Raw genomic sequence first — 71505 nt, 5'->3', positions numbered from 1 at the left:
GAAAGAAGGTGATATAAATCCATGAAGTGGCTGAAGCAAAGGCAGGGCTCAGGGAGATGCTCCATATTCCAATGACCACCAGCCGTTCCATTAGATTGAAAGCCCTGTCACTCTGGCTGTGTGACCTTAGGCAAGGTCTTCTACACTTCTGAGTCCCTCGGAGACTGACCTCATAGAGGACGCTAAGGCCAGGGCAAGGCATGAGTGCATTGCAGGCAGCAGAATCCATTGAAGAACTGGAACAGGGAAAAGGCTTGGCAAATAATCAGACACCAGAGTTAAGACAGGGTCTCTGGGTGTTTGGAGCGATCAGAGTGGGTTTGGGGGGAGGAGGAAGAGTTTAGTTTTTGATGAGTTTACCTATAGGACATCTGAGAAAAAGCCTCAGCAAGCAGATGGTGCTGGGCTAGGCTCAAGAGGAAGGTAGTAAATGGCAGAAATGTGGGGGCACTTGAGCCCCCACCAGGTCAGTTACCAGAATGTCCAAGGAGAGAGTGTAGGGAGGACAGACCTGAGGAAAGCCCGTTACATTCGGAGTCGGAGGGTGGAGACAGTGCCTGCAGAGGGTCTGGTCCCCAGGGCCTGGCACAGAATGGCAAGCGTTAAGGATCCAGGTGCACTGACTCATCTCGCAGAGGGGCAGCACAGACAAGCAGCACTGCAGACCAGGGAGGGCTGGTGCTGGGCCCTAACCCGGCATTTTCCACTCTTTTCAGGCCCACGACTCAGCCCTCGAGGTGAGCAGAAGTGCCCTTAGGCTATTTTATCACTGCTGAGATTGAAATTCATGTTCTTGAGTCTGAATATGATATTGGAGCACGGGGTGGGGGGCGGTCTGACTCGGAATAGAAAATCTTATTTTTCTAACAAGTTTAAAAATACCGTGATAAGCATTTGCCAAAACTCTGGTCAGCTTGGCCACTTCCGTTAATGTGTCATTCTCCACTAACACTTGAGTGTGAACTTGCCTTCCAGATGGATTCTCCTGTCCTGGCTGGGCTGAGCTTTGACTTCGAGAAAAGAGGGGTGAGTGGTGAAACTGCCGGGTTCCGGGAGGGAGACGGGGCTCAGGCCCGGCTACCCTGGGTCTGCAGGGTGGCCGTAGCCAGCCTGGCCTTTCCCAGTGCTGGAACAGGGAAGGAGGTCTTTGGAGGAGAGAAATGGTTTCTCCAAAAGAGGGTGCAGAAGTTGCTGCCTCAGTGTGTGGTGTGGAAGTGGGGCCAGTGAGATGTGGGTCTGCTGGGCCTGAGCTGGAGAGAGCACTGACTTGACCTTGGCACTTGGGGTGCCCTTCTGCTTGCCCTTTCCCTTCAAGGGTGGCAGAGGGCTCTAGGGGTGGAAGAAAAAGAAATTATATATATTACTATTCTCTACAATTTTAATATTCTTGAGAGGACAGGGACTCACAGGCATACAGAGTAGAAAAAGCTAACTTTTTATAGTTATTCTATAACAATACTATTATAATAATACCATATCATATTATATGTAGTGATATTATATAGTATTGTAATACTGTAGTTAATAACACTATACAAAATATTGCACATTTGAAAGTAGCTCAGAAAGTCGTAAATGTTATACTCACCCCAAGAACAAGTCTGTAACTATGTGAGGTGATGGATGCTAACTAAACTTACTATGGTAATCATTTTGCAATATGTACAAAAATAATTATGTTGCACACCTGACCCTAATAAAATGTTTGTCAATTATACCTCAATTTTTTAAAAAAGCTAACTGTCCCCACATTCCAGCAGAGTGCTTATGTTGTTATTTCAGAGGACACGGTGTGTCCTGGGCTTGCTGACTGGAAGCAGTTGGTACCCGTCTAACTGCCCCACTTCTAAAGCAGGGTCTGTGTGCCTGCCTCTTCCTTTGTGCTTTGCATTGACCCCTTTCAGGGACATAGAAACAAGACTGGAGTTGCTGGGCAAGGGTGCAGGATACGGGGGGGGGGGGGTAAGGGGAGGGCCACTCCCCAGCTTTAAAGTCCAGAAAGACCCCTGAAGGATTTTATCTGAACTGGTCATGAGAGAATATAAAATTTGTTCTTTGCTACCTAATTTGGGAAATCTTGTTAAGAAATGAAAAGGAGAAACTAAGATTATCCTAACCACCCAGAAATAACTATTCCCACCATATTAATGTAATTCCTTATAGTCTCTTATTTCTTCTAGGTAGAGGGTGTATTTTAGTTTCTTGTGTGGGCAGCTGAGGGTCGGCTGCTCTGAGAGGCTGTTGGCTGCCTGCCATCTCTGCAGAAGTGTTTGGTACGACTGGAGCCCAAGGCCCGACACGCCTCTGCCCCAGTGTGGCTCATCCTCACTTGCTGTGTATGGTGAACTGGGCCATGCCCACCTTTGCCAGTTATTTTTTTTTTTTTTACCCAGCTTTGTTTTACCAAAGTCTTGATAGTCTTCAGCAGTTGGAATTGAAATGCAGACTGGTGCAGCCACTGTGGAAAACAGTATGGAATTTCCCCAGAAAACTAAAAATGGACCTGCCTTTTGATCCAGCAATTCCACTGCTGGGATTATACCCTAAGAATCCTGAAACGCCAATCCAAAAGAACCTATACACCCTAATGTTCACAGCAGCACAATTTACAATAGTCAAGTGCTGGAAGCAACCTAAGGGCCCATCAGTAAATGAGTGGATCAGAAAACTATGGTACATTTACACAATGGAATTCTATGCAGTAGAGAGTAAGAAGGAGCTACTACCTTTTGCAACAGCATGGATGGAACTGGAGAGCATTATGCTGAGTGAAATAAGCCAGGTGGTGAGGGACAAATAACATGTGATCTGATCTTTAACTGGAACATAATCAACAACAACAACAACAAAAAAGCAAATGAAATAAAAGCAGAGTCACTGAAAATAAGAGCAATCTAACAATAGCCAGAGGGCAGGGGCGAGGGGACAGAGAGGAGAAAGGTTTTCAGGAACTACTATAAAGGGCACATGGACAAAACCAAAGGGGAGGATGAAAGCAAGGGAGATGGGTTTGGAGGGGATGGAGGGCCAGGGGTGAGGAGAAAATACAGACAACTGTAATTGAACAACAATAAAATAATTTTTTAAAAAAGAAAGGGAGCTATATATCTCCATCCCAAGAACTTTGCTATTGGGGGTGCATTTCCATGGAAATGAGTCCTGTTCCAAATTCTAAGAGTAAGGAGGACCCCAAATGGCCATAGAATTTCTTCTGCAGTTTCAGAAGCTCTGGGGCTTGGCCCTCAGGTGCAGCTCCAGCACCTGGCAGGAAAGGTCACTCCAAAGTGCACACCACACTCTTCCAAGGGGAAGACCAGCTGCCAAGTGGTCAGGGCCAGGGGCAGGAGCAGGGGGGCTTTACACCTGAAATATTATTGTTTTAGATTCAACTTTACATATAGTAATTAAGATACACAAACCTTAAGTTTAATCTCCATGCACTTTACCCATTCACGAAACCATCACCCAGATCAAAATACAGCACATTCCCAGCGTCCTAGAGAGTTCCCAGTGTTTCCTCCCAGGCACCATCTCCCCTCCGAGGGTAACTACCGTCTAGACTTCTATAGTCCCAGAGAAGTGTTGCCGCTCTTGACCCTCATACAAGTGGGACCATGCAGTGTGTGCTCCTTTGTGTCTGCCTCTTTCATTCAGCACTATGTCTCTGAAATTCTTCTGAGTTTCGTGTGTCACTACTGTTTGTTTTTGTTATTGCTGAGTGGTATTCCACTATACAAACACAGTGGAGTTTGTTTAACCAACTGTGTTTGGTGCTATCAGAAATGACACTGCTGTGAACATTCCCGTACATCACTTGGTGGACACAGTGCTTATTTCTCAGTATATCCCCAGGAGCAGAATTGGAACAGGTGTGTATTCAGCTGGAGTAGACTCTGCCAAGTAGTTTTCCATTGACTGCACAGTTTACACCCCACAGCCAGGTATGAGAGTCTGGCTGCTGCACATCCTTGCCAACACTTAGTATAGTCAACCCATGGTGTTTGCTCCACACCTGCTTGTTGAATGGCTTCCATGAAGCTCCATTATACAGCAAGGCTTCTCTCTTCCTTTATAACACTACTTGCTCCTGAGGGAACTTAGAAGCCACCAAGGTGCTTTTCAGCTGGGAGCGCCCACTGAGGGGATGGGTGAGGTGGGAGGGCTGCCCCTGTCCTGGCCGTGTAGCACCGGCCCCTCAGCACCGGCCCCTCAGGACCGGCCTCCATACCATGGTGCCAGCAGGGCTCTGCATTGGCTCTTTGGGGAATAAGGCAGCTCTTAGTTCAGAGTAACACCACCTTCCCAGTCCCTCCTCCTCAGCTCTGGCCACTGGACTTGGGGTTCTGAACCCAGCCTTAGGGGCCCACTTTCTCCTCCAGCCCAAGCTGCCACTTCGTCCTCTTGTACTTCGGCACCCTAAGCGCAAGCAGGGCAGAAGGCACCCCCTGCACACTGGGTGCACATCTTTCCTTGCCCACTGGCTGATGCCTGAAATTCCATTAGCACTTCATGTCTTTACCTCTCAATGCCATGATCCTTTGGGGAGCTGCCTGTGACCCTCCTTTCCTTCGAATTTTTGATATTCCAGTGTGAACGAAGAATATGGGAGCAGGTTTTGATGAGGCAGTATAGCGAGTGACCCTGAGTCCTTGAGGATTAAAAAGGGGATGAAAGGGCCCATTTGCTGTTCACTGACTTGGGTGACAGAGACACATTTCAGAGTCGTCAAGGATGAAGGCTCAGAAGACTCCGAAGCAACTGCAAAGGAATTGCTCAGGTCACCAGTGGGCACGAAGGTCTGAGATAAGAAGGCAGGGTCAGGAAAAGAGACCGAGGGAGCCCAGACTGGGAACAAAGCTGTGGAAACAAAAGATTGCAGAGCCAGAGTTCACGTCAGTAACTCTTTGAAGCTAGCTCCATCCCCAGGTGCAAGGGCAGGGCCTGGGCCTGGGCCTGAGCGGAGTGTGAAGACAGAGGCTTTGCTTTCCCAGGTGGCTGCGGGGCTCCTGGCTCCACGTGAGTCTGGGCAAAGCTGGGTTTTGTCGGCCAGAGCGCAGCCAGCCCTCCCGTCCCTCCCTCCCTCCCTCACACCCTGGGCTCCCTTCCTTCTTCCCCTCCCTGTCTCCCTCTTATTCTCTCCCTCTTAAAATTTTAGTATCTTTAATTTCAATTGTTTATGTGATTTAAATTTTAAGAAATTCAGGAACATCTCCCCCCTTGTCCTTAGCCTCCCAGTTTCCTCTCACAAGCAACCAGTTTTTCCAGTTGCACATGTAACTTCCCAGAGCTACTTCAGTCCCGGAAGAGGAGGCCTTCCTGCCTCGGCTGCTGCCATGGAGCCTGTGGGGAAGCTGGTGGTGAGGGGGCAGGGGCAGAGTGGTCCCGAAGTTTCCCCTTGACTGTACCACCTTGTAGAAGATGGAATTATGGGCGCTGCTAATCTTGAGCAGTTGCCACAGGAGACAAAGTGGATGGAAAAGCTGGGAATCTCTGTGAAGGGTTGTAACCACTGGAAGGAGCAACAGCAGATCACTGTAGCTTCTGCGGGGCCTTTTTCCAGAAGGTATTAGATATATCTCACTAAACAATATCTGAAGCAGAATAAGCTATACGATTGGTTGCACATAGTGGTTAACAGAAGAGAGTTACAAATTGCATTACTTACAGATTAACCAGGATAAAGAGGAGGAAGATGAAAATTAAAACTCATTTATCTGGTTCTGGCCAAGATGGAAGCGTAGGTAGAGACCCTTCCGCTTCCTCACACAACCAAAAGGAGGATAATGACCAATATGAAATCAATAAACAACCAAAAGTGCCAGAAAAATCAAACTGCATGGAACTCCAACAACAAAGGAATTAAAAAATCAACCAGAACAACCAGATCGGTCAGGCAGTGGACCGAGCTGACCAACTCAGAAAAACCGTGGTGACATGGCAAACCACGGGGTCAGGGCTGGGTGTGGAGGTCCGCGGGCTGCGTAGGAGGGGCTGACTTAAGGGGACTCAGAGGTGGCTGTGGGCTATGGCAGTTGAGTCGTAGGAGCAGCTCCCAGTCTCACTAGAGAGTCTGTTGAAAAGTGCTCCTGGAGAGGAGCAGGGGAGCTGCACTGTTCCCTCTCTGGCCCCTCCCCCACAGCCAGCACCAAAGCTCAGCAAGGAGGGTTGCCCTGCCTGAGTGAATATTTAAGGCCCCCTTACAACTTATCAGCTGCACCAAGACAAAGAAATATGGCCTAAATGAAAGAGCAGAGTAAAGCCTCAGTAAAGAGAGCTAAGCGATGAGGAGATTGCCAACCTCAGACTGTCATCGGATTTCTCAAAAGAGACCTTACAGGCAAGAAGGGGCTGGAAAGAAGTATTCCAAGTCATGAAAGGCAAGGACCTCCACCCAAGATTACTCTATCCAGCAAAGCTTTCATTTAGAATGGAAGGGCAGATAAAGTGCTTCCCAGATCAGGTCAAGTTAAAGGAATTCACCATCACCCAGCCCTTATTATATAAAACTTTAAAGGGACTTACCTAAGAAAAAGAAGATAAAAAATATGAACGGTAAAATGACAACAAATTCACAACTATCAATAAATGAACCTAAAAGAAAAGAAAAACAATGAAAACAAAAACTAAGCAAATAACCAGAACAGAAACAGAATCAGAAAAATGGGCATCACACGAAGGGAGTTCAGTGCGGAGGGGGAAGGGAGAAATGGGGGAAGGTACAGGGAAGAAGAAGCATGGTTATGGGCAGAAGGTAGATGGGGAGAGATAAAAAATGGTACGGGAGACAAAGGGCTCACAGAACTTATATGTACAACCACAGACATGAACTAAGGGCGAGGGAGATGCTGGACGGTTGAGGGGCAGGGTAGAGGGGGGATAGTGGGAGAAAAATTGGGAAAATTGGAACAGCATGATCAATCAAAATATTTAAAAACTCACTTATCTGGCATATTTTGTATGTTTTTTAATGATGATGGTTTAGAACTCCAACTTTATTTTTTTTTTATTGATTCTGGAGAGAGGAGAAGGGGAGGAGAGAGGGAAAGAATCATTGATGTGAGGAAGAAACATTGATCAGTTGCCTCTTGTTGCTCCACCCAACCGAGGACTGAATCTGCAACACAGGCACGTGTCCTGACCAGGAATCAAACCGGCGACTTTTGGGTTTACAGGATGATGCCCAACCAGATGAGCCACACCAGCCAGGGCTGTGTTGTATGCGTTGACTAAAACTTAGCAATCATCGAAAACCCAGCACAGGTGTGTGTGCGCGCATGTGCATGTCCCCTTTCTGTACGAATGGTAACATACTGTTCATACAAGTCTAGGCCTCATTTTTAAAACCTAGTTTATTAAATACTGAGTAGATACAAAAATAGTAGTTATACAATATATATAAATTCTTTAAAAATCACAATGCAGTAAGCCACCTGGTCCCCACTACCTGCCCCAGACAAAGGAGCAGAGCTTTTTTTTTTTTGCTCTTGCATTTTTTTTTAATTATTTTTTTTAATTGATTATGCTGTTACAGTTGTTCTATTCCCCCCTTTATTCCCCTCCACCCTACCCCCCATCCCCACCATTACCCCCCTTTAGTTTATGACCATGTGTCTCAAGTCCTTTAGATTCTATATTTCCCATGCTATTCTTGCCCCCCCCATCTATTTTCTTTCTACTGTCTATGCTACTTATTTTCTGTACCTTCTCCCCCCTCTCCTCCTCCTACTCCCCTGTTGCTAACCCTCCTTGAGATCTTCATTTCTATGTTTCCACTCCTGATCTAGCTGTCCTTTTAGTTTGCTTTCGTTTTAGGTGTGGTTGTTAATAACTGTGAGTTTGTTGTCCTTTCACTGTTCATGTTTCTTTAACTTCTTTTTCTTAGATAAATCCCTTTAACGTTTCATATAATAAGGGCTTGGTGATGATGAACTCCTTGAATTTGATCTTATCTGAGAAGCATCTTATCTGTCCTTCCATTTTAAATGAAAGTTTTGCTGGATAGAGCAATCTTGGTTGTAGGTCTTTGGATTTCATGACTTGGAATACCTCTTTCCAGCCCCTTCTTGCCTGTAAGGTCTCTTTTGAGAAATCTGCTGACAGTCTGATGGGGACTCCTTTGTAGGTGACTGTCCCCTTAGCTCTTGCTGCTTCTAGGATTCTCTCCTTCATTTTAATCTTGGCTAATGTAATTATGATGTGCCTTGGTGTGTTCCTTCTTGGGTCCAACTTCTTTGGGACTCTCTGAGCTTCCTGGATTTCCTGGAAGTCTATTTCCTTTGCCAGATTGGGGAAATTCTCCTTTATTATTTGTGCAAATAAGTTTTCCACTGGTGGCTGTGCCTTTCCCCCCTTCTGGTACCCCTATAATTCAGATGTTGGAGCGTTTAAAGATGTCCTGGAGGTTCCTAAGACTCTCCTCATTTCTTTGAATTCTTGCTTCTTGACTCTTTTCTGTTTGGCCATTATTTGCTTTCTTCTGGTCCACTCCATTGATTTGAGTCCCAGTTTCCTTTTCATTGCTATTGGTGTCCTGTGCAATTCCGTTCATTTCAATTAGTTTCGCCTTCATATATTTCTCTAATTTGTCGGTATAATCAACCAGTTCTGTGAGGATCCTGATCACCAGTTTTTTAAACTGTGCGTTTGTGAGTTTTGCTATTTCTTCATCGCTTAGATTTATTTCTGGGGCTCTGAGATCTCCTGCGCCATTCTTGGTCTGTTCGGGCCCTTTAAGTGTGAGAAGCGGCGGCTTGGACTCCCAGGTCGCTGGGTTGTGACGCTGTATGTGGGGGCGTGGCCAGAGCGGGGAAATGGCGGCCGCCGCTTCTCACTGCTGCTTGCCGAGGGGACGCCGGGCCCCGGTCCAACCGCCCACTCCCTCGCCTGTCCGCTCTCGCACAAATGCGCGACCCCAGTCAACACGCAGCCCCGGGTCCCGGCTGTCTCTCCCGAGGTCGCTCGCCTGGTTGCTCGCTCGGTTGCTCACTAGGTCTGACCCTGCGCCTGGATTCCGCGGAGCCCGAGTGCGTCTGGCCGAGTCCTCCCGTGCAATCCCGCTCCGCCAGCCGCTGGTTTCGCCCCTTACCGGTCAGGCTGAAGAATTTGTTGTTAACGGACTTCCGAAAAGTTCAATTTTCCGTGTTCTGGCTGTGTTTTCTGTTGCTAATATTTAGTTGTCTCTAATCTTGGTTGTGGGAGAAGGCACGGCACATCCACCTATGCCTCCATCTTGGCGGAAGTTTTTTTTTTTTTTTTTGTTATGTGTGTTGGTGGGGGGCCTTTTTTTTTGTGATGTCATTTCCAGGAGCAGAGCTTTTAAAATCTTCTCTGGGACCCTTCTCCACCCCAGGTCTTCTTCCCCTAAATACTACCCTAAATGTTATGCTTATCATGCCCTTGTTTTATTTATAGTCCTGCCACACATTTATGTCACCACAGAATAAATGTTGTGTCGTGTCTCGGCTTTTTAGATTTTGAGGAGAAGAAAGTATGTATTGCCTGGAGTCTTCTACCACCTCCCTTTCCCCCATCCCCGCCACGGTCCTGAGATTCAGTCGTGCTGGTGCACTTGGCTGCGGCGAGTTCCTTTTCACTCCGGCACAGAGTTCCTGGTATTCAGATAACACAGTTGATTTTTTGTTGTATTATATAAGAACACGTGTGTTGCTTCCAATATTTTGCTTCTAGAAACAGCACTGGTGTGAATGTTCTTTTCAATTACAGTTGATGTTCAATATTAGTTTCAAATGTATAGTGGTTAGACGTTTTATATATCTTACCAAGTGTTCCCCCTGATAAATCTAGTACCCGCCAGGCACCACACATAGTTATCACAATATTATTGACTATATTGCCTGTGCTGTACTTTACATCCCTGTGACTACTTTGTAACTGCCAATTTGTACTCTTAATCCCTTCACCTTTCACCCAGTCCCCTAAGCCCCTCCCATCCGGCAACCATCAGTCTGTTGTCTGTGCCAGTGAGTCCGTTTCTATTTTGATTGTTCAATAATTTTAATTGTTTTTTAGATTCTACATATAAGTGAAATGATATGGTATTTGTCTTTCTTTGTCTGACATTCCATCCATGTTGTTCAAATGGTAATATTTCATTCTTTTTGTGGCCAAATAATATTCCATTGTGTGTATGTGCCATGTCTCTATCCAGTCATCTACTGATGGACACTTAGGGTTTCCCCAGGGCGTTTGCAGGGTCCGAGGGAGCGCGCATTGCTAACTTCAGGAGACGACGCCAAACTGTTCTCCAGAGCGTTGTGTTGATTCGCACACCTGCCACTGTGTTTGAGGGCTCTCTTTGCTCTGCTTCCTCACCAGCATTTGGAAGTACTGGTTTTTAAAATTTCCCAAACTGATACGTGCAAAAACTGTAACTCATGGTGATTTAAATTTTCATTCCCTCGATTATACACATTGCATTTTTACTTAAAATACATTTTAATGATTGCTGCATATCAGAATGATGAGAAACTTCCTCCCCTTTTCCCTTCAGTTTTATCGAGAAATAACTGACATATGTCACTGTGTATATTTTTAAAATATATTTTATTGATTATGCTATTACAGTTGTCCCATTTCCCCCAGTTTATTCCCCTTCACCCTGGACACCCCCTCCCACCCACACTCCCCCCCTTAGTTCATGTCCATGGATCATAAATATAAGTTCTTTGGCTTCTACATTTCCTATATTATTCTTACCCTCCCCCTATTTTCTACCTACCATTTATGCTACTTATTCTCTGTTCCTTCTCCCCCTCTCTCTCCCTTCCACTCCCCTGTTGATAACCTTCCATGTGATCTCTATTTATGTGATTCTGTTCCTGTTCTAGTTGTTTGCTTAGTTTGCTTTTGTTTTAGGTCTGGTTGTTAATAACTGTGTTTGCTGTCATTTTACCATTCACAGTTTTGTTCTTCCTCTTTTTCTTAGAGAAGTCCCTTTAACATTCCAATAATAAGGGCTTGGTGATGATGAACTCCTTTAGCTTGACCTTATCTGGGAAGCACTTTATCTGCCCTTCCATTCTAAATGAAAGCTTTGCTGGATAGAGTAATCTTGGGTGGAGGTCCTTGCCTTTCATGACTTGGAACACTTCCTTCCAGCTCCTTCTTGCCTGAAAGGTTTCTTTTGAGAAATCAGCTGATAGTCTCACGGGAACTCCTTTGTAGGTAATTCTTTCCTTTCCTCTTGCTTCTTTTTGGAATTCTCTCCTTATCTTTAATCTTGGGTAACTTAACGATGTTCTGCCTTGGTGTGTTCCTCCTTGGGTCCAACTTTTTTGGGACTCTCTGAGCTTCCTGGACTTCCTGGAAGTCTATTTCCTTTTCCAGATTGGAGAAGTTTTCCTTCATTATTTGTTCAAATACATTTTCAATTTTATGGTTTTCCCCTTCTCCTTCTGGCACCCCTATGGTTTGAATGTTGGAATGTTTAAAGATGTCCTGGAGGTTCCTAAGCCTCTCCTCATTTTTTTGGAATTCTTGTTTCTTCATTCTTTTCTGGTTGAATGTTTTTTTCTTCCTTCTGCTCCAAACCATTGATTTGAGTCCTGGTTTTCTTCCCTTCACTGTTGGTACTCTGTACGTTATTTTTATTTCACTTTTTTTTAGTCTTCATTTTTTTTTCTCTAATTTGTGACCATATTCAACCAATTCTGTGAGCATCCTTATTACCAATGTTTTAAACTGTGCACCTGATAGGCTGGCTATCTCTTTGTCATTTAGTTGTATTTTTTTCTGGAGCTTTGATCTGTTCTTCCATTTGGGCCCCCTTTTTTTTTTTTTTAGCTCAGCTCCCCTGTTATGTAGTAAGGGGTGGAGCCTTAGGTTTTCATCATGGTGGGGCAACCCATTTGGCTATGTTGTGACGCTCTATATGGGGAGGGGTCCAAGAGGGAACAATGCAGCTTGCTCTATTCTCTGCCGGTTTTCAGTCACTTCCCCCATTACCCACAATCAAATTGGGCTCTTCTGGTGTTGATTTCCATGTGGGTGGGTTTGTGTATGTTCTAGGACCCTGTGGGCCTCTCCAATGAACTCTCTTGTGAGGCTGGGAGTTTCTCCCACTGCTGCCTCAATCCCCACAGGTGTTCTCAGTCAGAGGCTTTGAGGCTTTATGTCCCTGGGCTGGGACCCTGGGTTGTACGGTCTGTCTTGCTCCCAGTTGTTCCTCCCAGTTTATCTGCATGTGAATGTGGGACCGCCCAGTCCACCAGCCCCTGCCTCACCCAGTCCACCTTGCTGTGAGCCCTCTGTGCCCCAGCTGCCAGTCTGCGAGGAGCATTTTATTGCATTTGACACGGGACACCCCCCAACTCCCACTCTTCTTTGGACCTGGTATTGAAGGTGCAGGGACTCTCAAGGCTGGATGCCTGGGGCAATGCATGTGAAAGGGAAAGTCGAACTGCACAAGTCCTCTGGGAAGTTTGGAAGTTGATCTGGAGCATAGGAAGCCCTGGGTGGTTAAGCAGCTCTAGCAACCACTTTCCATCCAGTGCGTTAGACTCACTGGACTCAATCTTCCCGCAGGCCAGGAGGGTTGGAGGCATCATCACATTTATCATGACCCTTTCGCCCAGAAACTGAGCCTCAGGCTGAGTAACTTGTGCAAGGTCACATAGCTGGGAAGTGGTGGATCTGGGAGTCATGCCCAGCCATCCGATTCTGGAGCGCACACACAGCGTTCCTCTCTCCCTCTCCCACACTCCCCACCCCACAGCTATTGCATTTTCTTGTCTCAGACCAGAAGGTGCAAACAGATACGCGGTGATATTCCTCTTCCTACCCCTGTGTCCCAGTTTCCCTTCCTAGAGGGGAAACTAATAAGACTAGTTCCTTATAACTAATGCTAGACTATTCTGTGCATATACAGACACATAAACTCTACAGATATTCTCCCCTGCTCTTTTGGACAACGTATGGTAGCATCCTATAGTTCTGTTTTGTGCCCCATTTTTTTCTTTCTTCATTCAGTGTTTCCCGTGTTTCCCCTGTCAGTTCACAAAGGGCTTTCTCTTTTTCTCCTTTCTGGCCCATCTCTCTTTGGTGGGTGAGTCGGAGCTTCTGAACCTATGCAGCTATAAACCATTCCGAGCAGCCGTGGCCCCATGTCACGTTGCATGAGCAGAAACATCTGTTGGAAAACTGTGGGCCACACTCCGCACTATTCATTATATCTTCCCCAAATCTGTTCATAAACTTAACTGTAGAAATACTTATACCTCCCATAGTCCAACCTGGGCCCCCCAGCACCTTCTCCCATAGACTCCGGTTACCTGGTAAATGTCCTGTCTTCTGGGTGCTGCTCTGGGAGGGCGCAGGCTGAATTTCAAACCACAGCAGGCGGACACCCAAACCAGTGAGTCGCATACACCCTTCCCATGATCTGCCATTTTCCTTCATGGGACGGTTCCTCATTTGGTGCTCAAAACCATCTTGTGTGGGCCTGGCAGAATCGTCCCCACTTTACAAATGGGCAAACTGAGGCTCAGAGACACCCTGCCTTGCCTTCAGCCATAGTTGGTCGTGTCCTTGAAGGCTGAGGAAGAGGGGAAACCCAAGGCTCCTGTGAGCACAGACCCGCTCCCCCTGGGCCACACTGCCTCCCAGTGGCTGTTGAAATGCAATAAACAGAAATGCAATTTACTTTCTGGTTGGTTTTTCAAACACAGAAATACTAATGGCACATGGCCTTCAAAGCCTGTTTTTGCCAACAAAGATTCTTCGACTATCTGGCCAACATTTTTTGAGTCCTTACACAGTCTAGTCTCTACATATATTAGCTCATTTGCTTCTCAGAAACAGGAGGGATAGGTGCTGTTCCTATGCCCATGGTGCAGATCAGGGTAAATTACTAATAAATATCAGGGCTGGGATTTAAACCCAGTCCTCAACACCTCTACACATTGCTTTTGATACATGATACTAATAAATTATCATTACGAGATTATTTCAAGCCTCCTGAAATAGTGGCTATCTCCTTGGTATTTCAGGGATGACAGGAAGTTCCTTCACCCTTACAAAGCTTATGGCCATGTGATTGCACAAGAAGTGCTACATGCCCTTGGCTGGCAGCCTTGATCTTGATGAAACAACATACTCCCAGGTATTTCGTAACCCAAATGCTCAGGCCTGCTTTACCTGACATAAGCAGCTCCCTCTCTTTCTGTAGTTCTTACAAAAACAAGTTTTCCCCAAATGCATCATTACATTGCACTATTAAATATGTCTTCACAAACCTCACACTCACTGCTGCCCCTGCTTTACAGACTCCCAGAGGGCCTCTGATCCCGCCTCTCTGCCCTCCTGAGCTCATCCTGCCACCATGCTGGGTGCTTGCCCAGCCCACCATGCCCTGGCCTTCCGGTTCCTAGTCCTCCTCTCTGGCCATGATCTCATCTCCCCTGGATCAGCTGCTCCGCTCCACGGTCAAGCTCTAGGCCCTCCAAAGATACCAAGTTCAAACTTCTTTGTAGCTTGTTCCTTCAAGCCTACACCCCCATGGGCCCCCCAGTCTGCAGACCTCACTGTCCTCTTCAAATCCCTCCTCCCCTCCTAGCCCAGTCTCAATTCCATGGTCAGTTATTGCGACTCCTTTCCTGTCTGCACCCTCCCCCCTCACACCTTGAGCTTGCTAGACCATATTCACTGCACAAAACCCCAACCAGTTAACTTCATCTCTCCACTACTCCGCCTGCTCTGCTGTATGTCCATGTTTATTCTGCTTCATTCTGCCCCTGCCCCCGATATGAGGTCAGCCCCATGAGGCAGGGTCTGAGTCTTCGGTCCCCCCCCCCAGAGGAGTGCCTGGTACACAGTGGGTGCATATTTGGTGAATGTGCATGTTTGTTGAATGAATTTCAGAGTGTGGGAAAAGGTCCGAGAGCAAGTTTACCGTACTATCTGTGGGGGAAAAGTGGAAGATGGAAGTCACATTTTGTTGGAGTGGTGGCAGAGGAGGGTCGCAGGGCGGAACAAGGAGCACAGGCCTGGGGACTCCTCAAGTCTGCCCCAGGAGAGGCTGCTATTCCCTCCTAACTGGCTCTCCTTGGTCTGGGGTGGGGGGACTTGAAAGAGTTCTTCATTCTGGAATCCAAATTCCAGGATTCTGAACTTTTGCTGAACTTGGTGGTCTTAGTGACTTAAGCTTCTGAGATGATGTTTGGGTCGCTGTGATCGGTGAGAACATCTAAGGCCAGGAGTGACCTGACCCGTCACCCCTTCTACCCCCAGACTTTACAAACAGGGAACTGAAGCTGCGACAGAAGGATGCATAAGCACTGATGGCAGAGCCGGGACTGGAGCCCAGTCTCCTGCCCCGCAGCCCTGGGTCCTCTGCTGCTGCCTCACTCTGCCACCTCACTCTGCTGTCACAGGCAGTCACTTGCCCAATTGTCCCAATGTTAAAAGAATCAAAGAAAATGTGTTGTGTAAGCCACACTGAAGGTTGGATGAAACATGCTGTGGAAGGCCTTCCAGGACCTGGCAAGGCTCCAGCACATGTATGATGTGCTGACCCGGGACACACGGATCTCAGGCCTGCGCTCACACTCCACACCGAGTCTCCACAGCCACCCCGAGGCGGCTACTCCTTTCGACCCCATTGTGTTGCCAGGGAAACTGAGGCACGAGGAGGGCGCACAGCCACACACAAAGTGAGGAAGTGGCAGAGTCTAGATTCAAACCCCCATGTGTTTCAAGAGCCTGGGCTTAAAACCTTTACTCCCCTGGGCTTAAATGCCCCACCAAAGTGACTTTCCACTGTAAGCAAACTTTTTCCTGAAGAGATTTGAGTTCTGTTGACAAAACACGTCAAGGCTTGTGAAATAGGACGCGTGTTCAACCAGCATTTCAGGCCCAAGTCTGACGGCTTAGCAGCAGGAACCGAGAAAGGGAGCTGACGCGGGCCGAGCCCGGTTCGCGCCAGGTCAGCGGCACCTCACTCTCACGTGGGCCGGGCCCCACGGGCGAGTCACGCAGGGCAGCGGGATCCCCCTGAGGACAGGCTTCCGCGGGCCACACGACACTGGACGGACGAGGTCAGGCTCCGCCCCCCCCCGTGAGGCACTTCCGGGTCAGAAGCTCGGAGTCGGAAGCAACCCCGGTGAGTCCGGGGGAGGCTCGCTGACCATCGCTTTCTTTCCTCCTGTCGCTGAAGAGCTTGAAAATATTGTGCAGACTGGAGTTTGCACCGAGAGAGGTAAAAGATTTTGGAGTATCTAATCATCAACTTTTGATTCCAAAGATGGAAACAACTTGTCTTAATTTGCCAAGGCTTGTGTAGTAACTAAAAGTATTTACATGCTTTTAAACTGAATTGTCCACGGAACTCCAAGTTTGGCCATTTTTCTTTTGACAGATTAGTGAACTAATGTGAGGTTTCTAAACAAAGGCAACCCAGGGTGATAGAACCATGGCCTGGGAGCCCTGGGTCCTGGGCCTGGCTCTGATGTGCACTTGCCGTGTGGCCTTGAGCTGGTCAGCTCCCACCTCTGGGCCTGAGCTCCATGAAATTACAGGGCTTGGCTCTGAGAAGCCCTCTGTTCCCCTCTGGACCTGAAGTTCTAGGACAGGAACATGGGCTCTGGGGTCAGACACTGGAGTTCGAACCCCTGTTTCATCACTTACTAGCTGGTAAGTGAACCAGTTGGACAAGTTGCTCAACTACTCTGCAGTTTAATTTCTTCATATGTAAAACAGAGATGGATAGTACCTGTGTCATAGGTATTGCGAAGAGTAAATGAGCAAATTCATGTACCATGCTTCGCATAGTGCCTGGCACAAACAGAAGATGTACTCAGTATTGAGCAGTCACAACAGTGCTGAGGGTTCTTTGTATGTTATTTAAAAATCCATAAAACCGCTATGCCATATACCTGAAACTAATATAAAATAATATTGAATATAAACTATAAATGAAAAAACATTTTTAAATCAGTAAAGAACCATGTCATAAAAATATGAACTTCTCCCAGTAAATATTTATTGAGCACATACTCTCCATTTCAGTGAACACTTTTGGTTGGCCATGCAAACCATTCCAGGCCCTTCGTTGACATCTCCAACCACAAAGCCTGGAAATCCAGAGCCCAGCCTTGCTCGAAGCTTGGGATGGCCATGTGATCCGTGTTTTGGCCTTGAGACATAGGCTACTGGTGGCTTCTAGGAACCATCACCAGAGGAGAGCCCCTTGCCATTGTCCCTTCTGTTTCTTCCCACCTTAAATATAAATGTTATATGTGGAGCAGTGGCAGCCATCTTGTGACTATGAGGCACAGTCACACGGAGGAAAAGTCAATGAGCTAGGCATGTCCGCATGTAAGGCTAGAAAGAGCTGGGCCCTGGGTGAACAGAACAGAGACACCAACCACAGCAGCTGCTGGCTGTTAGACTTCTCCCCATGTGAAAATACATACGGTTTATGAAGCCACTGTCAGCTAGGCTTCCTGTTCCTCATAGCTGAGTCCATCTTCTCTCATACCTCATTCAGGAAACGTTTATTAAGTTTCTACTCATAGTAGGCACCATTCCAGGTATTAGGCTTTACAGCCTATTCAGGCAGACAGCCAAGCCCTTTAAAAAAAATGCAATAAAACGTGTAACAGGTGGTACAATTGAAGTATTTATGTGGTAGCATGAAGGCATAAAGGAAGGAGAATATTTTTTTTAGACTGTAAATGCTTTTAGAACAGATGCTTTGTTCTTACCAATCCATCTCCAGCCCCTCACCTGGCATATAGTCGAAGCTCAGTTTGTTCAATGTGGCAACTGTTAGTGCTGCTCACCCTGCACAAAGGATCATCTCACTCTTGTGCCCTTGTGAAGTTAGGTGTGGCTATGCGACTTGCTTTAGCCAATGAAATGTGAGGAGAACTGATACATGTTAATTTCAGGTGGAAGCAGATAAGAGCTGGTACAGATCTCTATGCTGTCTTTCTCTCTGCTGCCATTGCCAGTGAAAATCAACCCTGATGTTCCTAGCTACTGGTAGTTGAATATTGTTACTGGAACATAAGCTAGCCGAACCTGATGGACTAACACAATGGATGAATCATTAATTAAATTAATTTATAACTAGATAATGGTGGTGCTGGGAATGGATTGAAGGGATGAGGATACCCTAGCAGGGAGTCTAAGACAGACACCCTGTGTCCCCTCCCCTATGTAGACTGCTCCTTCACCCTCCTTCCTGCTGGCAAGCCTGCATCCCACTGCAGAGAAAGCAAATGCCCACTGGTGGTTTTCCCAGCCTCCCTTGCAGCTAAGGCATGGATGTGTGACCCAGTGCTGGCCAGTGGACCCTGAGGAAAAGTCTCTTGGAGAGCTTTCTGGGAAGAGGGTTTTTTTTCCTCATTATTTAGGCTACTCTGCAGTGAGTTTTCTGTTACTTGCTTGGGAAAGTCCCCTAACTGATACAGTGTTGCTAGCTACAATGTTGCAGGAATCCTCCTGAGAGATGAGCACAGCTTTTCCTAGAAAGGATAGAGAAGGGAGGAAGCTAAGAAAAACTAGAAAGTAAAACTATTAGGACTTGGTGGTTGAGTGTGTGCAGGGGTTGAGCTATGTGCTGTGCTGAGGAAAAGAGGTCTAAAGCCTCAGACATAATGTCAAGGATCCCATTGTGAGACACATAATGAAAATACCAACTGTACAAGGCAGCCCATGCATGCAAGGGTCGAACAAGTTGGACAATGAATTGGCAAACTTTCCCTGGCTATTGGGCTAGCAAAAGGCAATATACTTTTCTGTTCTGAATCTAATATCAAGGACCTTTGGGTTGTGTTCTGAACATTGCAAATGATACATTGTAAAGAGTCTGGATTCCTTTTGTTCTTCTGAAGAGTGTTGCTTTTTAAATTTATTTTTTGTTTGTTTTTTTTAGCAGTCAGCTCACTTGGCTGAACTGTCCAACTGCAGGTACCGTCCCCTCTCTGGTAGATGGGAGTTGAGATCTCTGAGTCTGCCCTGCACAGGTGGGGCTCTGCCTTTGTGGGTCCTCACCCTTTCCCGGGTTTCTTCCCACTCTCCAGCTGTGTGGTCACTAGAACTCTGACCTGTGGCTTTTCACACCATTACCAGGGGCTTCCACCCACCCCACAGCTGGAACTAGGGCCTTCCCTCAGCCAAAAAAACTACAAAAGATAACAAACTTATTCCGGGCGATTTCCTCCTCCCAAGTGCTGACTCCTCTCTGCCGTCCGGGCCTGGATCGCTCTCCAGAGTCTGCCCAGCTGCTTTCCAGTGTTCTGTCGGGTGGGGGGCTGTGCTCTAACGAGAGATGCTAGCCATTATGAACGCAGAATTCTCATTAGTCTCTCTTCAAAACTTTTGTTTGTTTGTCTGTAGAGAGAGGAGATCGGAGGGACAAAGACAGGGAGAGAAACATCGATGTGAGAGAGGAGCGTCTATCAGTTGCCCCTCATACACGCCCACCACACCCGGGGACTGAACCCACAGCCCCGGCACGTGTCCTAACAAGTCCCAACCAACTGAGCCACACCGGCCAGGGCATGCTAGTCTCTTTTTTAAGAACAACGATGATGACTTTCTTGGAATTCTCCCCTGAATTACTCTGGTGGGGTTTGTTTTTTTGGGGGGGGGCGTGGGGAGGTTGGTCAGAATTGTGTTTATTTGCTCTTTATTAATCCTTTTTGTTCTGGGATTTGCTTTTGCCCTGAGGAAAGCAAAGAGAAATTGAGCCCAGGGAAAGGTAGAGAAGACTGTGAAGTGAGAACCCAAGGGAACTTACCACACAAGGTTTATCAGTGTCTTTAACGTGCGGTTTACGCTGTGGCTCTCCAGTCTATCCCAGTCTTACCCCGTATTTCTTAAATGTATTCATTTGAATAAGAAACCCTTTACCCACAGCACCCGAGTCACAGTGGGTCCTGCAGGACACACTTGGAACCCTGGTCCGAACGGAGGCCAGCTCGTCAGGGCTTCAGCGCTCAGGTGGCCTGAGCCACAGCACCAGGCTTCGGCCGCGCTTCCAAGTCCACGGCCGTTCCGTGGCCCACGGCAATGGTTCCAACCTAGATCAGGGTTTCTGGGCCCATTGCTGGGATAGACCTGTGCTGGCCAAGCAGTGTTGTCTCAGTTTTGACAAACTGTCCCTGGAAGGTGAGGGCCTCAGGAAAACCCACGCGAGACGAGTCCATCCATGTTGCCCCGGTTACACTGCGGGCGGGGGCTTGGGCTTGGTGACTCCTGAAGCTGAGCTCGGCTGGTTATTTGCATGGGTTTGCACCTAGCCGCTTACTTAGGCCCTGATGCTGGGTCTGCCTTTCTCTAAAACCGTTGATTGGCTCCTAAATAGCTAAAAGTATGTTTTTAAAAAACCACGGAGAAGTTGACGCGACCCACTGGTCAGGACCACTTTGAAAACGGAAGGTCCCTGCAGTTGTCCCGCCGATGGTGGTTCTCACCGCCACAGCCCCGTTCACAGGCTGGGTTTATAGCAGCTGCGTTTTCTTGGCTCTGAAATTCCATTGATTTAAGACTCAGCATCGATTTAGTAAATACTTTTTAGGGGAAAAAACCCACAAGAGATTAGTAAGAATGCCCATTGATTGTGAGGTATATCCAATATCAGAAACTAAAATGTGTATGTGAGGTGGGAGCAGTGGGAACAAGTGCCTTGGAATTGAGGGATAGAGCAGGAAAACGTACTGGTCTAGTTTAGTTTGCTATGCACCAGGAAGTGTTTTTAAATTATTTGATTTTGAGTCAGAAACAGGCTCACATTTCAACACCCAGAGGGGACAAAAGGGTCGTCAGTGACTTGTCCTGACTGTCCACCCCTCAGCCCCCTCCCCTGAGTTCTCCACCTCTGCATCGGAGCTCGTATTCTTTGGCCCCTTTTTTTACATAAATGATGGTATTTTATACTCCCTTTTCTGAACTTCACGTTTGCACTTAAATATCAGGATGGACTTCAGTCACGTCTAGAATATTTTGATTTGATTTCTTTTGATTTCTAAGGTAGCAGCACAAGCATTTCTTTATCTTCCTATGTAATCATAATTACCCCCTCCAATGAGTCTTCAGCTTTGTGGGTCGGCAGGGCCATAACTTAATAACAGCCCCCTCTCGCTGAGTGTTTAGGTCATTCTCAGTGTTGCTATGACAGGGAACATGTGATGACCTTTGCTCATTCAACAAGTATTTATTTGACACCATGCATTGCGATCCTCCTACTACCAGAAGTGTCTTCCCCCAAGGGGCTGACAGGCAAGCCTGGGGAGCGGCGAGCAGCGTGGAAATAAAAGCACAGAAGTGGGCTCTTCCCCTGGGGAGCCTGGGATGCAGGGTGGGCTCCCACCTGGAAGGAGAGAGGAGAAAATGTGTTGATGGATCCACCTACACACACTGGCCGGTGTAAATGAACAAGCTGGGCTGACCGTCAGGCCTGTGAGCTTGGTTACTGCACGTCCCCTCATGCACAGATCCAGTCTCCATGCGTCAGCTACTGCCACCGCCACTGCCCAGAGCCCCAACTGTGGTGAATTTACAAAGGCAGTAAATAAAGAAAGAATTACAATGGTTAGCACCTTGTAAGCTCCTACCATGTGCCAGCACAACCCGCTATGGGTTAAGTATGATCATTTCTCCATTTACAGGTAAGAAAACCAAGGCACAGAGTGTTAAGTAACTTGCCTGAGGTCGTCCCAGCCTTGATTTGAACCCAGAGAGCCCAGTCCCCAGACCAGCTACTCAGCACCGCCCCAAGGAAGGGGGTGGGACTTAATCCTGAGCACATTTGTCTCTGTTCTGTGGATGTCCACCCCTTTTTTTTTCTCAGCAAGGGTAGTAAAATCGGGAACCTTCAATTCTCATTTCCTGGATGATCATTTTTCCTAGGCTGAGCCTGACTTTGTTCTTCCTTCCTCTCCAGAGAATTGCCTGCCAGAAGCTTTGAGGTGGGGGCTTCCCTCCTCCACTGGGGGAGGGGGTGCCAGGCTTCCTGCCCTGCTGCCACTGTGCCTAGAGTGGTCCAGACCAAGGGGCTCAGATGGCCAGTCTTGGGCCTGCAAGGACCTGGGGGGGGATCCCCTTGATTCACACCTGCCCCAACCTCCTGTCCTCTTTCTTCTGTCACCCCCACTCCCATCCCAGAGACACCCCCACGCCCCATTTCTCCCAGCCCCTCCCCCTGGCTCACAGACACCCCCCACCCCCGCCTGCCCCCAGACAAAAGCAAGTCTGAATCTCATCAACCCCCACGCAGCTGTGAGCCCTGCACTTCCCGCCTTCAGACCAGCCGCAGAGCTCCGTCTGAGCCTGTCTGATGAGGCCCAGTCTCCTGGTAATTCGATTCCTTCCCAGCTACTGGAACGAAGGGCCCTCTTCACCTCAAAACGTTTCAAATGCCAAAACAAATAGCAACTTACAGCACATGGGCCCATCCACAGCAACTCTGCTTTGTTTGCTGTGACGGAAGTAACGGTGACAACAGCGCAAATCACTGACAGTGAAAAGTGGGTTTTCCTCCCACCCTCAAGCCCCAGTCGCCCTCCCCCAAGTAATCTTCCTCCGTGGTTTTATTTCTGAAATGTCCATGGATATACGTAGTGAATAGTTTTTTTCCTTTTTGACATAAATGACAGCATACATACTGTTTGCATCCTTCTTTTTAATTTTATTTTTCATGCTTACAGATATATCTTGGAGAACCTTCCACATGACCGCTTCCAGGTCTCCCTTATTCTTTTCTATGACTATGGAGAATTACATCACATTGCTACACCGTAATTCATTTAACTAGCTTTCCGCTGATACTTAGGTTACCTCTAGATTCATGCTATTACAGTTGGCGCCATACTTAACAACCCTGTGCGTAGACTTTTGGGGACTCCCGTGAGTATTTGTGCAATATAAATTTCTAAGTATTTATTTAAAAATAGGCGGTGCCAAAATTGCCCACCAGACTGCAGTTTTTCCGTGGAGACTGAACAAATAGCTTAGGCTTAATGGTTAAATCATTTAAAATAACCAAGACTCTATTTTCTGTGGGAAAATTTTCTGTCTTTCAGACAGAAAAAAAACATAAACCATAAAGGAAGAAAGTGATACAATTTAAACCTCTGTACTGTAGAGACAATATAAAAAGGTTAAAAGTGACAAACTAGGAGAGGATATTTGCAATGAATTCAACTGCTATTATTCACATCATTATTAGCTAGTATTAGTACCAACATTTACACATTATTTTTTTTAATTTGTATTTATTGATTTTACAGAGAGAGAGAAATATCGATTTGTTGTTCCACTTACTTACGCAATCATTGGTTGGTACTTTTGTCTGTGCTCCAGCGAGAGATGGAACCCACAGCCTTGGTGTATCAGGGCAACGCTCTGACCAGCTGAGCTCCCTGGCCAGGGCCCCCCAACATCTACACACTATTAACAAGACAAACACTGGCTCCACCCCAGTGGGAAAAAGCTAAGAATTTTTTTTCTGAAAAGTAATTCAGAGAAGAGGAAACTGGAATGAGGAATGGATGAATTCCATTTTAGTTTGCCCATCCTCACAAATAATGAGGATAACAATTGGATAGCCTTTCGCATCCCTCAGACTGGCAAAACTTTTTTTATTCTGGCATTACCAACAGAAGCAAAGCAATCAGATTTCTTATAAACTCTCAGTGGGGGTGTAAATTGACACAACTACTCTGGAGAGTAAATTGCCAGCACCTAGTCAAATTGAAGTGCCCACTGGAGTAACTAGATTTCCTTATTTTGTATATTCTTGATGCTGTGGCATTTGTGGCCTCCCTGAGTGGAAAGAGACTGACCCTCCCAGGGCTAGCCAATTCCTGAGCCCCTCTCCCTGCCCACACGACCCGATGCCGATGCCGAGCCTCTCTCTGCTGTGGGGCTGCAGGCAGCAACGTTCCCCCGCCCTGCTCACCTGGGGCCGGGTACCAGGCACCTAGACAGCCAGCAGACATCACCAAACCAGCCAGTCCTACGCTGTTTCCTCTGCTCTGCCTGCCTTTCTCACAGAACAAAATAAAGGCTCTGGGCCCTGCTTTCCGCACATCCCTCCTGCCTCCTGCCCAGACCCGTGGCTTCCCCGTGCGGCACAGCCTGCCCCCTTGTCTCCAGAAGTGAAAGTAATAAAAACCTTTTAAGGGCATTAGCCTCTCCATGTCGTCACTCAGTCACCTCCATAAATTAAAGTTCCATGGGTACAATAGATACACCCACATTGTTGCCTGAGAAATTCCTATATGATGGAAAACACTCAAATGTCTGAAGAGAGTGGTGAATACATTGTCCCACAGTCTCATGGTAGGTTACCAAAAGCAGTAGAGTGGAAAAGACTAGAGCCATGTATCATAATGCTTAATGAATGTGGCAAATTACAGATTAAATGTGTTTGCTTATGTGAAACTCAAAAATATTTGTAAAACAATAATATGCATTCTTTATAAATTTCCATGTAATTAAAATCTGAAAACACGGAAGGGAAAGATTCTCCCCACCTGGGAGGCGGCCTCCCCCGGGAGGGACACCAGGCGATCGGGATGCAAAGGAGGTTTCACCTGCATCTGTGGTGTTTCATTTCCTTTTTGCCTCTACTGTGATGTTTTATTTCTTTAAAACCAAACAAATATTTTTCTGAGGTGTGGTGAAATGTTAAGATTTGTTCAATCTGCCTGGAAAGTGCATGGATATTTGCTGTTCTATTTTTGACACTTTACTGTATGTCTGAGCTATTTCATGAGAAGAAGACATGATTTAGGCTGCATGATAAGCTCAAGGTCACATAACAAACACCATGAAAGGATGTCCAATGTCAACTGTGTCACCGTTTCTCCTCTCTCCTTAAGTTTTATTTTTTTCAAATTTCTGACTTTTTAGAAAAGTGACAGCACTTGCACCCCACAAAGGATATACCTGTATGTTGGTCAAGAGTTCAAAAATGACATCACACCTCAAAAAACAAGTTCAATTCATTAACAGAAACCTACTTTATTTTTCAGGAAAAACAAGAAGGAGAAAGATATTCTTTTTCTTCTAACAAAAGTAATAGTTGTTAAACAATTTCTATAAGGTATAATAAAAATTTTCTGACTACATTTTTCAGAATCTTTATGAATCAAAATTATTTCACCTATAATAACAAACTATCTATACCTCAAAGTATTTCTTCTGTTTTTTCTAAAAGCAAAGGGCATGTTTTGTTTGTTTTTCTCAAGAGAACATTTACACATTTTGGTAGAAATATTTAATAGTCCTTGCATTAGTCATGAGGTTTTTGGCAGCGAATATTTAATGAACAGTGGCTGAAACAACAAAGATGTTCAACTAACTGACTTAACAGGGAGGAGACAAGTGGTGTGGGGCCCGGCGTAGTCACTAACAACCTCCTCGAGGACCCAGGATCTTTGTCTTCTGCTACCCTCAGAAGTTTGTAGCAGCTGTCATCCAAGTCGTCCAAAGCAGCCCCTAATGATCTCCACCTTCTGGTATTCACACCCCTCCCCCACTGCTTACCTGGGCTGGTCTGTGTGGCCTTAGCCCTGGTAAAATGTGGGAAGGGTGCAAATATGGCAGAAGAGGCGTCCTCACCTATGAGATTAAGTTATATAAAAAGACTACAGCTTCCATCTCAGATTCGCACTGTCTCTTGTCCTCTCTCTCTCTCTCTCTCTCTCTCTCTCTCTCTCTGCCTCTTACTCTGGGAAAAGCAAGCTGTCATGTTGTAACCAGCCCCATGGAGAGCCCCACCTGGCAAGGCACTGAAGCTGAACGTCAACAGCCAGCGAAGAACCCATGCCTACCAACAAGCATGGTGGTGTGTTTGGAAGTGGGTTCTTCCAACCCAGTGACCCTTGAGATGATTACAACCCTTGCTAGCAGTTTGGCTACCGAGAGCCCCTGAGCCACTACTGCCCAGCTAAGCCATTTCTGGGTTCCTAATCCACCATAATTGTGTGATATAATAAATTTTTGTTCTTTGAAGGCATTAGTTTTTAGGTAATTTGTGGCACAGCAATAGAGAACTAATACACTCAGTGTCTGCCCTGTTCCCCTGACGGTGACTGCCCCAGCTCCCATACCGTGTTCTCACAGGGCAGCATCTCAGGCAGGAAGAAAAGGTGATGGGGCTAAAAGGGCTCATTTTATGTTCCTTTCTCCTTTTATCAAGGAGGAAAATCTTTCTTAGAAGCCACTCAGCAGATATCCTCTTACTTCTCATTGGCCGGAACTGTGTCTTTGGTAGCCTCTAGCTGCAAGGGAGGCTGGGAAATCAATAATATTGGGATAACATTGTGTGGTGCCAGGTGGGTACTGGAAACACTGAGGGGGGACACTTTGTAAAGTATATGATTATCTAACCACCTGAAATTAATACAGAATAACATTAGATGTAAACAGGAATTGGGAAAAAACATTTGGGCCTTTTAGGTTTTTGTGGGGAAGTGGGCACAAAACATACAGGCTGGGAATGGCTGCTCTCTCACAACAACAGTGTCTACCAGCCCTTCCTGCAATTTCAGTGCGTCTGGTTGTTTTCACCCGGGATCATTTTAATGGTGACTTCATACCGCATTCACTGTAGACTGGAAGTTGGCCTCAATTAGATTCAGGTTAAAGGTTATTGGTAAGATTACTCACAGGTGATGCTGTGACCTTCATACTGTCACACCAAGAAGCAACCAGGATCTTTGGTACACAAACATTTTACAAGATTTAAGAAGAGGGTGGTGCACCTTTAACGAAAGGCTAACCTGGAATCCAGAGGAGCCGTGACCTGAGCGGCTTCACTTGTAGTTATAGAAACTCTGTGTTTGTCTATAAATTTATTTTTGGTTGTGCTGTGGGAATCATGTGAGATAAGCAGTCTTAGTTACTTACTTTTAACTCCTCGTGAGCTGCTGAGTCATACACTCAGTGTGATTTAAAATACCTGAGAGGTTATGTATTGCCTTTAAAAATTAAATGCAGAAATGTTGGATTGTGGCCCTTTTATGATGTCATCCGCTTGAAGTTTGTAGGGCTTCAGGGACAGCGTCAGGAACAAGGAGAATAAGACACACCTTCTCAGTCATTTAACTGAGGCACAGGACGAGCAAGCCCTGCAGCCTGTGGCCAGGACCTTCTCATGCGACATGGTGAATTTCTAGTTTGGTGGTTTGCACTTGCTGTGGTTTCCACTGTCCCCATCTCCATGGAACTGAAGACCATGTTTTCTCAGTGAAAACTGGGGCTTACTCTGACAGCCAGGCCTGAAGAGTGGGAAGGCCAGCAACCGTGTTAGGACAAAGCACTGTCCTTGAAAGCGTGGGGGCCCCCAGGCTTCTGGAGTCCCCGTAGCCCAGGGAGAGCAAGGTGGGCCCGCTTCCTGTTTCACTGGGCATTTCAAGATGACGTGGAAGGGGGATGCTTATTCCAGGTTGTCTTTCTTCACCATGACCTTGTGCCACCTCCAGCTGCCTACCCTTCTCTGCAGCCCCATTGGCAGGGGACTCTGTCCCCCTCTCTGAAGTCACCTCTCCACCTCCCAGCTCCTGTGTCTTGCTGTCATCTCAGACTCATCTTAAAGATAACTCATCCTTCACCCAGTTTTCCCAAGTCAGTAAAAGGCAACCCACTCCTCCCAGCCCCTAAGGTGAGGGCCTTGATGCATCCTGTCCAGCCAGCCAGTCCCCTCGTCCTGCAAGTCTCTGCAGCGATGGTTTCATTAACTTGTCACCCTCCCTTCAGCCCTGCCCCCAGGCCCTGCCACCCGCATCCCTAGGAGGATGCAGCACCTTCCTCTTCCCTCTCCCTCCCGCCCTGGTCTCATTGCCCTTGCAGGCTTCTCACCTGAGAGCCCTCCCAGCTCCTCCCAACGTCAGCAATGGCACCCTTTGTTCGACCTCACCTCCCCGGCCCACCTGTCTGGGAGCCTTGGCCCTTCTACCCTTGATAATAATAGACACAGCACATGCCAGACATTTTACAGCTGTATCTTTAACCTTTAAACTACTGTGTAACATAGGTGTTATTGTCCCTTTTACAGATGAGGAAAACTGAGGCCTGGAGAGGTTACACAGGTCAGGCTGCCCGTAAACAGCAGAGCTGGGATTCAACGCATGTCTGTCTGATCTGAAGACCTTCATCCCGTGTGCCTGCCCACCGTCCCACCCTGCCTTTCTCTCCACGGAGCTTGTGCTGCTCCCTGTCACGATGCCACGCCTCCCCCCACAGCCCCTTTAAATCTCACAACCCACGGCTCTGCCATGCAGCTTCCCTGGTGGTTCCAGCCCACACTGCTCACCCCATCTCTCAATTTTTCTGGCAGGAATCCCAGTCTGTACAATTCAGTACTTAATTATAAACTGCCTGTCTGGTGACTTCACGTTTGCTTGTCTTGTTCCCAGGAAGCTGAGAAATGCCTGAGTTCAGGGACGGGGCTTACACTCATTCCTGTCCCCAAGAGCCCAGCGCAGAGATGGGGGTGCAAATACTCAGTGGAGCGGACCTGTTTCCCAGGGTCATGACACTCCAGTCGCTGGATGGGCTGCACCCTGGCACACCCCACCTCCACCCCAGCGGTAAGCCTCAAAACTCTGCAGACACACACACACTTTCTCTTTTGGTACACGCACATTCAATCAAAAGGCCTCTTTCCAGAGGGACGCAATTGGATACCTGGAACTACCTACCCAAGGGACAGAGCGACCTCCTGCCTGAACACTGAGCGTGGCCCTCACTGGAAATCCAGCGTGGACCAGCGGGGCCGCAGAGTTGGCGGAGCTCCCAGGGAAAGGTGAAGCTTTGCTATCACATCCCAACAGGGTATGGAGCTGCGCTGGCCACTGGGTAGGGTGCTTAGTGTCTCAGTTCTGATTCTGGTCCTGCCTCTGGATGGACTGGGGCCGAGGGGGGAGCGTTTGCCGTGAGAAAGAATCCCCTCTCCAGACCGTGCTCCACCGCCCCAGAGGGGGCGTGAACGGGGCCCCTGGTGCTGTGCCGGCCCCCAGGCACCACCTCCCCGCCCTCTGGGTTTCAGAACATCTCTGCTCTGATCCCCAGGCTCCCATATCTGTGTTCTCAAGCTGTTCCTTCTTGGAATTAAATGGCCCCATCTCAAACTTCTCATTCCAACGTCGGGAGAAGAACATTGTAATATGAAGTCCCACACACTTCCAATGATCTAGAGTTCAGATTAATTTTGTTCTTGGGCGATTAGGAGACAGCATGAGGTCCAGGGTTTGGTGAGAGGGAGCCGACCAAGGGCCAGTGGGTCAGCGAAGGGCAGGAGAGAGAAGAAGACAGTGAGGATGGAGAGTCAGTGCTTGGTGGGGCCCCGGAAGCCCCGCTTGTCTTCCTGTACGGTTTTGCCCGTGGCCGGTCCTAACATGTGAACAAAAAAGTGATTAAGCAAAGGGGAGCTTATGTAAGATGGACAAATAGAAACAATTGTGCAACATCCCGCCTGGAGCCTGGAGAAGGAGCCCAGGGAGGGTGTCACTGTAGGGGGCACGGGCGGTGGGACCATGTCCCCGTCAAACACCGGGGCCACCCTGCCAGGCCTGCCGAGGTGGGGAGGGGACACCGTCCTCCTGGAGGGAGGCCAGCATTTAATTCCTGTGCTGCCACAGTGCCTCAGGGAGAGAGGCACCCTCTGATAAGCATCTGTGGAAGTTTCGCAACACGTGTGCATCCTTCTGGGCTGAGGGCTGAGCAGTGCCCGCCTCCTTGGGCCTGGCCCCGTGTGGCAGCTCAAATGCCGTAGGTGTGCCCAGCATGGGCAGAGGGCCAAGGACTCTGCCAGAGATGAATCCAGACATGCGATGAAGCCAGGGGCCCCTCAAAACCAGCTGCTGCTCGCGCATCCGGGGGCTTCTTCACCTTGTCCTAGCAGAGCTCAACAGGCCCGGGTGCGCTGCCTGAGCCACCCGTGGGAGCCCCAGCCAAGTGGGGAGAGCTGGCCACATCCCAGGCTCCGGGCTGGCAGGGAAGCTTGGCAGCCAGTTCCCACAGGAGGGAGGCCCCAGCTCGGGCAGGCCGGCTCTGAGGGGTGACTTCTCACTACAGGAAGCCCCAGTCTGAGGAGATGGAAGAACAAGTGTTCAAGGGGGATCCGGACACCCCTCATTCCATCTCCTTCTCGGGAAGCGGCTTCCTCTCCTTCTACCAGGCTGGGGCCGTGGACGCCCTGCGGGACCTGGCCCCCAGGATGCTGGAAACCACCCACCGCTTCGCTGGGACATCAGCAGGTGCCGTGATTGCAGCCCTGGTCACCTGCGGGATTGAGATGAGTAAGGCCTTTGTCCTGGGTTCCCTGGGGAGCCTCCGCGGCATCCCCCACGGCGAAGCCTCAGGAGTGCTCTGGGGTGCTTTCGGGAGCACAGCCAGGACTCGTGGGAGACAGGAGAGGATGAAGTGGGTCGAGTGGGACGGTGGCAGCTGTGAGTTTTAAGGCTGGGGTCTGCCGGTCCTTGACCCAGCAGCTGAGCTCGGACCCATTTCTCTCTCTCTCTCAATGCTCCTACCTGGGATGCCCCGGCTCCCTCAGTTTGAGGCAGGGTCTCCCGCAAACATCCGTCTTGGAGATTATGCCATGGCACAGTCAGACGTGGGGGTGAAGTGTCCCCCGCTGGCCTCATGTAAAACACATCTATCGGGGGAGGGCTGCACTCCCTGTCTGGATCGCCTTGGTGGGGACGGGTTTGTCAGACCTGCTTCCAGGGGCTGGAAAGATGAAACTGGGGGCTGGGGGTGGAGGCAGGGCCAGGATGGGAAGGAACTAGGAGGGAATGTGGAAGCTCACGCTTCCCCTCCTGCCCTGCTAGGACGGTGGCCCCAGAGGGCAGGAGCGCCACCCCATGCAGGGGGAGACAGGTTCCTAGCAGCCCCAGACGGCAGCTAAACCTGGCAGTAGAGGCCCCATGTCCGCCCACAGGGGCCGCCTTGGGCGCATTTATTCATTTACTGCTGCAGTTTCGTGTCCAGCTCTGTTCCAGGCACAAGGGCCGGAGTCCCTGTCCTGACGGAGCAGAAATTCTAGGAGGAGGAGATACATAATAAACAATCATACAAGTAACCTTATGATGTCACGTCAGGAAGTGCAGTTTCTATGAGTAAAATTACCACAGGAAAAGGTCAGAGAATGAAGTAGGGACTATTCTAGGAAGGGTGGCCGGGGAAAGCCTCTTGGAGGAGGTGACGCTCAAGCAGAGACTCGAGTGAAGTGAGTGAAGAAGCCATTGGAAGGTCAGGAAGGAAAGAACATTCTAGGTGAAGTAGCAGCCAGGGAGCCGGCGGGGCGGGGAGAGGTGGGGGAGGAGGAGGGGGTGGGGCCGGGGTGGCGAGGCCGGCAGGGCCGGTCCGTGGGCCAGGCAGCCAGAGTGGCGGGCCCTGATTCCTCTGGGAGAGGTAGGCGCACAGAGAGGCTGTGAGTGCGGCAGTGCGGGGGCAGCTAAGGGCACACGCGCCACGTGGGTTGGATCCCATATTTCACAATATGCCCCTGGGGCAAATTAGCGAACCCTCCGTGCCTCAGTTTCTGCACCTGTGAATGGATGATTCTACTCAGACCTACTTCCCGAGGTAGAAACAAGGAGGCTGTCGTAGCCCTAGACGGGGCGGGGCGTTGAGGGCGGTGAGGCGCGTTTAGGCGATGAGATCAAGGATGTGCTTTGGAGGTGGAGTCGGTGGGACCTGCGGACGGGCCGCGGCGCGTGGCCCCCGCCCCCACCCTGTTCCCGCCGTCGGACGCGTCCTGTCTGTCCCCAGACTCCCTCCTTTTCCCGGCGTCTGTGTCGTTTACTCGCTCCATGGCTCCCACCCGCTTCGTGTCATTATTTCAACTTCTTCAAACCACCATCTGAAAGACTCGGTGGTGTCCTCATTCTCTGCCATTCAAGGACTTTTCGGAACGAATGCAGTTCTATCGGTTCCGTAAATACTGCTCCAAACCTACGTGGTCAGGCTGCGCCGAGCCCGCACAGCAGGGGAGAGGAAGGGACACCCGACAGCAGGTGTGACCGGGGACTGGACCGTGTGCTGCCCGTGATCAGGAGGGAAGTTCAGGGACGGGACGTGCTGTTTCCGGGACGATCCCACATCACTCCAGCGAACTGCGCTCGTTTCGACGGCCACGAGATTTACCACTAACCGGCGCTTCCTTTATATCCGACGCAGTTTCAGGTCTTTGGGATATTAACTCATTTGGTCCGCACACCCACCTCTGAGGTGAAATCTGTTATTATCTCCATTTTACAGAAGAGGAAACGGAGTGACAGAAAGCTTCACCATCTTGCCCGCGGCCATACAAACCGTAATTGGTAAAGCTGGGATTTGAACCCAGTCTGGCCAGAGTCTCCACCCTCACCCTTTAAACCACTCTGCCTCTTGATCAAGGGGTGTCGGGATGTAGATGCTGGTTGTATAAACAGTGGGGACAGGGAAATCTCTCCCAGCTGGTGGAACTTGCGCTCAGACCTGGGCAGGTAAAATCTCTACTGAGAGGGACAAGTGACTTGTGTCATGCCTGTCATCTGTTAGAAGCACAACAAGAGCCAGGACTTGGTCTCCTGTCTTCGAGGCTCTTTGCCTCTCCCGGTTTGCATTTCATTCAGCCGTTCTGTGGACGGGCGTGCCCGCGTCTGTTGCGCTAAGCAGCACCGCAGTGCGCATCTGTGTCTGCGTCCGCCGAGCCCACGAGGAAGGCTTCCCGTGGGTACGCGTCCTGTTAACGACACCAGACTTGGTTTGATGGCTCTCCAAAGTGGTTGTACCCATCCAAGCTCTGACTGCCCCACAACGTCATCGACCCTCGGTGCTGTCAGACAGCAAAGTTTTAATTCAATTTAATGAAGGTGACATTATGTCTCACTTCATTTAATCTGATCTCCTGATTACCAGAGATGTTATCACTGTTTCCTCTTCTGTAACTTGCCTGCTCATGACCTTTTACTATTTTTTCTATGGAATTAGCCTTTTCTCTTTAATTCGCAGATGTTCTCTCCATTGCCTGTACACTCATCATTTGTCACAGACACCCAGCTTCTTATTCCATCCATGACTTGTTGTTATTTTGTTTATGATGTCTCTTGTCCTTCAAAAAATTTTCATCTTAGAGTCAAATGTGTTAATCTTTTCCTCTTACAATTTGTGTTTCTTTTTTGTTTTAATTTATTTTTTTATTGATTATGCCATTACAGTTGTTCTATTCCCCCCTTCATTCCCCTCCACCCTACCCCCATCCCCACCATTACCCCCCCTTTAGTTTATGACCATGTGTCTCAAGTTCTTTTAGATTCTATATTTCCCATACTATTCTTGCCCCCCCATCTATTTTCTATCTACTGTCTATGCTACTTATTTTCTGTACCTTCTCCCCCCTTCTCCTCCTCCCACTCCCCTGTTGCTAACCCTCCTTGAGATCTTCATTTCTATGTTTCTGCTCCTGATCTAGCTGTCCTTTTAGTTTGCTTTCGTTTTAGGTGTGGTTGTTAATAACTGTGAGTTTGCTGTCCTTTCACTGTTCGTGTTTCTTTAACTTCTTTTTCTTAGATAAGTCCCTTTAACATTTCATATAATAAGGGCTTGGTGATGATGAACTCCTTGAATTTGATCTTATCTGAGAAGCACTTTATCTGCCCTTCCATTCTAAATGAAAATTTTGCTGGGTAGAGCAATCTTGGTTGTAGGTCTTTGGTATTTCATGACTTGGAATACCTCTTTCCAGCCCCTTCTTGCCTGGAAGGTCTCTTTTGAGAAATCTGCTGACAGTCTGATGGGAACTCCTTTGTAGGTGACTGTCCTCTTAGCTCTTGCTGCTTCTAGAATTCTCTCCTTCATTTTAATCTTGGCTAATGTAATTATGATGTGCCTTGGTGTGTTCCTTCTTGGGTCCAACTTCTTTGGTACTCTCTGAGCTTCCTGGATTTCCTGGAAGTCTATTTCCTTTGCCAGATTGGGGAAATTCTCCTTTATTATTTGTTCAAATAAGTTTTCCACTGGTGGCTGTGCCTTTCCCCCTTCTGGTACCCCTATAATTCGGATGTTGGAGCGTTTAAAGATGTCCTGGAGGTTCCTAAGACTCTCCTCATTTTTTTGAATTCTTGCTTCTTCACTCTTTTCTGTTTGGCCATTATTTGCTTTCTTCTGGTCCACTCCATTGATTTGAGTCCCAGTTTCCTTTTCATTGCTATTGGTGTCCTGTGCATTTCCATTCATTTCAATTAGTTTCGCCTTCATATGTTTGTCTAATTTGTGGCTATAATCAACCAGTTCTGTGAGGATCCTGATCACCAGTGTTTTAAACTGTGCATGTGAGAGTTTTGCTATTTCTTCATCGCTTAGATTTATAGGCTTTGGGGCTTTGAGATCTTGAGCCATTTTTGTTCTGTTCGTGCCCTTTAAGTGTGAGGAGCGGAGCCTTGGACTCCCAGGTCGCTGGGTTGTGATGCTGTATGTGGAGGCGGGGTCAGAGCGGGGAAATGGCGGCCCCCTCTGGTGTTTCTCACAGCTGGGTGAGGAGCAGAGCCTTAGGTGGTTCACCAGGGCTGGGCCACTCAGAGTCGCTGGGTTATGACGCTGTATGTGGAGGTGGGGTCAGAGCGGGGAAATGGCCCTGTGCTGCTGCTCGCCGTGGGGCCTGCTCAGTCCCGTAGTCTCACCACCCACTCCCTCGCTTGTCTATCTGCGCAGGAAAGCGCGACCACAGTCAACCCGTAGCCCTGCTCTCTCGCTGTTTCCCCCAAGGTCGTTTGCTTGGTCGCTCGCTGGGTCGCTCACTAGGTCCAACCCTGCGCCTGGATTCCGCGCGCCCGAGTCCATCTGACCGAGTTTTTCTGTGCAACCCCACTCCCACAGCTGCTGGTTTCGCCCCTCTTACCGGTCAGGCTGAAGAATTTGTTGTTATCGGACTTCCAAAAAGTTCAATTTTCTGTTTTCTGTTGCTAATATTTAGTTATCTCTAAACTTGGTTGTGAGAAAAGGCACAGCGTCTCCACCTATGCCTCCATCTTGGTGCCAATTTGTGTTTCTTAATATCTTTACTTTGTTACCATGATGTCTTCTTCATTTTCTTTCAAAAGTTTTAAAGTTTTGTTCTTTCATATTTAGATTAATCCAGCTGGAACTCATTTCATGGCTATTTTGAGGGAGAAGTCCAAGAATCTTGATTTGCCCATGCGCTGACCTGCCCATTTATCCCCCAGCATCGAGGTGGCCTCCCCACACTTGTCTGGCGCTGCCTCTGGCTCACTCGAGTTCCCGGCTTCTCAAGAGCCTGTCTTCTCTCCCATTGGCCAGTCCTTCTGCTTCTGCGCCACGTCACACTGCTTTTGTCACTAGAGCCTTGTCACGAGGGCGGGCGAACAGTGTAACAGGAAGCCCCTCCCCCTCCTCTCCCAATTCCTCCTTCAAACACTGCCTCTATTATCCTCGACACTTTTCCGCCCCGTGTGAGAAGCTCTGTTGGGATTTTGATTGAAATGACATTTTTCCGTTCATAAACATAGCCTGTCTCCCTGTTCATTCTGGCCTTCCTGTCCTTTAATGAAGATCGTGTATGTCTTTTATTAGATATGCTGGTTTTTGTTGCTACGGAGAATGGGATCTTTCTTCTATGACATTTTCTAATCTAATTGATTATTGCTAATATAAAGAATGTTGACTCTTCTGCACATTAATTTTTTTTTGAGCAACCTGTTGAACTTCTTAACAGTCCGAAAAGCTTGTTGGCAGATTATCTGATATTTTGTGTGTAAACAATCACACTACACACATATGACTAGAGGTTTACCTCTTTTCAACAAAATTCTTCACCATGGGGGCCCCGGGGCTTCTCTCTTACTTGGGGCTGGGCTTTCCTGTCTTGAGACTGTTCTGTTCCCATGAAGGCTGAGGTGGCAGTGGGTTCATCTGGAGACGTGTGCCTCACGCTGTGACAGGAACAATTCAGGAGTGTGTGAAAAAGTGTGTAAAAACACCCACCACAGTGTCTGCGTTTATTAGAGATGCAGTAAATGTTCATTCATTCATTCACCCAAGGGGAGATGCTCTCCATGACAACCTACAGGGAATTCAGGATTCCACTCTGGTCAGAAGTGGGGATGGATGGGAACTTGCACAATTCTGAAAAATAAAAATAAAAATTTCTCATATAAAAAATGGGGATTTGGTGGACTTACATCCCTATCCCAACTTAAGCTACTAGTTGGCACCTTCCCCTCTGTAAAAACGGCATGGCAAGCCAATCATTCATTTCATACGTGTTCGCAGAGCGTATAGTAGACCCTGGGGAGGACACAGAGATATAACACAAAATGCAACTCTGGCCTTGCTCTCAGGGAGCTGGCAGTCAGTCTGCTCAAACTCGACAGCAGCCAGCAGTCAGGTACTCATAACACAAGACAGCTCTGACTGAACGTTAGCAAATTAAAAGGCACTGGTGTGCAGAGGGAGGGAGCAAATGCCTGCAATCATGGAGGGCCTCATGGAATTGGCATTTGAGCCGGTGCTTGAAAGGCGAGTAGACATTTGACAGGTAGGGACAGGTGGGGCCGGAGCCTAGGCTTCTAGTGAGGACAGGACATGAGGACAATCACAGACCAATGGCAAGAATGTGGTGCCTGCGGGGGCAGGGGGGGAGTGGGGGGGGACAGTGCAGGCCCCCCGGTGTCAGGGGTCGGTGTGAAAAGCTTCATAATAGGATACTTACTGTACTCTAGGCCATAATTTTGATGTTCTGTTCTAGTTGTTAAAAAAATTCATTAAATCAATGGTCCTCAGTCTTGGTTGCACATTCAAGTCACTAGGGAGCTTTAAAACGCGCATTGCCCAGGCTTCTCTGAAAACAAATGAAATCGGGTGTGTGGGGGCAGGGCCTGGGCACCCAGGGGGTTTCCATGTGCAGCCATGGATGAGACCCAGCGTCCTTTGGGACACTACGATGTCATGGGTGCATGACCAGGCGGTGGAAGCCTGTGAGGTGCCCACCACAGACCTGGACTAATGAGAATTCTGTACCTGATTACTCATGTTCCTCTCCAGGGCAGAGAGGAACAGTTTCATTATAGTGACTTTGGGCTGGATTAGTTTCCTATGAAGGCCTCTGTCTGGGCCACAGATGAGGGAGACTGACATTGGTTAGGGGCTGGGGCTGGTCCCTCTCATCCCCTTGGCTGACACCCACGCCCAGTCCACTTTTCAGAGAAAGGGTGAAGACCCTGGGCCCACAGCCTCTCCTGGTGGTTTTTCTCCTCCTGCTCTTTTCTTCTTCTTCTTTTAAAAACTTTTCAAAATAGCTTTTGAAATATAATTCACACAGCACACAATTCACCATTTAAAGCATACAACTCAATGGCCTTTAATATATTCACAAAATTGCCCATCCATTATCACAATAAATTATAGAACATTTTAATTATCGCCAAAGAACCCTATACCCCTAACTGGAGCCTCTCAATTCCTTCATTCCCCCAAGCACCTGGCAGCCGCTAACGGACTTTGTGTCTCTGTGGGTTTGCCTACCCTGGACATTTCACATTAACGGGCCGTACGCCGTTGGGGTCCATCCAGGCCGTGGCACGGCTCAGTGCTCACTCCTGCTCACTGCCAGGTAGTGTCCCATGGGCTGGAGAGGCCACATTCCACTCGTCCACTCACCAAGGGATGGACATGTGGGTTGTTTCTTCTTTGGGCTATTATGAGTAATGAGTTTAATGGTCTTTTTAATGAGAAAATTTTTAACATATTGAAAAGAATAATATAATGAACCTCAAAGAACCCATCCTCTAATTTCAACAATTATCAGCATTCACCTACTGGGTTTCATCTATTTAGCCCCCACCTGGCTTTGTTTGTCGCTTACCTTGTGTATTTGAAAATCACTTTAAACTCACACAGAAGTTGCCCGTAGGCTCACTGGCCTTGTTTTTTGGAGAGCCTTTCAGCGCCTGTATCGCTCTGCACATAAGGCGCTGAAAGGTGCTTGTGTTCGAGGGCCCGGGTGCGGAGGCTGGTGGACCCCACCCCACAGCACAGAGTGCGCTGGCCAGGAGCAGGGATGACCAAGGACTGCGCTGACTTTCAGCTGAGCTCATCGGGTGACTTTGTTTTCACCTCTAACAGGAATTATTTTACAATACATCTCACCCTGCCTTCTCAACAATGCCAACGCCAACCTCCCCCAGCGAACACCAAATCCAACAGTTAAGGGGCGGGGCTGAGGGTGAGCCGGGCTGGGAGCTTCTCTCCCCACTGCACAGTGGTCTCGGGGTGCTCCGAGTCTCCGTGCCTTTGCTCCAGCTGCTCCCTCTCCCCCCAGGAAGCTGTCCCCTTTCTTCTCTCCCTCTGTTATGACTTCTCATCCTCTGAGGCCAACCTCAGAGGTCACCTCTTCTGTGTTCCTCCTGACCCCCAGCAGGTGCTAAATCCTTGGCGTTCTGACAGCCTTGGAGACCAGCATTGCCCTGGGGGAAAGCACGGACTAGGAATATGGCTTTCTGGACTCTGAGAGCAAGGGCTATAAAAGTGTCTTGCGGTCAAATCCTGGGCCTAGCTTGCCACACACACTTTTGGCACATGGTCTTTCAAAGTGAGGCTTAGCAAGGAGGGAGGAAAGGTGCAGACCAAAGCTGGTCCTGCAAACAGCGAGTGACCTGGGACAAGACACCTTGAGCCCCAGCTCTGCCACTGTTCAATGGGAGAGAATAATTCCTGCCTCCCCTCCCCCATGGCTGACTCTGGGAATCGGCAGTGGTCCCTATGAATGAGCTGTGCAAACTAAGGGATTGATGTTGTAACTGCATTGGTTGGGATAGCAGAGACTTTAATGAAACAGAAGAGCACTGCTTACTTATGTGGCCGTTGTCCCCCCAGCCCCCCAAGGCTGGTGCGGTGGCTCCACCTAGTCAGGACCCAGGTTCCTTCCATTGTGTTGCTCACCATCGAGAGGGCTTGCGCCACATCTGCATTCCAGCTAGTGGGGGTGGGGGAGGGAGAGGGGGGCACACCTCTCTCCTCCCTTTAAGGGCAGGCATTGGAGGTGACACACATCATGTTACCCTACAGCCTGTGGATCAGAACGTGGCCACACCTGATGTAGAGGAGCCTGGAAAATGTAGACTTTATTTTGGGAGGCCATGTGTCCAGCTAAAAATTGGGACTTCGATTACTAAGGAAGAAGAATAAATGTATATTGGGGACAACTAGCAGTCTCTGCCACAATAACAATCATTGGTGACACAATGTTGATAGAGAGACTCTCTCTGCCTGGGACCAAAACCTCTCCTCCACAACCATGAGGTCAAGTCCAGTCTGTTGGCTGGGGCAGGACTCGGCTCTGAGCTGCTGGCAGGCTGCCCTCCTGACAGGTGGGGGCATAAGCGCCTCAGTCCCACTGGGGGCCCTGGGCCGTGGGCCATAGCACCCATTGTGTCCCCTGTCTAGAACGACCTTCTGCTCTCCTCTCCAGAGATATCGCCTCCTCTCCGGTTTGGCCACAGTATCCATCCACCTGCTCTAGCACTTGATGTGATCTATGCTGCCTTAATTGTTTCAGATACCGTTTCTCATTTCATCAGCTACATTGGCTGGGCAATCTGAGGTCTTATGGGTCCCCTGGCTCCCACAAATTGCTCTTCAAATAAGAGTAGCTCGATAAACTCCTGACGCTTGCTGGCCGTTGGCAGGCATGCCAATGAATGTGTCTTTGCAATTTCTATTTTGGGGTTTACCCAGCTCTTAATAATTTTCTGCAGTTATGGATATGACTTATAATACTAGAATGTCATAGATGGAAGGTCAGTGAGTCCAACTCATTTGCTTTTATAAATAGTTGTATTTAGACTTTGGGAGAGGAAGTGACTGGTTGGAGGTGGAACACACTTAGGCCAGTGGTTTCCAAACTGTGTTCCGAGGAGCCCCAGGGTTCCATGGGGCGGGAGGGGCCAGAGCAGGGGAGCAGCGAGAGGACGTGCTGAAGCCCTGGGGCCAGCAAGAGTAGCCCGGCTATTGTCTGTCTCATGCGTGGGTTTGTTTCCTAAAATTTCATTGAAAGAAAGTGTTCCAGTGATTTTTTTAAATTTGAAAGTGTCTGTTTGAGACAAAGAGGTTGAGGACCCGATTCTGACTGAATTGCAAAGATAAAACAGGCCGCCACTTCCAGGTGCTGGGGCTCCAGCGCCAAACAAGACAGCTGTCTGCCCGCACGGAACTAGCCTTCTCTTGGTGAGAGCAAGCCATAAATCGCCAAAAAGTGTCAGCATACGTGCTCAAAGGAGAAAATAAAGCAGGGGAAGGGTGTGGTGAGTGATTAAAAGGTGAAGTTTCAGGCAGGCTGTCCGGGGAGGCTGAGGCAGAAGAAGGGGAGGGAGAGCCAGGTGGGCTCCATGTTTCCAGCTGAGAGCCCAGCAGGCGCAACAGCCCTGTGGCACAAACGCACTTGCCTTCTCGGAAGGCAGGTCTTCTGGACAGGAATTGGGCTTCTAAAGAACATTTCAAAGCACATGAGCAGGTCATGGAGCAGTGGGGCCCCGCCCCTTCAACATGGGCACCCGCATGACTCCTCCCTGGGGGTGGAAGATGCCACAGGTTTTTTTGTCTGCCTCCCACACCTGGTCGGGCACTGCTTCAGGCAGCTCCTGCTATGCCAGTGACCAAAGGCTTCCTGGGGCACTGGAGCCAAGGGCAGCTGAAGTTACTGTCATTAGCAGGTGGCTCAGGTGTGTTCTGGGCAGTAGGCCCATTGGGACAAAGCAGCCAAGACTGACAGATCAAGACTACCTCTGTGAGAACCTTGGCTCGGATAATTCCCTTCCTCAATCACCCATGTGCCCTTGTCATTCAGTCAAGGAATAAGACGCCCCAGGGCTGATGGAGAATGCAGCTCCCAGGAAGGAGAAGGACCGGGCTGGAGGACAGCAGGTGTAGCATCCCTGCGGAGCACGTGTGCTGAATTCTCAGGAAGGAAGGCAGCTGCCCTTCCGGACAGGAAACGGCTCTGCCAATAGCTGCTGTGTGTCCTTGACCAGCCAGTGACCTGCCTTGCCCTCATTTTTCCCACCTGTAGCTTGAAGTGGGAACACACCCCTGGACATTGTGGTGAGGGCCAAAAGAGGTCGTGGATGTTCCTGACACAGTGCTTGGCAAATACTAGTTAAAAAATAAGTCTTTGATGAATGAAAGTTGAATGAATGGATGAATGAGTAAAGAGAAAATTATCTTGAAATAGAAAAGCATAGGTAAAGCAGCATTGTTCAAACTTAACTAAGAATGTCCTATAGAATTTACCAAGCTTTTTAAAGCAAAGATCCCAGGCTCCAATCTGGTCTGACTAATAATTTTAATACTTTAATCGTGAGCTGTAGTCTGCACAAGGATTTGGTTTTCCTGTGGGAATCCTGTGTGGCCTGGACCGAGGAAGAACCCATCTGAGCTGGTTTGCAGCGGCCCTGGCCAGGTGCCCCAGACTTACCACCAACCGGGGACCAATCTTCTCGGTAATTACCTTGCAGATTGTGCCACTTCAAGCTCTAAACCACCAGCGAGGCAGACTTGGGGCCTCGAGCTCTTATGGGAGACTGTTTTTTCACCCAGAGCCCCAGGCAGAGACAAGCCACTGGCACCATTCCCTGTCGGGTGGGGGGTCCTGGCGTTAGCAGGGCTCCTGTTCAACTCCCCTCACAAGGCCCGGGACCCAGCCCCAAGGCCAGTCTGAGAACGTGTCTCCAGGCTTCTCCCCCAGGTGGGGGCTTTCAGTCCCTCCTTCTCTTTCTTCTTGTGAGTTCAGCCATGTCTATTTTATTTTATTTTATTTTAATCAGGCTTTTTGTTGTTGCTATGGTTCTTGAAGCTGAGGAGGTTTCTTTTTAACTTAGCTCTATTGCTCGAGCTGGAAGTCTGTTCAGAGTTCTCTAAGACATAATGGAAACCTCCATTTTTTCATTTTACAAGGGTGTGTATGTGTGTGTTTCCCAGGCAAAGATGTTTCCCTGGCTGCTGGGTACACTTTCAGAATCAAAAAGTTTTCAGCAAAAATCATTTCTACTCATGGACTCAGACACGAGTGTGGTGATTGCAGGAGGGAGGGGGTGGTGGAGGCGTAATGGAGATAAATGATACTGGGAAAATACAATAAAAAGTAAACTAAAAAATCATTCCCACCTCTGGCTGGGTGGCTCAGTTGGAGCATCACCCAGTACACCAAAATGTTGTGGATTCAATTGCTGGTCAGGGTAGATTTAGGTCTCGGGTTTGATCCCCATTCGGGGAGGCCACCAATTGATCTCTCTCTCTCTCTCCCACTCATCAGTAAATGAGGGGGCAACTTTTCCCACAAGTCCCCCTGTCCACCACGGATGAAAGTAAACAAGACATGATCTACTTAAGGAGGAGAGGTGGCTAATCCCTCAAAAGGAAAGGCCTCCAGCCCCCTCCTCCAGGAGCTTTTATTGGGTTGTAACACACAGGAATACAGGGTGGCAAAGATCAAATAGTAGATAACATTTCAAAGAAATCTGAGGGCTTAGTGTGAGTCAGAGTCTGTCATGAAGGGAGTTTTGCAGAAACTTTAGGGTTTCCTGCTCGAATCCTTAACATATGAATGAAAGCACTCTTAGCAGAGCAGATTTCATAGGTTTTTCAGAAATTCTTTGTGATGCCAGATTTTCCCCCACCCCTGACATGCTCTAGCAAGGCAAGGAGCTGCACCCCTCCCCATCAGGTATTCAGGCTTAGGGGGATTAGAGCCAGGAAGCGCTTCTCCCAGAGCGCTGGGGACTCCAGCTATGTCACATAGCCGGGGGGCACGGGTCTATTGCTCGTCCTTTGTTGCAGCCTCCCCACCGAGTCCTTCCATGATGGCCTCCCAGGTGACCGAGTCTGGCTTAGGTTGCCCCTCCTCCGAGAGGAGACCTACCCGTCCACAACACAGACCATGCTTTGGGGGCAGGGAGGAAACCGAGGCAGCATTTGCTCCCAGAGACAAGCCTTGTCTCTTATGGCTCGCATTCTGGAGGTCACTCACTCATCCTCAGCCATGGGGGATAGAGTTACAATTCCTGAAACCAGGAAGAGCGGTCCACAACATGTAAACATATCCTCAGATGAGGATTTAAAAGCAAAATCACTCCCAGAGTTATTTGTCTGCCTGAGATGGTGGTGTTTTCTGTAAAAGGTGCTCTGCTCTGATGCCCATCTTAGAGTCATGCTGACAGCAGCCGCATACTTACCAAGCACTTACCAGGTGCCAGGCTCTGCACTCAGTGCGTTGCGGGAATCACTCACTTTAACCCTCTCACGACTCCATCAAGTAGATACTACCTCTAGACCCATTTGTACCAAAGGAAGAAACAGGTATTGAGGACAATTAGATAACTGCCCAGGTGTCTATGACAGAGCCGGGCCTGGGACCTCGCTGAATGTCTACATTCTGCACCCGCCCTGATCATGATTTCAGAAGGCAAGCACCATGACGGCTGTGGTTGTCCAGGTCAGGTTGTCCTGCCAGACTCCACGGCCAGGCAATCCTCTGCACACTGATCAAGAAAGTAAGATCAGATGACATGACATATACGAAAAAGACTTTTTATAACACGCTATAGAAATACCGGCACTGTGGGGCTGGGAGTCCATGGTGGAATCGCTATCTTTCAATTCAAAGTCACTTGCATTTACATGTTTCGCCTCTACAGCCAAGTAGATGAAGATATTTTTCTTCTCCAAACAATCCTTTGGACTCTTTTTTGAAAAGATTTTTATTTATTTTATTTCTAGACTGAGGGGAAGAGGGAGAGAAACATCAATGCGTGGTTGTCTCTCTCACACCCCCCTACTGGGGACCTAGCCTGCAACCCAGGCATGTGCCCTCACTGGGAATTGAACCAAGACTATGTGCTTCACAGGCCGGCCCCCAATCCACTGAGCCACACCAGCTAGGGCCAATCCTTTGGAATATTAATGAGAAGAAACTTGAATGGAAAATCTGGCAAAATTTCTGAATGTGTTGGTCTCACCATAGAAACATCTGATTGCTAGGAAGCATCCCATGCAGGTGACGCACTTGGACACCTTCCCCAGCATCCGCAGGCAGTCCCTAGCCCAGGCGGAGTGGCAAGCAAGCACTGTGTGTCTGACAGCTTTGTTCAGTCTGTTCTTCATTGTTTTCATTTTTCTGGAATAATGTTAGATTTAGAGGAAAGTTGCTGATACATACAGAGAGTTCTGTATATCCACCAGCACTAAGACATCAACATTGGTGTATCACTATTAACTACAGATTCCTCCAGTTTCTCTACTAATCTTCTTTTTCTACCCCAGAATCCAACCCAGGATCCTGCACTGCATTTTAGATCCATTTTTAAACCAGCTCACTCAAGAGTATTAGAATAGCATTTTCTTTGCTTCACTGTGAGATCAGATTCAGCAAAGACAGTTGAGCTGCGTCTCCAGTGCTACAGGGAAAACTGGTAAATGAACAGTACAAACCTGTCAGTCGACCCATGGTGCTGAGGATGACCCGACTCCACCCTCCCAAGACCACCACATATGAGAGTCTCCTGCTTGGTGCCAGCTCCGGGTCTTGTGTCCATCTGTGTGGGAACAAGAGTTAGGACCAGGCTTGACAGAGCACACTGCTCTGTGTCTGCTCTTCACAACCCCACATCCGGCTGAGTTAGAAAGATTCCTGTCAGCCCAGCAGAGAGGACACTCTTTGATCTCCATTCAAATTGTTCACTCATTCATTTTTTTACCATTCATTATTAATTTATTCAACAAACATTTTTTAACTTTTTTTAATGATTATGCCATTACATTTGCTCTATTCCCCCCTCCATTCCCCTCCACCCTGCACACCCCCTCCCCCACCATTTCCCCCTTTAGTTCATGAACACGTGTCTCAAATTCTTTAGATTCTGTATTTCCCCTGCTATTCTTACCCTCCCCCCTATCTATTTTCTATCTACTGTCTATGCTACTTATTTTCTGTACCTTCTCCCCCCTTCCCCTCCTCCCACTCCCCTGTTGCTAACCCTCCATGAGATCTTCATTTCTATGGTTCTGCTCCTGATCTAGCTGTCCTCTTAGTTTGCTTTTGTTTTAGGTGTGGTTGTTAATAACTGTGAGTTTGCTGTCCTTTCACTGTTCATCTTTTTTATCTTCTTTTTTCTTAGATAAGTCCCTTTAACATTTCATATAATAAGGGCTTGGTGATGATGAACTCCTTGAATTTGGTCTTATCTGAGAAGCACTTTATCTGTCCTTCCATTCTAAATGAAAACTTTGCTGGGTAGAACAATCTTGGTTGTAGATCTTTGGTTTTCATGACTTGGAATACCTCTTTCCAGCCCCTTCTTGCCTGTAAGGTCTCTTTTGAGAAATCAGCTGACAGTCTGATGGGAACTCCTTTGTAGGTGACTGTCCCCTTAGCTCTTGCTGCTTCTAGGATTCTCTCCTTCATTTTAATCTTGGCTAATGTAATGATGATGTGCCTTGGTGTGTTCCTTCTTGGGTCCAACTTCTTTGGGACTCTCTGAGCTTCCTGGATTTCCTGGAAGTCTTATTTCCTTTGCCAGCTTGGGGAAATTCTCCTTTATTATTTGTTCAAATAAGTTTTCCACTGGTGGCTGTGCCTTTCCCCCTTCTGGTACCCCTATAATTCGGATGTTGGAATGTTTAAAGATGTCCTGGAGGTTCCTAAGCTTCTCCTCATTTTTCTGAATTCTTATTTCTTCATTCTTTTCTGTTTGATCATTTTTTTCTTCCTTCTGGTCCACTCCCTTGGTTTGAGTCCCAATTTTCTTTCCATTACTATTGGTTTCCTTTGTATTACCATTCATTTCAATTAGTTTAGCTTCCATATGTTTCTCTAATTTGTGACTAAAATCAACCAGTTCTGTAAGGATCCTGATAACCAGTGTTTTGAACTGTGCATCTGAAAGACTGGCTATTTCTTCATCGCTTAGATCTATCGGTTCTGGGGCTCTGAGTTATCCTAGAGCCATTTTTGGTCTATTCGTGCTGTTAAGTAAGCGGAGCGAAGCCTTAGTTGTTTACCAGGATGGGGAGACCCAGGTCGCTGGTTTGTGAGGCTGGTTTGTGACGCTGTGTGGGGGGGTGTGGTCAGAGAGGGAGCAATGGCGGTCCTCTCCGCTAGCCCAGCCTGTCCAGTCACACCACACGCCTCGGGCTTGTTTATCCGATCTGAATTGTGCGAGGCTGCTGCCCTGCGCAGGCTTCCCTTCTCACTGGTTTCTCCGCACGTAAATGCGCGACCGACCGACCCACCTGCCGCGCCTCCTCCCTGTGTGCTCCCATAGCTAGCTCGCTCTCGATCAGCACTTTCGGCTGCTTGCGTGCTCACCGCGCACCACCCGGGAATTTTTTCTTGCTAACCTGTTCCGCTGCTGGCTTCGCTCCTCGTACCGGTCCAGCTGAGTATCTAGTTGTCCTTTGGACTCTGTATTGTCGATTTTCCATGTGGCGTGGTTGTGACTGCTGTTAAAAATAGTTGTTCTTAGATTTGGTTGTGCACAGAGGCAAGGTGGTTCCTCCACCTACGTCTCCATCTTGGCGGAAGTCTCAACAAACATTTTTAAACATATTTTTTAACTTATTGACTTGAGAGAAACATCAATTTGTTGCTCCACTTATTTATGCATTCATTGGTTGATTCTTATATGTACCCCGACTAGGGATCAAACCAGCAACCTTGCAAATTGGGATGACACTTTAACCGATTCAGCTACCCAGCCAGGGCTTTTAAGCAAACATTTATTAAGTATCTACAGTGGGCCACATACTGAATTAGATGCTAGGGGCATAATGGGGTACAAAACAGAAATAGCTCCTCCTTGTAGAACATTGAATAATTTATTCATTCTTGGATACCCACTAAGTGTTCAGCACCGAGCTAGGCAATAATAGGGGAGAAGGGTGTTTTTGATACAGGCCCTGTCATCCAGGAATGCAGCTGACCAGAGAGCCTGAGGTAACTGGAGCAGACAGTGAACGGGGAGAGCTGAGGGCGATGATCGGGGAAGGCTTTCAGGAGGAGGCCCAGATCTTAAGATGGGCTTTAGGGTGAGGGCTGCATAGACGGTTTTAAAAAAAGTGTGAGTAGGTGGTGGAAAGCAGGATCATGCACTGCGTGTGTGTTTACTGTGAGAGAAGAGACAGACATGGCCTGAGAAGGGGCTTTGGGTCATGGGATTGGGCTCCATTGCTCTATGGAACTCTCCCTGTCTCTGGGGACATCTAAGTCCGCAGGAGGTGCACCTGAACTAAATCCAGGAGGTCGATCTCCCTGCCTCACAGTTAGGGACGAAGGTTTTGAGAGATGGAGGGCGCATCCCTCTGCGGAGGCAGTGAGCTGTGGTACGAAGAACACCAGCTTTGGGACCCTCAGGACTTCAAGGCCTGGGTCTGCCGTCTTCCTGGGGCCTGGGGCAAGTTACTGATTAAGTCTCAGTTTCCTCATCTGTAAAGAGAAGATAAACATAGCAGCTACCTCAAAGGAGTATCGTGAAAATTAGACAGTGAGGCCTCAGAGCCTAGCACAGTACATAGCACCAAGGAGGAACCAACCAGTGGTAGCTGGTAAGAGCAGGAGGCTGTGGGGTGGGTTTCATGAGAACTCCAGGCCTCATATAACAGAGAGAAAGATGCAAGTAGGAAACACAACCAGCCGAAGTATTAGACAGAGGGAACAGTCAATAACTCCAGTCAGCAGAAATGAACTTTAATTACCATGGTTTTGAAAGGGGGAGGCATGGGTATTCCTCAGCAGTGGTACCCGGATTTGAGCAAATCCCGGATGAGGAGGTGCTCTGAGATGGCCTTTTTTTCTGTGCAGCAGAGCCCTGCCTGGAGGGTGCCTGACCACACACACACACACACACACACACACCCCTAAAACAACTCTTAAGAATGGAGGGTGACTCGCTCATAGCTCCTGCAATTAGCCCAGTGTCCCCTCAGGAGGTCAGGGAGCATCTGTAGGATGGTAGGTGGGCCACAGCCTGGAGGCCGGTGTTGGTTTCCACCTCGAAGTAGAATCTCAAAGGGAATTCTGGGTCCACCAAAGAAAATAGAAAGAAAAAAGCAGGGGCAATGACCCTGAGAACATTGTGAGATTCCAGAGAACTTTCTAGATACATTTCCTCCCTTGACTGATCCTTCAGTGGAAAGCTGGGTGGATCCTTCCTGGATTCTGGGGGAGGGGCACATAGGGACTGGGCGAGGGCCCAGGTCCTGGGAAAGCACATCCAAAGCACCTTGATAGGAACCCAGGAGATGAACCAGTAGGAGGCGCTACTGTTTCCATGGCAACATGATGTTAGACAATCTGGACTTTTAAAGCCAGGTCTTAGTAAACTCCTAGGGTTAGAGAAAGGTATGTGTGGAAGATTGTTACTATCCATAAAAAGTAATATTTTGTTACTGTTTTTAAGTGCCTACTAGGTCAGAGTTGTTTTGCTTTTGGCTAAAGCCTTAAATGCATTCAGAACAGAGTAGAAAAATGAGTTTCTCGTACATTCTCATACATTCTGGGTTATGCTAACATGGACTGTGAGACCTAGGGTATATCCACTCTTCATTCATTTTCCATCCATCCAAACAGCCAGCCAGCCAGCCATTTGGCCATGGTTATGGAGTTTAACCTTCATTCTGAGCTGGATCTCTTGCCCTTAAAATGAGAGAATTAGTCTAGTGTAGTGTTTTTGGTTTGACCTATGCTCCTAGAATTCTAGAGATTTCAGGCCTGTGCATATGGGGCTTCCTTCCCAGGGCGCAGTGGGGCAGACAGGGCTGACTCTCGCTTGGTTCCAACCCGGAAGAGCCCTGTGTTTCGCTGTTCGGTGTATTGGGTTTCCACTTAAGCTTTCCTTTGAGCAAAGTCTCGCTGACTGAAAAATCACTGCCCCAGAGGGTCTCTGTGGGTCTTCCTGTGGTGACACTGCAGCCCGAAGCTGAGTTGTTTTCCATCAATGCCCCTGCAGAGCTGGGGATATAATGAAATAGTGAATAACCAGGGTCTCTGCCCCACAGGGGCTTGCTGTCACTGTGAGGATAAACTGAGATTGTAAGTGTGAAAACCTACTTGAGTGAACCACCGTTGTTAAGATAATAATAATTATTAGTACAGTGGAGTCAGGCAGTCAAGACATACCCACAGGGAAATGCAGCCTGCAATTCAGGTTACAATTAGGGACCAGGCGGGAGCAGCAGACTTCTAGGTCTGAGAATCTCAGGGACTCTTGAGCATCGCTGGTCTTTCCTGGGAACGCAGCTCAGCTCACCCTCATCCCTCCAGGGGCTGCTGCGTCCCTGCTTCCCCAGTGCCCGCTGCGCTCCTTCAAGAAGCGTCTTGCTGTGATTGGCTGAGCCTGAGGTTGTTGCTAGGCTACCAGTCCGCTGGAGACTGAGGCCCCAGAGTCCCATCCCCCAGGGCAGATCCATCCTACACAGCCGACCTAATTCGGGCACCCTCTAAATGGGATCCCCAGCCATTTAAATTGTCAGCTACCAAATGCCTATCTTTCTAGGATTTTTCACTTAGTAAGAGGCCTTGTGGAGGATGGAAAAAGAGAAATCGATTTTATTCTGAGTCACCTTGAATAGCTGCTTTTCTGTCAGGATCTCGGTGTCCTCCTTCCATTGCTGGGGCTCATTCATGTATTCATTATTCAAGTGCGAATTCATGTTTATTAAGTTCCAGGCGCTTTATCAGGTGCTAGAGACAAAGGGATGAACAAGAAAGAGACCATCCTTGCCCTCACAAAGGGAGAGACATCAGGCACTTAAGCAAATAAAGAAGACAAACACACATCTGATTATCCCTTTCCTTCCCCATCAGTGATTTTTCTGCCCCCACTTTCCTCACTAGATCTGTAGGACCCCCCATGCTGCCAGGGGAGAAATGCCTTGGCCACCCCTGCCTGTGCTACGTGGCACCAGGAAACACACTCACACTCTGAAACAGGGTACACACCCTCACCTCCACAGTGCTTTAACTCTGCTCTTTTGCATCCACTCGTGAGCCTCAGCACACCTTCATAAAGGTGAGGGGCAGGGAGCATGGTGCCTTGTTCAGGTGAGAAAGCTGACAGGCAGAAACATTGAGAAGGTGTTCCTGTGCTCACGTGGGGAGTCACTGGCATACCAATATCGAGCACTTACTACATGTGAGCACTTAAGATACCACCTGCCTCGTAACAACCCAGTAAAGTAAGTACCATTAGTCCCATTTTATAGGTGGCAAATTGAGGCTGGAGGAAGTTATATCACTTGCCAGTGATGGCCCAGAGAGCATGTAGCAAAGCTGGGATTTGAACCAAGTCTGTCTGACTCCAATGCCTGAGCTCTTTCCAAGAAATGGATCTGGCCATAGAAAACAGTAAAAGACCCTGAGTGGCTGAGGTTGAAGCAGCTTCCAAATGACCTCAAGTTCCAAATAAACTTCCCTGAGGATCTTATTTATTTGTTTGTTTGTTTTCTTACGGGAGTTTTTAGCACTACAGACTCATAAAACCTGGTGAACTTGCCATGCTTACCAATATAGTTAACTTTGTCTTCTATCCATTCATTAGAGATGATCTTGCCTTCAAGCTTTTATTGGGTGATTAAGTCTAGTAGCTCTTCCTTGTGAATATCTCCATTATTTGCTTTACCTCCCTGTCAGGTTTTCCTTTTCCTTTGTTCACACACTGAACAAACATTGGGCACCCACCAATCAGTCATGGTTGGCAGGGGTGAGTATGGCTCATCCCTGCCCTTGAGGAGTTCCCAGCTTACAGCAAAGGCTTCTGAAGGGCCTTCTACGGGCAAAGCACCACGGTAGGCCATAGAGGGAAAGGACCACAAACCAGCCCTCAGAAAATCTCCCTTTTGGCTTGGGAGACAAACTCACCACCCTTAGATAATACAAAGGTGCAAAAGGACATGGCGAGTGTGGGCTGGGGGTGGAAGCAGCCAATCCTGAGTTTCCTGAGGTGCTGTCTTTAAATCCTGCCTTGCCATGGTCGATGTGGGACACTGTCTCAGAGGCCAGCAGCCTGCGGGTTGGAAGGAGGCCTTTAAATGAAAGAAGGTGCTGGGAAGTACAGAGATGCACAAAGAAGCAAGCTAAATTTATCCCTCCTTGCAGCACCCAGCAATTGCTATGCTTAACACTTGACTTCCTACCAACAGAGACTTGCTAACCAGATTAGTTGTTTTTCCCACAGCTGGGGGAGGGGGCGGGGAAGAGAGAGAGACTCTGAAGACAGAGACACACAGAGACCTGAAGGGAAGCAAGGAGAAGCAGAGATAAAGGCATTTGTTGATATGCGTCCCCCTTGAGCAGCAGGAACGGATATTAAACTGGGCACCTGAGTGGGAGAAATCAGACAACCTCCTGTCCCTTCCCTCCCTGCCTACATGATTCTGGCCAGAGCATTGCTAATTTCCAGGTAGCGCTGCTTTTAGGTGTAAGGGTATTGGAGATGTCTATACCAATTCTATTGTTTTGGCCACTGCTCTGTCTCTCTCACCCACCACCACCCCTGAATAGCTGAGTTGATTGTAATTGGGTAACATAAAAAGCCATGATTAAAACAAGCATTACAAGACTAATTATGCACATGCCCTTGACCTAGCATTGCCACCTCTACTCCCATCCTAAGGAAAATAAGAAAGGACACAGGCAAAGAATTTAACATGAGAGTATTAATTACAGCACTGTTTATAAAAGCAAGAAGCCAAACTAAACGGCCAACCCCTTTTGGGGACCCACTCGATAGATAACCTTATAACCTTAGAGTAGCTCTCCATGCTGCTTGTAAATTAGGTTGTAAGTGGGGACTTACTGGTGGGAAAGACATGATTTATTAGGTGGAAAAAGCAAATCACGAAACAGTATGAATAAACTGACTCCATAAAAGTATTCTTGTAAGTAAGAATACATATAAAATACATACTTAATTTCTGGGTGAAGGGATTCTGAGTCATTTAAATTTTTTTCTTTTTGCTATCTGTATTAAAAAAATTTCCTCATAATGGACATGCATTTCTTATGCAATAGGAACACATTTCCTTCCACTGGTCCCAGTGAGTGCCTCCTGCCGACAGTCCAGGACTGTATGAGCACACTGACCGAGTCACTCCTGGCTCCCACGCCCTGTGGGAAAGGCCACCGACCCTTCTGTGACCACTTCAAGTTGCTCATTAAGAATTCCAAAGACAGCATGTCCCCACCCTAGTCTGACTCCCTATCCCAGCTGGTCTTGTAGACTCAGTGACCCACCAGTTTGGTATCCAGATGTCCAGTTGTTTCATTACCTGCTGGTGGTTTGGCCGCCACCTTCCCTTAAGGGAAAATGTCGTTTGTGCAAGTTGACGCATGGAAAAGCTGACCTCGCTAACACCGCAGATGCTTCCCACCTCCCAGGAGCACCCTCCCCTCTGAGGGGGTGAAATTAAGATGCTCTGTTGCTCAGACAGTCCCTACTACACACATGCAGCTGCGATTCTAAATGATGGTGAGAAGGGTTGTCACCATGGAAACTCAGGCCTTGCTCAGCCTCGGATAGACCCAACACCCAGAGAAAGAAGGTGGGGTGGGAGTCAAAACAAACCCCGCCTGGCTGTCTCACCTCAGGAAGGGAACCTAGTGATTCTCTGACTCAGTTTCTATATCTGCAAAGTGATGTGGAAGCTCCTTATTTTATCTACCTCCGGGATTAATGAGGAATAACCTGTGGACCATAAAACATAAGAGGAGCAGAGCATCGGTGGCCTTGGTTTGTCCCCGCATTGTTGTGTGGGACTTTGGGCAAACCACTTAAACTTTCTGTGCCACAGCTGCTCTATTTGCAAACAGAGAAACAATGTTCACTGTGATAACTTCCCCAGACATATTGTCAGGCTCCCGTGAGAACATCAGAATCTCAAAATTAGGAAGAACCTTAACCCTAACTGCCCATCCAGGAATCCCTTTGATAAGTTCTCTGACTGAGGTGCTTGTCCTGCCTCTGCTTGATTACCTCTAGTGGCAGAGAGTTCATGACTACACGTTTTCCCAGTAGCCATTGCTACATGATGCTGATTGTAAGAAAGTTCTTCTATATAGGATGTTTTACAGTTAAACATTTGTTTTAAAATTTTAGCAGTTATTTCTAGAGCTATTTTCAGTCCTGACTTTACCAGAGAGTTCCCACCAGGTAGAAAATAGAGCAATCAGCAAGCTGCAGGAATAGGCCTGGCTCTGGAAACTTGCGGCTTGGTTGAGTGGAAGGAGTATGGGTTCCAGGACCACACATCATCTACGTCAAAATCCCACCTTGTCCACTTACCAGGTAGTTGGTCTTGGGCAAGTTATATTACCTTTCTGAACCTCAGGTTCCTGGTCGGTAGGGTGAGGAGAGAAATACCTACTTCATAGTACTTCTTAGTAAGCCTATAACCCAAACTTCCCCAGTAGATTCTGAGATTGCGGGGGTGGGGTGCTTACACCTTCTTCTGCCACACCCCTGAACAACAAACACATCTGCCCTCGGAGCCCCAGAAGGCCTGCCTCCCCCTCCGGGGGCGCCTGCAGCACAGCTGTCTTTCACGGGTCAGGGCCTTCTTCACCTGGAGCCTGTTCCGGGGGCCAGAAAGGGAAGATGACGCCATGGTTTCAGGACAAAGTTCACCGCCCATCTCTACCGCCCACCCCCGTAATTCATCTGCCTCAAGGCCTGCACCCCGCCCTGCACACAGATTAGCTGGCACTAAATCAGTGTGCCAGGGTGTCGCTTGGGGAGGGCTTTCAACTGCGTCATGTTTTGATAGGAACCTCTAATAGGACAAAGCCTCTGAGACTCCAGAAGAATGCAGTCCAGTGGTAGCCTGCCAGGCACGGTGACGGGAAGCCGGGGAAAGCTCTTTTGGGATGGGAAGGTGGTCCTTTGCCTCAGTGTGAATGGAGTCAGGATGCCTTGGTCTAGTTCTGATGTTGACCAGCTGTGGGATCTCCAGAGGCGGTGACTTGATTTTTCAGTGCCTTGCTCTCCTCGTGTGCAGAATGGCAGGTGGGCACCTGAGCCCTTCCCTGCTTTAGAATTCTGCATTTTTCCATGTGTTGGATGCAGGATTAGATGAAAAATCGCCGTCGCCGGGCGCTGACCTCCCACTCCTCTCTGCTTTCTCCACAGGCGAGTACCTCAGATTCCTTAATGTGGGTGTGGCTGAAGTGAAGAAATACTTCCTGGGGCCCCTGGCCCCCTCCTGCAAGATGGTGCAGATGATGAGGCAGTTTCTGTACTATGCCCTGCCTGAGGACTCCTACAAGGCTGCCACCGGGAAGCTCCATGTGGCCCTCACCCGGCTCACAGATGGAGAGAGTGTTGTGGTCTCAGAGTACAGGTCCAAAGAAGAGCTCATCGAGGCAAGGGGGCGGGGCCGGGGCGGGGCGGGGGCGGGGCAGGGGAGTAGGCGGGGCCCAGAGTAGGGGCGTGGCCTTGGAGTGGGGCAGGGGAGGAGAGGTTGGAGGCTTAACTGGTCCTGCTTCTCTTGACTGGCCCCTGGGATGATCTACCTGTCTTCCTCCCTTCCATCTGTTTTCTGCTTTCCTGATCCTTCCCTCCATTCACCCTCCCGACATCTCTCTGTGTCAGGCACACTGTCAGAGGAGATGGACAGAGAAACACCCAAGACAAATCCAACATGGTCACCATACCCAAGACTTCAGCACCCAGAGTCCCCAGGGGCTCAGCCCCTCCTTTTGCCTCTGCCGTGCCCTGGAACTAATCGTGGAGCTTCCCAGAAGCTGAGTGTTACCAGCAGAGGTCCCTTGTCTCCTTTAGGGCCTCTCAGTTTTAATCACTTCCAGTTTGTGGCTACAGCCTTCCTCTCTACCTCCCTCGTCCAATGGTCCTTGACAAAAGGATTGAATTATCACTAAATGGGTTATCACTTTGGAAAGTGCTCTCTGACAGTGTACTGTTCTAACCTCATTAATATAAAATTTAGCTGTGAATTGCTATTGCTGGAGAATGCGGTGGATATACCCAATTTTCATTCATGACAAAGGGGTTAAGCTGCATGACCCTCTATCTTATATTTTTATTCCCCGCCCCTCCCCTGAATACAAGCCCCTTGCCACATGTCCTCACATCCCCACACTGGCCTGGCCGTGATCCTGGGGGTGGAGGATGAGTAGACAATGGGCATGGGTACTTCTTCCACCCACCTCATACCCACCTGGGTTGGTTAGCACCAGCTCTTCATGACTTTTCTCTCCAGTCTTATTCCACCACCTTCCACTTCTATCCCCGCCAACCAGAGCAAACCACACAGCAGGTCTTTGTGCCTTTGTGCCTGCCACGCCCTCTGCCTGGGAGGCCCTTCTCTCCTTCTCACTCCCCTTCACCCGCTTAAGAAGACTCCAGCCACTGCTGCCGGGGAACTTTCCTTCATCCTCTGCTTGCCCCACAGCCCCCTCAGTTGGGTGCTCCTCCTTTGGGGCCACAGTGCCCATGCTCACCTCCATCACAGCACCTGTCACCCCTGCTTGCTTACTAGTCCCCCTCTTTCAGCATTCCCAAGGTGGGCATCAAACCCTCCCTTGAGACCAGGGCCTGACCCAAGCCAGATATACATTGATGCTTGTTGAATGCCATTGGATTTATGAAAATTTAGTGCTGGAAGGGGCCCTGGAGATCATCGAGGTTCCCCTTTCCCTTTAAAGCTGGGACACAAGGCCCAGACTGACCAACTTGGTTACCAAGGACCCAGCTGATTAGGGCCAGGACAGGGACTAAACTTGGGAGGAAGGCAGCACCTCCACCCTGGGTTTAAGGGAGGCCATGCTGGCGGCGCCCCAAGGCCCCGTGGCCTCAGGCATCTGAGCCCTGTTCTTCCCCCGCAGGCCCTCTACTGCAGCTGCTTTGTCCCTGTGTACTGTGGTCTCATCCCCCCGACTTACCGTGGTGTGGTGAGTGCTTCAATGTGGGAGGGGGGTGAGCCAGGATCCAGGGGTGCCCCAGAGCCCCTGTGACCCACATCTGAGAGGGCAGAGGGGTGGTCTCAGAATTCAGTGGGAAGAATACGATTTGGAAAGGTTCCTATATTATTCTGCTTGGCATTCCCAGCATACATAGGTTTCTGGGGCTTTAAGATGAACTTTCCCAACTAGATTGGGCTTCCGTCTGGACACACCAATTGTTTACTGAACCTGGCAAATCAAGACGCTGCAGGCTTTTCAGATTTTCACAGACTCAGAAGAGACTATAAAATGCAGACCCTGCCCTGGCTAGTGTGGCTTAGTGGCTGGAGGGTCCCGTAACTGAAAGGTTGTAGATTCAGTTCCTGGTCAGGGCACACACCTAGGTTGCAGGTTCATCCTCAGTTTGGGCACGGGCCTATAAGACCCCTGGTCCAGATGTGTAGGGTCACTGGTCCTGGCCCGGATCCCCGGTCTGGGGGTTGGAAAGCAACCAATTGATGCTTCTCTCCCATTGATATTTCTCTCTCCCTTCCTCTCCCTCTATAAAAGCAAATGAAAGTGTCCTCAGGTGAGGATAACAAATTTTTATAAATAAAAAGTAAAAAAATACAGACCCTGCAATACTGGTACCCAAAACCTTGAATGGTAGACACCTTCGGGGTCATCTAGACTAGTGCCTCCCAAATTTTAATGTGCCCAAGATTCCCTCAGGAATCTTGTAAAATAATGCATCCAAGTTAGCCTGGGGCAGGGACGAGACCCTGCACCTCTGACAAGCCTTGGCTGATGTCCGAGCTGCTGGTGCCCTGCAGGTCCCCTGCTGGTCCCTGGACCATGGCCTGAGCAGGAGGGTCTAAGCCATGGCCCCCTCTTCATTTCATATGTAGAGAAAATGAGACCCGAGACTGAGGCTCGGCTGGCAGACGGAGCCCAGCTTGCATGTCAGCCACGTACTTCTCAGTTACCCCAGAGAGTTGGAGCCTCAGTATCTGTGCACCTTTATTCATAGTGGAGGAAACAGGAGCCCCGGGGGGAAGGGACTTGGGGGCCAGTCAGGGGTGCTCTGAAGAGTGTCAAAGGGGCCTGACCTCATCGCGGGGGCAGGTTAGTACTGTGGCCACCTGGAGAGAGCCCTTCCCAAGCTGCTCAGACCCACCATGTGTGCTCCTCCTCCTCAGGCCGTGGGGACGAACTCCATTCCCCAAGCCTCCCCTCAGCCACTGAGTGACCCCAGGAGGGGTAGTCTGAGATGGGTAGCTGTGACGGGGAACATCTGCTTCTGCTCTATGCAGTGTACGATGCTTCCTCCCCCACAGAGGCCTGGGAGCCCATCTCAGCACCAGTAAGATGACTGAGGGAGCTCATGCAGGAACAGAGCAGGGTGGTCCAGAAGACACTGTGGGCTCACCCTGTGACCTTGGGCACACCACTCACCCACCCCGACCTTGGTCCCGAGGCTTGTCCTGAGGGACCCATTTCCTTGGTGTACCCCCCTCTGACCCCATGTGAGCATTTCTCCCTCCGTCTCCCACAGCGGTACATCGATGGAGGCTTCACGGGCATGCAGCCCTGCTCCTTCTGGACTGACGCCATCACCATCTCCACCTTCAGTGGGCAGCAGGACATCTGCCCCCGGGACTGCCCCGCCATCTTCAATGACTTCCGCATGTTCAACTACTCCTTCCAGTTCTCCCTGGAGAACATCACCAGGATGACCCATGCCCTGTTCCCCCCAGACCTGATGGTGAGAGAGAGGGGGTAGGGGATGGGGATGGTGGCAGGGACTGGGGTGCCACAGGGGAGTCTGTGGGGCCCACTCTGTCTCCTCTGTGTCTTCTCCCCTCAAATGATGCCTTAAACTTCCTCCTCAACCTATGTCCTGGCCTTTTCACTAATGAGCTGTGGGATCTTGAACAAATCCCCTAGGGCTCCCAGCCCCAATATTCTCCCCTGCAAAATGCAGTGATGTCAGAATCACTGATAGGAATATTAACTAAACTCTGATGTGTAATGTCAGGTCAGCAGACTATGGCCCATGGGCCAAATTCAGCCTATGGCTTGTTTTTGTACAACCTGTGAGCTAAGAATGGACTTTTCATTTCTAAAGGGCTGCGAAAAGAGAAGAAGAAATGACAGGGACTGTATGTGGCCTGCAAAGCCCCAAATATTTACTACTGAGCCTTTACAGAAAAGGCTTTGTGGGTACACACTTGTGACCCTTCAGCATCCTCCGCAATAGATATTACTATTATCCCCATTTTACAGATGAAGAAACTGAGATCATAAGAGGTTACACTCACACAGCCACACAGGCAATACGTGGAAACACTGGGATTTGAACCCAGTCTCCACACTTTGCTCTTCACATGGCCCAAATGCACCATCTCTGCTTCTGCTATAAACACCTCACCATCTCCCCCTCCCAGGGGAAGCTGATGGTTGGCTTCACACATTGACACGGCACCACGATGGACACATGACCAGGAACTGCTCCCGGTCCTTAGCAGAGAGTTAAGGACACGAGATGGGTACATTTTGAAGAGCCCATCGAATCAAGCCCGAGAGCGATGAAGGCAGCTTCCCTGGGTGAGGGGACAGCGGCTGTCGCTGTTGCGCAGCCTGAGTGTCTTCCCGGTGTGCCCACCTTGCAGGTCCTGCACAATTACTACTACCGGGGGTACGAAGATGCCGTTTCCTACTTGAGGAGGCTCAGTAAGTACAATGCGGAGTCCGAGGAGGGGGGCCTGGAGGGTGGGCAAAGACAGGAAGTAGAAGGGCTGAGTAAAGGAACATTCCCCCCAAATTTGTGACCTGAAGGTGCCCTTCACCCAGGACAGCCGGACATGGGCACAGGGACCAGACGGCCTGCTGTGTCCCAGGACACAGGCCACTGAGGCCAGAAATTGGAGTCTCTGTGGGAGAGAGGCTATTAGGGTAACTGATGGAATAGTGTCCTGGGCTTTGTACAAATATGTTTCTGGGTTTAAAAACTATATGGAGACTTTCACCAAGATAGAGGCGTAGGTGGAAGCACTGTGCCTTCTCGCACAACCAAGTTTAAAAACAACAAAGTTTTAACAACAAAAATGCAGCCAAACCACAGAAAATTGAACTACACGAAAGTCTGACAACAACGAACCCTTCAGCCAAACTGGTAAGAGGGGCAGAGCCAGCAGCAGAGCAGGGTAGGGCAGGAAAGATCCAGAGGACTGACCCGGGCGCACGACCCAGGTGTGCCAGCAGCTGTGGGCAGATCCCAGGTGTGGAGAAGCGGGCGGACCCACTGAGGGTGCAAGGCCATGGACCCACTGAGGGCTGATCGAGGTCACATATTCGCGTGCAGATAAACCGGTGAAGGAGCGAGCGGTGAGACAGACTGCACAGGCCCCAGGAGTGGAAAGAGGCAGAGGGGACCGCTATTGTCCCTCTCTGACCCCCACCCCCACATACAGCATCACAACCCAGCAACCTGGGTGGCCCCGCCCTGGTGAACAACTAAGGCTCGGCTCCTCATACCTAACAGGCACAAACAGATCAAAACATGGCTCAAGAACAACTCAGAGCCCCAGAGCCGATAAATCTAGCCGATGAAGAAATAGCCAAACTTTCAGATGCACAGTTCAAAACACTGGTGATCAGGATACTCGCAGATCTGGTTGATTTTAGTCACAAATTAGAGGAACATATGAAGGCTAAACTAGTTGAAATGAAGGGAAATGCACAGGAAACCAATAGTAATGGAAAGGAAACTGGGACTCAAATCAAAGGAGTAGACCAGAAGGAGGGAAAAAATGACCAAACAGAAAAGGATGAAGAAACAAGATTTCAAAAAAAGGAGGAGAGGCTTAGGAACCTTCAGGACATCTTTAAATGTTCCAACATCCAAATTATAGGGGTACCAGAGGGGAAGAGGGACAGCCACGAGTGGAAAACTTATTTGAACAAATAATAAAGGAGAACTTCCCCAATATGGCAAAGGAAATAGACTTCCAGGAAGTCCAGGAAGTTCAGAGAGTCCCAAAGAAGTTGGACCCAAGAAGGAACACACCAAGGCACATCATAATTATATTAGCCAAGATTAAAATGAAGGAGAGAATCCTAGAAGCAGCAAGAGATAAGGGGACAGTCACCTACAAAGGAGTTCCCATCAGACTGTCAGCAGATTTCTCAAAAGAGACCTTACAGGCAAGAAGGGGCTGGAAAGAAATATTTCAAGCCATGAAATCCAAAGACCTACATCTAAGATTGATCTATCCAGCAAAACTTTCATTTAGAATGGAAGGGCAGATAAAGTGCTTCTCAGATAAGATCAAATTCAAGGAGTTCATCATCACTAGGCCCTTATTATATGAAATGTTAAAGGGACTTATCTAAGAAAAAAGAAGATAAAAAACATGAACAGTGAAAGGACAGCAAACTCACAGTTATTAACAACCACACCTAAAACAAAAGCAAACTAAGAGGAGAGCTAGATCAGGAGCAAACCATACAAATGAAGATCATATGGAGGGTTAGCAACAGGGGAGTGGGAGAAGGAGAAGGGGGGAGAAGGTACAGAAAATAAGTAGCATAGACGGTAGGTAGGAAATAGATAGGGGGAGGGCAAGAATAGTGTGGGAAATATAGAATCTAAAGAACTTGAGACACATGGTCATAAACTAAAGGGGGGATTGGTGGGGGAGGGGGTGTGCAGGGTGGAGGGGAATGAAGGGGGAAATAGAACAACTGTAAGGGCATAATCGATAAAATATATTTAAAAAACTATATTCAAGAAATACATAGCTCATATCTTCTATTCTCTTGTCATTTTAATTCTCTTTTCAATAAAATCATATTGTTAATGTAGAAATAGGTGCAACTAATTCATATTTATGTAAGACTTTGAATGACATATTGATCAACAAATGAGAAAGAAGAGCCCTTGCCTTATGTTGGTTTGGAAATAGTAAATGATAATGGAAAAGTTACAAGAAAAAATAAACTACTAAAAAAGGAGAGAAAGAAATCGTGATGCCCACACCTGTGGGTCATTGGGCAGAAGGAAGATTCTAATGACACGTGTCACCCATTCAACATGGTGAAGGTCACGGTGCGCACCTCTGTTAAAAGGAAAGAAAAAAGCTTTTCCGTACTGAGAGTTAAGTCCATAGACCGTATTTCCCAAACCAAGGGATTGCTGGCTCAGAGGTTGCTCCCCAATGTTCTATCCTGTATTCTCCGTGTTGTGGTGTGGTCTTTATAACTGTTTTTTGGGGGAAGTTGTATAATATTTCACCACCATTGTACAGAAGCTTCGCTCATTCCTCTGCATTTCCGAGTGTTCAGTAAGCACTGCTGGGGTGTACTTTTTGTGTATATGGATTTTAAAAATATTTGGGGAGTGAGATTAAGGGCTCGAATAAGGGTTTTTCCTAGGGCATATTCACTTTTTTTTTCTTTCAAAATTGCTTCCTGCTTTCCCAAGCTCCCCTTGTCCTAACCCTTTGCTTTCTCCCGACAAGGGTGAGGGTGGGGATCACGAGAGCAGGATGGAGAGAACCGGGGCTCCGGAGGGTGCCCATCCCTCTGGCTGTGTGACCTCAGGGTGATCACTCCCCTGCTCTGGGCCCTGGTTTCCTAATCTGTAAAAAAGTTTAGAACCTGGTTCCTGATACCCACCAACTGTGCGACCGGAGCAGGCAGTTAACCTGGGGCTTCAGGGCTCTCATCTGGTCCTGGAAGCTACCTGGGAGGTCACTGTGAAGGTTGAAGGAGAAAAGCCACCTGTAGCCCTTAGCACAGTGCTCAGATAACTGGTAGTTGCTGCAATGACATCAGACTTCTATATCCTTGCCCTGGTCAGTCCAGTCCCCTGCCCCCTGTGACCTCTAAGACAGGCCCCTCCCACACCCTCCGCAGGACAGACTCCTTCTAACCCTGACTCTCTCCTCTGGCGACTCCGCTGTCCTCCACATTTGCACAGGTGACAGTAAAGTGGTGAAAAGTGAGCCCCAGCTGTCCAGGAGTGAATGAGTTGAGGGGCATCATGGGGTGGGGGGTACAGATATGGCCTCAGGAATAAGAGGGGCTGGCTGGGGCCTAGGGCCCCTCACCACCCGCTAGGGAACCTTCCATGCTCTCCTCAGTGGCGGTGTAGGCTGGGACCCAGGGCTTGGGGGCTCCTCTGATGTGGGGCTCGGATCTTGGAGCAGACACCAATATCCTGCCCCAGGAGACCCCTTTCTGCCCCAGGTTACAGCCTGGCCACTGGCTGCTCCATACCAGTTTCCGCTCTAGAAACTTTCCTTTCGCTTCCTCACAGGGCAAGCCCTGGGCAGAGTCACAAAGTGTGTGCTTAAGCATCTCTAGCTCCCTTCCCCGCTTCTCAGCAGCACCTCCTCCCACACTTCCGCTGGGAAGGACCCAGCGCCTTCCACCCTTAGCTGGCGCGGACATTTTCGCAGGTAGGAATGGTGGTCCTAAACCCGAGGATGAAACTCTAATAGTAGCGTTCCAGGCATCCACTCCTGACTTGGGACAGGATAAGGAGGGTGGCGGGATTTCCCAATGGACCTGGAGCCACTCCAGGTAGGAACAGGACAGGTCACCAGGGAGACCAGTAGTTTTACCTCCTCTTCCAGTTTGCCAGGGTGTGTGTGACTTTCTAGTACAAGTTTCAGCGCCACCACCTAAAACCTCTTGGGTTTGGTTGGGCTGGATTTTTCTCTAGTCACTGGTGCGAGCAGGGGGTACTAACAGCCTGAATAAGTGGGGTTTTCGTCCCTACTTGCCATCTGGGGACAGAAAGGGGGAGTCTACCCCAGCCTCCTGCCCAGCTGCTTTCTGGGGTGCGGGGGGTGGGGGGTCAGCTCCAGCAGGAAGCCACATCCACAGTGTCACCCTCAACTGGACCCACGCCCTGGCCCCTCTTCCGCCACCTCCTAAGGGCTCACATCCATTTCACTATCCCTGCTGCCGGGCGAGCCCCCCTCTCCATGCCTGGCCTCCCTGGCAGCAGCCTCCTGCCCAAGGGAAGGGCGTGCTCGCCGGTGGCTTGAACGCCCTCCTTCCCCACACGGGCAGGTGCAGTGGGCGTTGAGTGAGGTTGGAGCTCAGACGATGCCATGTTTAAAAATAGCCATTTGGCCTCCAGGTTCCTCCAGCCAAACCTACCTACCCCCCTTCTTCCCCCCTTCCCTCCCCTCCTGCCTTCCCGCCATCCTTCCTTTTCTCTCCCTCCCTTCCTGCCTCTCACAGTTTGATGTTTTCACACACACACACACACATACACTCCTGTGAAACAGCACCACTGTCAGGGCAGTGAACAGTCCATCATGCCACACACTCGCACACACACACACACACACCTGTGAACAGCACCAGATCAGGGCAGGAGACAACCCACCAAGCCCGAAGTTTCCTCACGTCCCGCAGAGGCGCCCACCCTCCCTCGCCCACTCCCACTCCCCAAGCAACCCCTGATCTACTTTCTGTCATTATAGATTAATTGCATTTTCTAGAGTTTTTGATAAGTGGAATTTTACAGTATGAAATCTTTTTTGTCTGCATTCTTTTAACTCAGAGGAATTATGCTAAGATTCACCCATGTCATTATAGCGTGGTATCACTAGTTCATCCCTTTTCACATTCCATTGCATGAATACGCCACGGCTCATTTACCACTTACCTGTGAGTGGACATGTGAGTCGTGCCCACTTCAGACTATTATGAGTAAAGCTGCTGTAGACATTCATGTGTGTCTTTGTGTGGACAGGATGCTTTTATTTATCTTGGGCAAATACCTAGCAATGGAATGATTATATCATATGGCAGATGTGTTATATTTATATAAATAAAATTATATGCAATTATGTGTAATTCTACTATACAATTATGTATAATTTGTATATATAAAATTATGATAAAAGCACACAGTATAAATTTACCATCTTAACCATTTCTAAGTACACCGTTCAGTAGTGTTCAGCACATTTACATTGTTGTAAATTCCAGAACTTTCCAGCTTGCAGACCTGAACTCTGTCCCCGCTGGCCAGCGACTCCCCCTCCCCTACCCTAGTCCCTGGCAACTGCCCCTCTGCTTGCTACTTCCATGAGTTTGGCTGCCTTAGATACCTAGTAAAGCATACACAGTATTTGTAATGTTCTCCAGGTTCAAACATGCTGTAGCATGAGACAGGGCTTTCTTCATTTTTAAGGCTGGGTAATATTCCAACATGTGCACGTACAACATTTTCTTTGTCCACTTAGTCACCAGTAGACGTATGGCTTGCTTCCTCCTCTCGGCTGTTGTAGATGATGCTACAGTGGACATGGGTGTGCAAAGGTCTCTTGGAGATTCAATGTTTAATTCTTTGGGTGGTTTTATGAAAGCACCAAACTGTTTTCCAAAGTAATTGTATCATTTTACACTCTCACCAACAGTATATGAAAGTTCCAGTTTCCCCCAACTTTCACCAGCCCTCAGCAGGGCAGGCCTCTTTCATCTGAGCCTTCCTGGCGTGTGTGTAGTGACGTCTTACTGTGGTTTGGATGTGCCTTTCTTCACTGATGAGCGATGCTGAGCATCTCATTTGCGCGTTCACTGTCCAGGTAGCCTCCCCGGTAGAGTGTCTGTACCCCTCTTTTGCCTAGAGGAGTCTAGACCTTCAGTAAGCTTTATTTTTTAAAACAGTTTTAGATACACAGAAAAAGTATGAAAATAGTACATCCAGGTTTCCCCATTATTATGTTTCACACTTATTAGATGTTCTAGTTCATAGTATGGTACAAAACCCATAGTATTGTTTATAATTGATGAACCAATATTGACAAATTATTATCAACTCAATCTATACCCTATTCAAATTTTCTTAGTTTTTACCTAATGTTCTTTTTCTGATTCAGGATCTTACCCTGGATAGCACCTTACATTTAGTCGTCATGTCTCCCGGGTTCCTGGTATTTGTGACTCGACCAGGGTTTTTAGTCCTGGCCAGGTATTTTGTAGAGTGCCCTCAGCTGGGGTTTGTGGAATGTTTTTCCCGTGATTACACTGGGGTTGTGGGTCTGAGTAGGAAGACCACTGAGGCAAAGTGCCCCTCTCCTCACACTTTATCAAGGGTGCCTGCAACCCACAGGACGGACACATCGCTGGTGATGTTGACCTTGCTCACCTGGCTGCAGTGGCATTTGTCAGGTGCTCCACTGTGCAGTTACTCTTTCTCCTCTTTCCATTCTGTGCTTTTTGGAAGGAAGTCACTCCGCATAGTTTACAATGAAACAGTAAGGAATTAAACTTCGTTTCCTTAAGGTCAGGATGTCTGCATAAATTATTTAGACTTCTGCATGGAAGATTTGTCTCTTCTGCCCATTACTTATTCAATCATTTGTTTATATATGTGTGAACTCATGGACATGTATTTTATACTTCGGGTTATTTTTCAACTCTTTATTTTTTTACTCAAATTGTTCCAGCTTCGGCCATTAGGTGCTATTTCAGTTGACTCTTTTGCCCATTTTTTTAAGCTGAATTGTTTGTTTCGTTATTTAAGAGCTTTATGTTTTCTAGATAAATGCCCTTTGTCAGGAACATTGTTTGTAAATATTTTCTCTCAGTCTGTGATTTCTCTTACCAGCAACTTCCAAATCTACCCCAGCCTTACCTATCTTAGAAAGCTGGCCCCGGTCCCCTCGCTCTCCTGTCTCCCAACACAATCCCGGCCCCTCCCTCTTCTCACTCTGTGCGGCCCCCCAGGCAGCCTCATCCACAGCCACTCACAGCTTCCCTGCTGTCCGGGGCAGGGCTCCCCAGTGCAGGCATCTCTAACCCTCTCCTCTTCTCAGAGATCCAAACCCATACACACAACTGCCCCCTCGTCATCTCTCCTTGGGCCTCTCTGAGGCCCCCTAAACTCAGCATGTCCCGTAACAAGTTCATGACTTGTGCTCTCCCCACTCCCCACCCCCTCCCTCCCCTGGTCACAGTCGTAGCAGATGGCACCAACATCCATCGGTTGGGCCAGCCACCCACCTCCCACACCCCCAAATCAATCCACCACCAAGTCTCATTCATTTACCTCCTAAACAGAATCTCCCACTGATTTCTACCTTCTTCCAGGTACAAACCCAAACACCTGTCCACGGTACCCTGCCAGGTTTCCCCGGGTCCCCTATACCCTTGTCAGTGAGCCCCCACACAGCAGCCACAGTGACTTGTCAAAGCCCGAGAGTCAGGTCAGCACATCCCTGCCTAGCAGTCTCCGTGGCCTCCGTGAAAACCAAGCGTCCTCAGTGCGGCCTACGCGTCCCTGCGTGCCTGGTCCCTGGGCCCGCTCAGCCCCTTCTCCCGCCGCAGTGCCCCACACCGGCTCCAGCCACACTGCTTTTCCCGCCCTCGATGTCCCGGTGCTCCTTTGAAACTCGGCCTTCGTGTGTGCCGTTCCCTCCACCTGAAACAGTGCTCCCACCCCACGCCGACCATCCCCTGGGCCACTCGCCCTTCACATCTCAGCCTGGATGTCCCTCCCTCTGGGAAGCCTCCCGGTTAGGTCCTCCCTGCCTCCCTTTCTCCCAGTTCTGTGTTCTCCCTTGCCCAACCCTAGTCTTGATTAAAACTTGAGTTTATGTGAGAGGTCAGGGCCCGCCCCAGCACTGAGCTGTAAGCTCAGGACCAGTCCTACCTGTCTTTGTCTCCTGCGCCTCCTAGTGCCTGGGAGAATATAGGTGTTCAATAGATATTCACTGAATAACTGAATTAATCCACAATCAAGTAGTCAGTGTAAATTCAAGTAAGTAAAGAAGGCCATTGATGAGAACTAATTCTATTTATAAAAATAATTTGGAAAAAACTTTTTGCGAACACCATGCTGATGTTGGAGGTTAGTACTGCCACCTGTGACCTCACGCTCTTAATTTTTTCAGATGCCGCTTACCTTAATTCTCCCTCCAAGAGGGTGATTTTCCCCCGAGTGGAAGTGTACTGCCAGATAGAACTCGCCCTTGGCAATGACTGTCCCGAACGCAGTAAACCGAGCTGCCAATCCGAGCAGGCCAGTCCAGAAGAACCCATACAACTTCACACTCAACAGGCTCCCAAAGGGGAAGGAAGCGGTGGCCACAGTCCACCTGTGTCCCCACCTGAGCAGACACCTGAATCCACACATGAGTGGCCTGTGGAGTCGCCTGTGTCACCACCCGTCTCTTCATTTGAGCAGTCACCTGCACCACCACTGGCCTCCTCATCCTCACATTCTCCAGCTGACTCGCTCCCTGTGTTGCTTCCAGCTGTGCCCTCACCACCCAGCTCAGTACCGGGTCTACCACCCGTGTCGCCACAGCGGCAGGCACGACCCACCTGGTCACCGCCCAGATCCCCACCCTCCCAGTCGTCTACGTCACTCAGGCCACGTGTGGGGCCTTCAGGGATGGGGACACCTCAAACGTTGCCTCCATGTTCTTCCGCATCACCTGCACAGCCACCTGTGGAGGACCTGGGCTCAGAACAGCCCCAAGGTATGGACCCCCTGGCTTCTGCATGGCCGGAGCCCCTTGGCAAGCGTATGAGAACTTGGTGGCTGATAACCATTGCTTCAGAGGGCTGCGCTGGTGGAGTCAGGCTTAGCTGCAGAGGCTCTCCCTGGAAGGATGACAGGCCACCACAGGGGCAGTGCACTTGACCTTTGTTCCTTTCTTTAGCCCAGTGATTCTCCAAGTGTGGTTTCCAACCAGCAGCAATGTGTCACTTGAGAGCTCATTAGAAACGAGAATGTTCAGGCCCTACCGCAGACTCTGGAAGTGGGGGGACCCAGCTGTCTTTTTTACATGCCCTTGGGGCGATCCTTTTGCCTGCTTGTGTTTGAGAAACGCTGTTCTGGTAAATTTTTGCTGTGGCAGCCGCTGTGCCAAGGCAGCGCCACTCAGCGTGTGGCCGGGGAGCGCTGCCAGCCCCTGACTATCTGCTGCTAGTTCACGACGAAATGAGTGCAGGGCCGAGAGCGAGCAGTTAGAAATGTTTATAGCAATAAGATGCTGCCATGGCGTCGAAGAATTGACCTAATTCATTTGATTGTACTTTTCAAAAGTGCTGGTCTCTTATACATTGCGAATAAGGGTTCGCAGAAGCAGGTCCTTTGCAGGGGATGGTCTGAGAAGCACCGTTCTAGGGGCTGCAGAGGCGGGCTGTTCTCAGGTCCTTGCTCTCAGCTCTCAGGAAATCTCCCCTTTGTAGGGAGTGACGTGAATACCGACCTCTAAAATACAAGATAAATTATTAAGTTCTGTATTACCAACAAAAACGTGCTGGGGGTATTCACGGAGAATGAGGTCACTTCCCTCTGGGGGGTAAGGAAGGCTCCTGGAGACGGCAGGTGAGTTGAAATGGACAGGATATTGACAACCGTGGTCTGTGGGGTGGGGCTGGACAGACTGAAAAGAGCATTTCAAATTTTGTTTATTCTAGAAGCTCAGGCACAAAGAAGGAAAGTGCAAGGTGCATTCGGGATGAAGAGGATACCTGTTTGGCCACCGTGGACGGCCAGGGTGGGGCAAAGGGGGAGGGAATGAACCAGGCTGTAGAGTCCTTACGGTGCGTCAGCAAACTTCCACAGATGAGCAAGCTTTCCTTCTTTTCAGACCTACCCCAAGTCACAGGGGACCCTTTCTCTGGAGTAGGTTTACTTTGATTCTTTTCATCGCAATGAGACAAAAATACAAGGGCATTAAGAGACAGAAAATTGGTCAAAGTGTTTCGTATGCTCTTTTATTTCCTGTTAAATAAAATGAGTTTATTTTATGTTATCACACCTGTACCTAAAGGTAGCCAGCCACCTTCAGGGGTCTGAGCAATCCTGGGCCCTGAGTCAGCATTCCTCCCTCATACCTCATTCCGGGGTGGACAGAGGGTACGGAGAGCCCAGCCGGGGGCGATTTTACCCCCAGGAGACATCAGGCAGTACCTGGAGGCCAGAGATGCTGCTGAACTTCCTACAGTGCACAGGACAGACCATAACAAAGAACTCTGGCCCCTGAGGGCAGTAGTGCTGAGCGTGAGGAACCCAGTTAGAGCCTGCAGCAGCGGGGCCTCTGCTGTGCCCTAAGGCAGCCGTGGGAGCTGGGCAGAGAGGGCCAGTGTGGCCAGTCACGTAGGGACGGCCACGCTGTTGGGGTGGGGTGCTGCAAAAGGCCCTAGGAAAACCGTAAACGAAGGGACTGCAAATCGAGTTGAGATATCCACCAGGCCTCCAAATGAAAGAGCTTCAGGTAGGAGTCCATGTTATTTTTATATATGTGTATTATATTATTATATAGTAATCTTCATGTATTATATTTCCCTGTACTCAGAAAATAGGCAAAGGGATTATGTAAGAACACTGGTCATAAAACTATTAATATTTTTTATTCCGACAACAACAACCAGAAAATGCATTCCATGAAGCAGGTGAAGGGTCAGCCCCTGGGGGGTTTTTCCTGAAAACGCTCCCTAGCTCGGCGGTGTTTTGTGAGGGGATCTGCGATGATGTAGCGTGAAGGTCAGCACCGGCCCTCCGCGGAGGCCGCTGCATTGTTGTCGAACCCAACAATATGATTTTGGTCCTAAACATGCAAATTTGAGAATGAGAGTGTTCTTTGCTCTTTCGGAACACTCTCGATTACTGCCTATTGTTCTGTCAAAAGTGGCTGAGTACCCCTGCCCCATGTCATCTCACTCCAGTCCCCCACATTTTTATTTACTTTTTGTTGTAGTTCCTCTTGCTTCTTTGAGTCCCCAGAGTGCGGGGCCCCTGGCCAGTGTGAAGGAATCCACCAGCAAGCCGGATGCCTCGTAAGTTTCCCCTTCACTGAGAATGCATTCTTTCCTTTGATGGGGGTGGGGCAGCTAAGTGACATTTTCCGTCCTGTCAGCTCCTTAGGAACATTGGGGTCCTTTTCTAGTCTGTGTGATTGCGGACTACCATCCCTCTCCTGTCCTTCTTGGTGGGGACAGTGTGTGAGAAATGGGCCTGTTCGTGCTGACGATGTCATTCTCTTTAGTTTCCTGCTGTGGTACACTGGGGACGCATCTTCTCTGAGCGCAGTGGGACACTCCCGTGACATCTCAGTTCAAGAGAGCAAGCAGGCTTCTGTGTCCCGGCCCTGGATAGCCACTGCATGCTATGAACTGAGGGCCCCCCTTAATCCAAAAGATTTTTTATTGGCATAATTAGGAGGCTAATATTCCTGTGTTGTAGATTGTCCCCAGAAAAATTGTACTTACAATGCACATCAATCATCTGGGTTGTGTAACATGCTCCACGATTATCTCTGCCGCCATTAGGAGTGGGCCTGAGCATCTCTATACTTTTGAGTTCCCAGTCTCCCTTTCTGGCTGGACACCAGTTGGGTTAGTCAGTGGGAGGCCAAGAGGAGGTCCTGGGGTGGGTCAAGGGCATTTCTGCCCCGGACCTCATGCCTGCCTGCCCGGGCCGCTCTGGCAGTGGCTGGGTTCCTCTGTGGCCACAGCGAGACTGCTGGGGAGAGCAGAGTTTGCTACTTTCGAGGTTCCCACCCCATAGCATGTCCTATCAAATACATTGAAATGTATCTGATTCTTTCACTTAGTATAATTTTAATTATAAAACTTTCTGTAAGAGTTTGCATATAGTTAAGAATTTTGTGCTTGGGCATAAATTATGCTTTTTGTTCACATGATTTAAACTATTGCCTTGACAAACAACTATGTAAAAGTTTGAATTTCTATTGGCCAGTTAGCACGATGTTACTCAGATAAATATTCACTGATTATGAAATAAAGGTCACGGGGCACTCTGATGCTCCCGGGACTGCGAAGCACAGCACGGGAGTGTGTGATACCTTCTGAGCTGGAGCAGGGCCCTGAGAGTGGAGGACGCAGGACGGGCGTTGACACCCCACTCCCTCCCTCTCTCTGCCCAGGGCGAGCCCTGCTGCGGGCCCCCGCTGGACCTGGGAGGTATTCAAGAGGAACAGACCAAAGGCCAGTGGCCCCGTGAAAAGGCTTCCCAAGACAACCATGATCCAAAAAACCAGGCAGCAAAGTGCAGTGAGTATGACTAATGTTTCTTAAACCCCACAGGCAGGAGCAGCTTTGGGAGTGGTCTGCAGGAAGATTACAAGGGACGGGGGGTCAAATGTGAGGGCTAGGAGCTGGGCTTTCGGGTAGGATGCACCCAAAATGAAATCTGTGATCTGCCACCGTCTCACTCAGCGTGCTTAGGATACGTGGCCTTGCTGAGCCTCTATTTCTCGATCAGTAAAATAGAGATAATACCAACTCATTAAGCTGTTGTGAGTGTTTGGTACAGTCAACTGTGTACATTGCTTTGCAGAGAGCAAGATGTATAACAGCACTCAATAATTAGTAGATACCACAGGTCTATAACTCCCAGAGGTTGACTAGCTACCTCTCAGCTTCTGAAGAGAACTGTACTAGAGAACCAAACTAGAGAGGTTGGTGCCCACATGACCCTCAACATGTCAAGCTCCTAACTGTTCCCACCCTCCAACTAAAAGCCCTAATCAATGTAGGCCAGCTTCTCACAGCTTTTTGACTGTATTATATTGTCATTGATT

The 71505-nt window shown here is 48.8% G+C and overlaps 1 protein-coding gene and 1 long non-coding RNA gene across 2 annotated transcripts; both read left to right on the top strand.

Annotated features, from left to right (window-relative positions):
- Positions 1 to 16165: 16165 nt before the first annotated feature.
- LOC119050014 (uncharacterized) lies at positions 16166 to 28366 on the top strand. The gene is made up of 2 exons (XR_005082661.2): positions 16166 to 16213; positions 28028 to 28366. It is a non-coding gene; the product is annotated as an uncharacterized LOC119050014 (long non-coding RNA).
- Positions 28367 to 30067: 1701 nt separating this feature from the next.
- PNPLA1 (patatin like phospholipase domain containing 1) lies at positions 30068 to 70979 on the top strand. The gene is given in 9 exon segments (XM_037146247.2): positions 30068 to 30272; positions 54147 to 54379; positions 55862 to 55927; positions 57474 to 57683; positions 58591 to 58651; positions 66841 to 67456; positions 69680 to 69739; positions 70849 to 70924; positions 70926 to 70979. Coding segments are annotated over 9 exon segments (1581 nt in total).
- Positions 70980 to 71505: the final 526 nt, after the last annotated feature.

This window comes from Artibeus jamaicensis, unplaced genomic scaffold (assembly GCF_021234435.1).
Source record: "Artibeus jamaicensis isolate MK-2021 breed Jamaican fruit bat unplaced genomic scaffold, CSHL_Jam_final contig_1803, whole genome shotgun sequence".
Lineage (NCBI taxonomy): Eukaryota > Metazoa > Chordata > Mammalia > Chiroptera > Phyllostomidae > Artibeus > Artibeus jamaicensis.
Note: the sequence above shows the minus strand (reverse complement) of the source record. Positions and strands in the feature narration are given on the sequence as shown.